At 43.0% G+C, this 64,869-nt stretch overlaps 1 pseudogene; it reads right to left on the bottom strand.

The window, feature by feature from the left end:
• Window positions 1–4,997: 4,997 nt before the first annotated feature.
• On the bottom strand, window positions 4,998–32,734 carry LOC118832691 (annotated as a pseudogene).
• Window positions 32,735–64,869: the final 32,135 nt, after the last annotated feature.

The following is a 64,869-nucleotide window of genomic DNA, read 5'->3' as shown; positions in this document are numbered from 1 at the left end:
ACATTCTATCATTATCATACTTTTCTTAATTTTATACCTCTTACTCTCATTCTCCTTCCATCTTCTAGCTAGCATACATGGTGTCCTTGTGCTCCCCTCCCACAATGCCACCCTCAGGTCACTGCATCCCTGGCCATCCTCTGCAATACTGGTTGCCCCTTCTTTCTTACTCCCTAATACACTGATCCTGGATGGAGAATTAAATTACTTCTTGTTCCCCATTGCAACTTGCAGACTCTCTCTGCTGCTATCACTCAGCATTCTCTCCTTTCAAATTCACTCTATCCAGATTTCTGAGTCAGTCCAAATTATAGACAGCTACCTATCAGCTCCCAAATCTTTCTGTTCCAAAGTTATGACAGTATTTTTGGATCTATTGAAGCCTTTCTCAAGGAGTTAAAAGTGCCTGGGTCATAGTCTTCCTTTCTATAGGCATACTTCGTTTTATTGAACTTTGCTTTATTGTGCTTCGCAAATAGTGAATTTTTTACAACTTGGAAGTTTGTGGCAACTGTTCGTTGAGCAATTCTATTGGCACCATTTTTTCAATAGCGTGTGCTTACATTTGGTAATTCTTACAATATTTAAAACTTTTTCATTATTATTATATCTGTTATGGTTATTTGTGATCAGTGATCTATTGCACTTGTCTTGGGATGCCAACAAACTGCGCCCATATAGAATGGTGAACTTAATCAATAAATATTATCTGTATTCTGAATGCCCCATCAATCAGCTGTTCCCATCTCTCTCCCTCTTTTGGGGTCTTCCTATTCCCTGAGATACAGCAACATTGAAATTAGGCCAATGAATAATCCTACAATGGCCTCTAAATGTTCAAGTGAAAAGAAGAGTCAGTCGATGTGGCAAACTTCATTGTTGTCTTATTTTAAGAAATTTCCATAGCTACCCCAGCCTTTAGCAGCTACCACCCTGATCAGTCAGCAGCCATCAACATCGAAGCAAAACCCTCCACCAGCAAAACGATTATTACTTGTTGAAAGCTTAAATGGTGGGTTAGCATTTTTTTTAAGCAATAAAGTATTTTTAATTAAGGTCTATACTTTTTTTAGACATACTACTATTGCACGCCTAACAGACTACAGTAATTGGAGAAGCAAAAAATTCGTGTCACTTACTTTATTGTGATATTGACTTTATTGTGGTGGTCTGGGACCCATCTTGCAGTATCTCTGAGGAATGCCTGTATTCCATTTCCTTCATCAACATGTTGATGGTCCATCAAACACCCTAACCTCTAGTTCCTTAGTCTCCACTTCTCTTAGTTCCATGACCTACTCCTTCACTGTATGGTCATACAAATTTATGGTCATACATTTGATCTTGTCATAACTCACAAGCTTTACATTTCCATGATCAAGAATTCTGAAATGCCTTCATCTAACTATAACTTCCTATCATTCCATCTCTCCCTATGTCTCACTCCTCCTAAACCTATTCTTCTTCCTCCCTGTGGCCTCGAGGCCCTTCACCCTTCATTACTCTTCCAGGTTATCAGCCCCTTTCTGGCTTACTTTTTCTCTTCTCAAAACCCTATAGTTAACCAGCTCAACTCTACACTGTCCCCTACTCTTGAGTCTCTTACCTTCCTGTCCTTTTGACACTCACCGCTGTCCAAACCCCAACCTTGGATTCCTTCTGTCATCTACTTTTTCCTCTCCTGACCACTTGCTGTTCAGCATAGCTAGAGGAAACCATACACTGACTGGCTCCACTGCGAATTTATGTTATTTAATCTCACCTGGTCTGTCATTGTACCAAGACAGTGCTTTGACTCCTCCTTAATCCATTCCCTGTCCTATTTCCCAAAGCATCTGTTTCAAACCTTCTCTCTTCAACACTACCTCATTACTCTTCCCTCTCCCCCAGCAGAGGATCTTGCCTCAAACTTTACTGAGAAAATATAGGCCATTTGCCTTGAATTTCTTCTTTTTTCCTTCTTTGTATCTCAGAGCCCATTACCCAATCCCACACTCTCTCCCCCTTTACTCCAATCTCTGATGTTGAGGTTGTCCTCACCAAATCCAACTGTCTACTTACATCCATTATACCAACCCTGACCATATCTTCTCAGGCTTGTTGCCTGCACAATCATGCCTCTCTCTAATCTTCAATATCTCCTTATCAGCTGGCTCTTTCCTGACTACATAGAAAAATACCCAAGTTTTCCCCATCCTTAAAAATCTCTAGCTTGACTCTCATTCCTTGAAGATGGAGTCCTATACGTTGCCGCTGTTTCGCAGCTAAACTCCTAGAAAAAGCTAACTACTTTTCAACCTTTGGTTGTCTGGCTTCTGACTTCGTCACTCAACTGAAGGTGCTTCCTCCAAAGTTACCAGCGATCTCTCAATTGCTCAATCTCAGGGTCTTTTCTCAGTCCCCGTCCTTCTTGACCTCTTTGTAGCATTGAATATTGTTTACTACCTTCTCTCCTGGATACTCTTTCATCTCTGGGTTTTCATGATGTTCTTTCTTGGTTCTCCTTCCACCTATCTGACCTTTCCTTAGTCTCCTTTGTTGGATGTAATATATGCTCTGTCTCGAGCTATGGGTGTACTTGGGGGATATTTTTAGGCCCTCTTCTATCTCTCCACACTCTTGGTGACCGGATCAGCCTCCATGGGTTCGCTTACTCTCTTTCTCCTCTACCATTTCCCCTCTTCCTCTGCTTCTTTCTCTTTTCTCCCTCCCTGCCATCCACATCACCAACTGTCTAATAGCCATTTCATATAGAATATTTCATTGATCTTTCAAACTCAAAGTATCTCAAACAGCACTCCTTTTTTTCTCTCAGAATCTCTAAAAAAAAGTTCTTCCAAACTTCCTACCAAGGGTAGCATCTTCCTGCCAGTCACCCAGGTTATCAGTCTTCTACTCACTGTCCCTCCCCACACGTATCCAATCAGTTGTCAAATCGGGCCACTTCTCCCTCTACAATAGCTTTTATATTTATCCCTTTCTCTCTAATCACACAACCACCCCTCAGTTTCAAGTCCTCATTATCTCTTGCCTGAACTCTTGCAGTAGTCTGCTAGTTGGCCTCCTTATCTCAAGTCTCTCTTCTTCAAACAACTGCTGGAGGGATTTTTCTAAAGCATAGTTTTCACCAAGTTACTCTCTGGCTCAGTAGACTCCAGTGATTCAGTATTGCCTCTAAGACAAAAACCAAATGCCTCTGTCTGGCATTTAAAGCTCTTCATAAACTAGCTCCACCCTCCTTTTTTGGCCTTTCGTGCACATGGGGCCCTCTATCTTCCGTCTCCAGATCTTTGTGCAGACTGACACCTGTACCTGAAATGCACTACCTCCTTACCTCTGTATTTTAAAATTTCTTGTTTCATTCAAACTCAGTTTGTACCACTCTATTCCTGAAGTCTTTCCTGATTCCTACCCTCTAAAATATTACCATTTATTTATTTTGCATTTATTTCATAAATGATGCGTGTGCGTAATGTTAATGGAATATGAAGATCTTCGCCATCCATTACTAGGCCTATGTGCCCAGCTGTGATACATCCTGAGTCACATAGAGCCCATGGGGGGAGGAACTTGCTTAAAGGGGAAGCTTGCTTGCGGGAAGGCTCTCACCCCTTTTGGTACTAAGCTGATTGGGCACTGACTCAAGAGCATTGTGATGCCTTCTGTCTCTGAGCCTATTAGCTGAAAGAGTATATATATCCTGAGGTGAGATTTTGCTTTGGGGGTTCGCTTATGAGAAGGACTTTTTGAGTCCCTGGACAGGACTCTGAGTAACTGTTTGTTCAGAGCCCCCTTGCACCGCCCCCCCCCCCGACTACTCAGATATATCTGTGCTCCCCCATCCAGTAGTGTTTGTAGGTGGTTGTATTACCTTGTTCAGGTAGCTGGAGCCCTGTCTGTTGGCCTTTGTGCTAATTTCTCTGCTTGTATTTTCTCCATGTTCAGGGTCCTGATCTTTCACCTGAACTAGTAAATGTAATTTAAAGAAGATTGTTAACCCCTTTAAAAGCTATCTTTCCTTTAAAGGCAGATCAAAGAACCTGTGCTAGCAAGCCCTCTTGGATGTGCCAGGGTGCTTGCTGTTACAGTGTGTGTGTGTGTGTGTGTGTGTGTGTGTGTGTGTGTGCATGCATATAATTGTATGTACATGTTGTCTTCCCCCATCTAGACTGTAAGCTCCTTGAGGGCAAAAACCATTTAATTTGTTTTTGTTTCCCTACTGCCTGGCACATACTAGGTATTTCTTTTTTACCTTTCATATTTAGATTTCAGTTTTTGCTGCACAGGGTGAAAATTTGATGTATGCTTCACGTTTTTCATGAGCTATCTAAATATTCTATAGATACATACAGGAGAATTCACATTCAGTTTTATTGTGAACACCTTGAGTATTAAAATAACTGAATGCAAACAGTACTCACATGATGTAAAGCATCATTTCACTTGATTTTATATATGTATACATATATATATATATATTCTGCATTGTAAAGAAAGAAGTTAAGATATACTGTGTTCTTCAACTTCAAATTAGTCCAGATGTTTTAGTAGTAACAAATTTATGCTCTAACAGATTGTTTTTGTGAAATTTTTGTCAGTAGGGAACATCCTCACTTTACTCATATAAATACCAAATTACATTGTCATAATTATTTATGAACTGAGCCATTTTCCACAATATAATTGTATACAAGAGGGCTACTAAAACTACTTGTCTTGATGTTGATGTCACACTGGGCATAGAAATCCTCCCTGGCTGGTGTGTGTCTGTGTCTGTGTCTGTGTCTGAACTGAAAAAAATGAGTCTGACCACAGAGGAAATTAAGCCAACTTGACAAAAATTGCTAAACCCATTCCAGAGTTTCATTGTTCAAGACAATCCAGGTGGTTTTTCACTTGATTCATTCTGCTGTAGATTTCCTTCTTGATCGGGATGAATTGTAAAGTTGCTTTCAGAGAAAATAGTCCCTATGTGTTCAAATATTTTGATCCTTAGGTTATTCTGTTCCACACAAGTAAACATTGATGGGTCTCTTTGTGCTCTTTATAACATGGTTACATGGTCTTCCTTAGGAATTGGCACTTGTGAGTTGGTTTCTTCTGGAGCCTTGACTGCAATGACAATCTGTTCGCGGAAACCCTGAATGCTGTGGATATCTTGATAGGTCACATAAGACAATCTTTCATTTTCTTTGTCATCTCTTAGTCCAAACAGCTACTGAGCAAATCTTTAACTAACTAATCCAAAGCCTTTTCCGTATGTTCATCACTGATCTTCTTTTGCTGGGTTATTTTTGTTCCAGGGGTACTAAGACCACCAAAATCAAAATCCATTGAACATGATTCTTAGATCTTTTTTGAATGAGGTCAATTCCATCTAATACATTGGTGGTGTCATACATTCTTCATTTCTGTACTCCCAGTGTTGTTGTAACTTCATTTAAATCAAGATTTGCTCCACCAGGAGCAGATTTGATGAGTTCCATGAATTTATGAGTTAAATTAACCAAAGATCTATCATAACGATGTTTTGCCACTCTTAGTGCTTTTCATGGCCATGTATTGTATATTCTCTTCTAAATTAATCTTTATTCTTTATGGAAGCAGGCTCTCCATGTGAACAGGCAGGTGGGGACTACAGTTTTTCGGGTTGGTATCTGGTCCTCAGTGCCAGAGACCCCAGTGGACTAGCAGTCTAGTGGGTTAATAAGTGTTTTTGATTGATTGATTGATTGATTGATTGAAGCAAGACATCTTAAACTCCTGAACTACCCAGAACTATTGGTCCAGAGATGGGGACAGGGACCTAGGCTCAGACCTCAGATGATAAGGGAAGGCATTGTCTTTATTTTTGTTTCTATTTGTATTCCCAATGCTTAGCACAGTGTCTGGCACAATGCAAGTACTCAATAAATCCTCTATCTGTTTGTCTGTCTATCTATCATTATCTACTATCTATCTTAATCTCTTAGAACATCTGCACCATTCTTTACCCCAAATTTCGCCTGAAATAAGGTCCTTAGAGTCAGCTGATGAAACAAGTAAATATAAAACCATTCTTTACATGTCACAAGCTGAGTTATGGTCATGAATTTATTGAGTGATAAAAGATAAAATTATTTCCATAGCTACTAAGTTCTGGAATGTGCAAGACTTCCTTATGGAACATAAGTCTAGAAAAACTTTCTCAAGGGTTTTTGTAAACATGGGGGGAAGCACATTGTTTAGATGATGGAACTCCTTTACATATACAAAATCAAATCTGGAAATAAGAACCAAAGGTTTGTAGCATAACAGAAAGAGCACTAGGGGCGGAGCCAAGATGGCCGCTGGAAAGCAGAGACTTGCGTGAGCTTCCCGCCAAGTCCCTCAGAAAACCTATAAAAATGGCTCTGAACAAAATCTAGAATTGCAGAACCCACAAAATAGCAGAGGGAAGCAGGGCTGCAGCCCAGGACAGCCTGGATGGTCACTGGGTGAGGTCTATCACGCATGGAGCTGGGAGCAGAGCCCAGCGTGGGCCGCATGGACCAACCAGACCAGGAGCCAGGCGGAACAGGCCCTAGTGCCCTGAATCAGTGAGCTGTGGCAGTTACCAGACTTCTCAACCCACAAACACCAAAGACAACAGAGAAGAACTGCAAAACCCATGAAGCAGCGGAGGGAAGCAGGGCTCCAGCCCAGGACAACCTGGATGGTCACTGTGTGAGGTCTATCATGCATGGAGCTGGGGGCAGGAGGGGAGTGGAGCCCAGCATGTGTGGCGGCAGGACCAACCAGACCAGAGCTGGGCAGAAGAGGCCCTAGTGCCCTGAATCAGTGAGCTGTGGCAGTTACCAGACTTCTCAACCCACAAACACCAAAGACAACAGAGAAGGTTAGTGGGAAAAGCTGCAGGGAGTGTGGTTCAGCCACCACCCCGGGGGCATTGGAGGTGGTGCAGCTACAGAACTACAGCTGCAGTTGCTTCTGGCCCCAGGCCCACCTGGCAGGAGGAATTAAGTGGCAGATCAGAGCAAGACTGCAGAGTCTGCTTAAGATCTAAGTCAGATCCAGGTTGGTGGTTCTTGGGGAAGGAGGAGCGCTGGTGTGGCAGAGCTGGCTGTATGGAAATAGCTCTGAAAACAACAGTGCATCCCCTCAAGCTTGGAACAAAGTACTCTTTACAAGCAGTCATACCCCGACGAAAATCTCAAGGGTCAAGTAAGTTGGATGAGAACATGGCCAGGCAGCAAAAACAGACTCACATTCAGTCTCAGACTTTGGAATCTTTCTTTGGTGACAAAGAAGACCAAAACATACAGCAAGAAGAGGTCAACAAAGTCAAAGAGCCTACATCAAAAGCCTCCAAGAATAACATGAACTGGCCTCAGGCCATGGAAGAGCTCAAAAAGGATTTGGAAAAGCAAGTTAGAGAAGTAGAGGAAAAATTGGGAAGAGAAATGAGAATGATGCGAGAAAACCATGAAAAACAAGTCAATGACTTGCTAAAGGAGACCCAAAAAAATACTGAAGAAAACACCACCTTAAAAAATAGACTAACTCAAATGGCAAAAGAGCTCCAAAAAGCCAATGAGAAGAATGCCTTGAAAGGCAGAATTAGCCAAATGGAAAAGGAGGTCCAAAAGACCACTGAAGAAAATACTACCTTAAAAATTATATTGGAGCAAGTGGAAGCTAGTGACTTGATGAGAAATCAAGATATTATAAAACAGAACCAAAGGAATGAAAAAATGGAAGACAATGTGAAATATCTCATTGGAAAAACCACTGCCCTGGAAAATAAATCCAGGAGAGATAATTTAAAAATTATTGGACTACCTGAAAGCCATGATCAAAAAAAGAGCCTAGATATCATCTTTCAAGAAATTATCAAGGAGAACTGCACTGATATTCTAGAGCCAGAGGGTAAAATAGAAATTGAAAGAATCCACAGATCACCTCCTCAAATAGATCCCAAAAAGAAATCTCCTAGGAATATTGTTGCCAAATTCCAGAGCTCCCAGATCAAGGAGAAAATACTGTAAGCAGCCAGAAAGAAACAATTTGAGTATTGTGGAAACATAATCAGAATAATCCAAGATCTAGCAGCTTCTACATTAAGGGATCAAAGGGCTTTGAAAACGATATTCCGGAGGTCAATGGAGCTAGGATTAAAACCAAGAATCACCTACCCAGCAAAACTGAGTATCATGTTCCAAGGCAAAATATGGAGTTTCAATAAAATAGAGGACTTTCAAGATTTGTCAGTGAAAAGACCAGAGCTGAATAGAAAATTCGACTTTCAAACACAAGAATGAAGAGAAGCATGAAAAGGTAAACAAGAAAATGAAATCACAAGGAACTTGCTAAAGTTGAACTGTTTTGTTTACATTCCTACATGGAAAGATGATGTGTATGATTCATGAGACCTCAGTATTAGGGTAGCTGAAGGGAATATGCATATATATATATGTATATATATATAGCGTGTGTATATATATATATATATGTATGTATATGTATGTATATATGTATGTGTATATGTATATAGACAGAGGGCACAGGATGAGTTGAATATGAAGGGACGATATCTAAAAAAAATCAAATTAAGGGATGAGAGAGGAATATATTGAGAGAGGGAGAGAAAGAGAGATAGAATGGGGTAAATTATCTTGCATAAAAGTGGCAAGAAAAAGCAGTTCTGTAGGAAGGGAAGAGGGGGCAGGTGAGGGGGAATGAATGAATGTTGCTCTCATCGGATGTGATCTGAGGAGGGAATACTATACACAGTCAATTGGGTATCTTACCCCACAGGAAAGAAGGAGGAAGAAGATAAAAAGGGGGGATAATAGAAGAGAGGGCAGATAGGGGGTAGAGGTAATCAAAACCAAACACTTTTGAAGAGGGACCGGGTCAAGGGAGAAAATTGAACAAAGGGTGATAAGTTAGGAAGGAGAAAAATATAGTTAGTCTTTCACAACATGAGTATTGTGGAAGGGTTTTACATAATGATACGCATGTGGCCTATGTTGAATTGCTTTCCTTCTTAGGGAGAGTGAGTGGGGAGGGAAGAGGGGAGAGAATTTGGAACTCAAAGTTTTAAAAGCAGATGTTCAAAAACAAAAAAAAAAGTTTTTTCATGCAAGTAGGAAATAAGATACACAAGCAATGGGACGTAGAAATTTATCTTGCCCTACAAGAAAGGAAGGGAAAAGGGGATGGGAGGGGAGTGGGGTGACAGAAAGGAGGGCTAACTGGGGAATGGGGCAACCAGAATATATGCCATCTTGGAGTGGGCAGGAGGGTAGAAATGGGGAGAAAATTTGTAATTCAAACTCTTGTGAAAATCAGTGCTGAAAACTAAAATATTAAATAAATTAAATTTAAAAAAAAGAAAATAAAAATAAGAAAGAGCACTAAATTTGAACCCTAAAACCTGTGTTCATAATCCTTGATGTGCTACCAGTGTGACCTTAGATAAATCAGTTAACATCTTTGATTCTCAGGGGGTTTTACTAGATGATCTCTGAGGTCCTTTGTAGCTTCAAATCTGTGGTCTGTCATTTTTGATATGGAAGGGAGGGACCCTCAAGGGAAAATATGGCCCTGCCTCTGCCTTTAGACAGGTGTGGTGGTGTCTCCATAACACTGTAGAGCTAAAACGACCTTAGCAGTTCACCTCATTTTGACCTGTATCCTGAAATTAATTTCTATTAACCAACCCTGCCCCCACGAAAAATTAGCATAAATACACTGGAAGATAAGTCACAGGATTAGAAATTTAGAAATCCTCTAGTGAGAAAGTCACCAAATTTGAATGTTGGTTAGGATGTCAGCAGCACTCTACTCCAGTCCATACATGTAAAGAATATCCAGGAAATCCAGCCTCTGTTTAAAGGCGTCTAAGGTGAGGGGCCCTCACAGCCCCAGTGCTATCTGTTCCACTCTGGGCCAGCTCTCGTTGGAAAGTTTTCCCTAATATGGAGCATGAATTGGCTTTTTTGCTGCTTCCATCCATTTCTCCTCGTTCTGTACTTTAAGTCCCTTGGCAGAGAGAAAAGAAAAAGGCCAAATGAGAATGGAGTAGCTCTGACCTCTCTTTGTTATTAGTTATAGTTGTCCCATCTATTCCATGTAATAGCCTCTCTCTTCTTGAATTGTCCTTTTTTTCCTAGCTACTTGCAACAGCAGTAGCAATAAAAACCTCCCAAACCCTTTGTTGTTCTTTGCTTCTTTCACCAGTTTCATCCCATTCTTAACTTTATCTGTCTTTACAGGACCAGACAGTGTTCTCATATTTACCCTCTGTTTCTAGGTCTAGCTTCCATCTTCTATACATTTCTTTTTAAAATTGGTTAGTGAGTGCCATTTACATCCACATTGGTCTCCATACAAGTCCCATTTTTCTTTCTCATTGCATCCCATTGTGTCTTCTAAATGTCTAACTGCTTCATTTTATAAATGAAGACACAGACTCAGAGAGGTTCAGTAACTTAACCAAGGGTAACACAGGGAGTAGTAAGTGGCAAAAGTGAGATTCTCTGAACCACTAATCTTAGGCCACTAGCTTCTGCATATACAAAGGAGAGCACACTATAATTTTGCATCAAGTGAAATAGGCACGTGGCAGTTTTCAGGTGAATTGGGACTGTGTAGAAGGCCAGTCTAGACAAAGGGCAGTGTTTGTTGATGTATGGATGTGACCTTAATGTAGTTAGATTTCAGAAAAATTCAGACTAAAGGAGGTGGAATTTCATTCTCACAATGAATGACAGTCTGGTACCTCTGGGTTTCCATTACCATTATGATGTAGAGTCCCTAAATGGTCAGTACATTATAGCTATTCCCCTAGGTCAGCCCATCCTTTGCCGGAATGTATACAAAAGGCAACAATCTCCCTCTGGCCTCTGTAAAAGCAACATTCGTGGCTATTCCAAGACCAACAACAGTGGGTATATTACTCCAGCCCTGTGAGTTGTTAATAAAGAGGAAACAGGCTTATTGGCAGCATTCCCTACCCCCATCTCTCCACCACTCCCCACCCTGTGAGCCAGGTTTATTGGAAATCCAAAGGACTGAAGTGTAAACCATAAGGCAGAATTTCCCAATAGTGAGGTTGTTAAGTAAGGGAATGAGCAAGATCAAGGTGACTGAAGGAATCACTTGGCTGGAGTAGGTGGGGGAAGGCTTTGAAAATGAAATTAGTTCTTGTAGTAGCAAATACATCCAGATCCCTGTTGCTTTATCATCTACAAGGCCTGCCTGAAGGTAGGGGAAGGGATTAGATGAGGCCTGAAGACCTTTTCCAGTCTTTGTGGTTACATTATTGTAGGAATAAACTCCTTCCTTGTCTCTTTGTCCTGTTGAAAGAGAGAAATGAGTTTCCTGTACCAATGAAGCGGGAGCCCTAGATTTAGTAAGGAACACTTGGGAAATAAGCTTCTATAGCTGTCACAGTTTGCCTCTTAAAAAAATGATTCTTCTCTGTGACCAATCCAGGGGCTGCCCATGTTTATTCAGGTTATAATTTCAAAAAAGCAGCCTTCTTCCTCCCCTTTTATTTTAAAATCTAGTCTAAAACCTGCAACATACTGAGTGAAATGAGAATGCCTTATCTCGATCGTAAGGATAACCAAACTAAGATACAAAGATTAACATGAGTTTGAATTTTACCTTGAATCGGGTCCATAAAGAACAAAGGAAGCCAGATTAATCTTTTTAAAAAATAAATAAAAATACTTTCCCTGCATTGCCTTTTTATATCAAAGAGCCATTAACAGAAGTAATTCAAGCTTTTCGAATTCCTTATTTTAACATGGATGCGAGCTGTTCACCTGCAGCATTTTGCACATCCAACATAGACATGCCTCACCTCCTTCTTTTTCATCCATTTCCAGAATTGTTTTACTTCATACTTTCTCCTAAACCTTTCAAACCGCATTCACTGGGAGGGTGAGTTATGAACTAAATGAGGAGTCCAGTCAGGTTGACTCTGAAGAAGGGACATGGAAACCTACACTGGTACAGATCACTGTGCGGTTTTCCCAATGAATAGCATTGGCGAGAGCTTCTGTGCCAGCCAAACCTTATAAAACTAACATGTTTTAACTATAAAGTTCAGAAACAGCTCTTGTAAGAGATTCCACTTGAGCTGACTCTTAATGTGTTTTTGGTTTGAGATTATGATGGATTAGCCTGTTACAGCTGTCTGCCTGACATAATCTCAGGTCACCTGCTAGCCCACCTAAAGGAGGAGGCCAGGAGGACCTCACCATCTGCCCATTGCTACCTGCTGTCATCATGTGTGTCATTGGCAGGTTTGGGTGAATTAATCATTGCAACTGTAGCTGAATATAATAAATAGTATAATTGCTTGCATGTGACCTCACACCTGGATTTTTAATCATGTAGCCCACTACTGGAAAATGTGGATCCTTCTCCATTATGATATAACACCTAATTCTGGCATTAACATCCTTTCAAAAATGAGGTGACAACTTGATCTCATTTCTTTTGGGAGGAAAGTGGAAGGAAGCAGACAAAAGGCTTGCAGGTAATAGACACAAACATATCTCCCCTTCTGTTTTGTTATTTAGCTTAACAAACATTCCCAAACCCCAGGAAGATTTAAGTATCTCAGTGATTCAATCCCTTTCTTTAATCAAACTGTAAGCCAATGTCTATTCTGCCCTTAGGGCATTGAAAGAATGAGACTTGAATAGGAAGTGAAGAAGAGGAATTTGGAAGTAGGGAGAACCCTGGAAGAAGGCCACTACAGGTGGAAAATGGTTTTGCCATAGCCAGAGACTAGCCTGAGTTCAGAGTTGACCGGGAGGTGAAGAGGCAGGGAAGAGGAGATTCCAGGATGTTGGAGAAGAGGTGGGAGAGCATCAGAGCCAAACTTGCCTTACTGTCCATTTTTGAAGGGCCGGGGGCAGCCATGAGCTTCTGACCTCTGACAATCAGCTTCCTGATTCCTGTTGGCACTTGGGCTGATGCTTTTAAACTATGCCAGAGGAGTAGACATAACAGATGTTGATTTGTTCTCTTCATCTTATTTTCAAGATGCATTGTATAAATAGCAAAAAATAGGGTTTTACTCTGGCAGGAAAGTCATAGACTTGTTGCTTATAGCAAGTTTCCTAAATGGCCCAGGGACCTCAGCAGGAACACTATAAGTATGATATGCTATGGAATTGAAATCTTCCTCCAACTCGTGATTGTCCAGGTGGGTAGCACTTTACACAGTTCTGTTCTGTTCTGTTGAAGGCCTTTTTTTGAATTACATACTTTATTATTTAATATTTTTTTCATTTTCAGCATTGATTTCCACAAGATTTTGAGTTACAAATTTTCTCCCCATTTCTACACTCCCCCCACTCCAAGATGGCATATATTCTGATTGCCCCATTCCCCAGTCAGCTCTCCCTTCTGTCACCCCACTCCCCCTTGCCCCCATCCCTTTTCCCCTTACTTTCTTGTAGGACAAGATAGATTTCTATGCCCCATTGCCTGTATATCTTGTTTCCCAGCTGCATGCAAAAATAACTTTTTTTTGGAGCGTCTGCTTTTAAAACTTTGAGTTCCAAATTCTCTCCCCTCTTTCTTCCCCACCCACTCTCCCTAAGAAGGCAAGCAATTCGACATAGGCTACACATGTATCATTAAGTGAAACACTCCCATAAATAGTCATGTTGTAAAAGACATGAAATCCATCCTCCATCCTCTCCTGTCCCCCTTTATTCAGTTTTCTCCCTTGACCCTGTCCCTTTTAAAAAAGTGTATGCTTTTGATTACTTCTTCCCCCTATCTGCCCTCCCTTCTATCGTCCCCCCCTTTTTTATCCCCTTCCCCCTACTTTCATGTGGAGTAAGATATCCAATTGAGTGTGTATGTTATTCTCTCCTCAAGTCAAATCCAATGAGAGCAAGATTCACTCATTCTCCCTCATCTGCCCCCTCTTCCCCTTTAATGGCCTGCTTTTCTTGCCACTTTTATGTGAGATAATTACCCCATTCTATCCCTCCCTTTCTCCCTCTCTCAATATATTCCTCTCTCATCCCTTAATTTTATTTTTTTTTTTAGATATCATCCCTTCATATTCAACTGACCCTATGCCCTCTGATCTTTTTCAGGAGGCCATTGGTGGATTCTTTCAATTTCTATTTTACCCCCTGGCTCTATAATATCAGGGAAATTTTCCTTGATAATTTCTTGAAAGATGATGTCTAGGCTCTTTTTTTGATCATAGCTTTCAGGTAGTCCAGTAATTTTAAAATTATCTCTCCTGGATCTATTCTCCAGGTCAGTGGTTTTTCCAATGAGATATTTCACATTGTCTTCCACTTTTTCATTCCTTTGGTTCTGTTTTATAATATCTTGATTTCTCATCAAGTCACTAGCTTCCACTTGCTCCAATTTAATTTTTAAGGTAGTATTTTCTTCAGTGGTCTTTTGGACCTCCTTTTCCATTCAGCTAATTCTGCCTTTCAAGGCATTCTTCTCATTGGCTTTTTGGAGCTCTTTTGCCATTTGAGTTAGTCTATTTTTAAGGTGTTATTTTGTTCAGTATTTTTTGGGTCTCCTTTAGCCAGCAGTTGACTTGTTTTTCATGATTTTCTTGCATCACTCTCATTTCTCTTCCCAATTTTTCCTCTACTTCTCTTACTTTCTTCTCCAAATCCTTTTTGAGCTCTTCCATGGCCTGAGATCAATTCATATTTTTCTTGGAGGCTTTTGATGTAGGCTCTTTGACCTTGTTGACTTCTTCTGGTTATATGTTTTGGTCTTCTTTGTCACCAAAGAAAGATTCCAAAGTCTGAGTCTGAATCTGAGTTCATTTTCACTGCCTGTTCATGTTCCCAGCCAACTACTTGACCCTTGAGTTTTTTGTCAGGATATGATTGCTTATAGAGTAGAGAGTGCTTTGTTCCAAGCTTGTGGGGATGCGCTGCTGTTTTCAGAGCTATTTCTACCCAGCAAGCTCTGCCACACCAGCGCTCCTTCTCCTCCATGAACCACCAACCCGGACCACAACCTAGATCCAAGCAGGCTCTGCAGTCCTGCTCTTATTGGCCGCTTAATTCCTCCCACTGGGTGGGCCTGGGGCTGGAAGCAACCCTAGCTGGAGCTCTAGAAGCAGATCAGAGCTGTACCACTTCCACGCCCATGGGGCTGAGGCCGTCCATGCACTCCTTTCACTCAGATCCAGTGGCTTTTCCACTAACCTTCTCTGTTGTCTTTGGCATTTGTGGGTTGAGAAGTCTGGCAACTGCCACAGCTCAATGATTCAGGGCCCTACCACCTGTTCTGCCTGGCTCCTGGTCTGGTTGATCCTGGTATGGCCCATGCTGGGTTGTGCTCTGCTCCGCTCCCAGCTCCATTTGATAGACCCTTCCCAGTGACCCTCCAGGCTTTCCTGGGCTAGAGCCCTGCTTCCCTCTGCTATTTCATGAGTTCTACAGCTCTAGAATTTGTTCAGAGCCATTTTTTACAGATGTTTGGAGGGACCTGGGGGAGAGCTTAAGCAAGTCCCTGCTTTCCAGCTACCATCTTGGCTCCACACACACCCCCCCCCACCTCCCGGGAGCTGTTGAAGGCCTTTTGAAACTCATCCCTAAGTATCATTCACTTAATAAAGCATTTCTCAGGTAAGGAAATCTCTTGAATCTCTGTAGTATTTCTCTTAGATTCTATGACATAAGCAGTATTAAGACTGAATGCCTTAGTATTTAACCCTACTGCATTTTGCAAACACTTTTTAACATAGTTTTTATCAATTTTGTTTTGACATGAGACGTTTCCCAAGAAACACCTAGACAAGCCCCACTCCAAAGTCCTCCTCTTACGTCTCCTCACAGTCTCCAGTGGAATATGGCAGCCAACACAACTAAGCTCTCTTGTGCTGCGTTACAAAAGGCTTTTTGTCATTGTGTGATGGGACAAGAAGAAACAGAAAAGGTCCCTCCATCAGGTATTCTTGAACTTGTCTCAAATTTTTCCTATCCCTTCCACCCCCCACCAATAGTAACAGAGCACCATTTAGACTAATTTCTGTCTGTTTTTAGAGCAGATGAGTTGATGGGCGTGCATTTCTGTGAAACCAGGTATTAAAATCCCATGGGACATTCAGCAAAGCTGCTTCTCAGGGAAGTTTTCCAGGAGCGGAAACAAGGGTCAAGTTACAGCATAGAAATGACTGTTCTAAGATGACTTTTTCAGACTGCGCAGGAAGCCATGGGGTAAGTAGTGATGGAGGCTGATGAACCACATGGCTTCAGAGAGTTCTGACTTCCCTTCCTAGTCCTAGAATCATTTTTAGAGGCATCTGTTGGGAGTCCTGGCCTCAGGTACCAGACTGTCCTTGCTGCTTTCAGCTCCACTCAGAATCCTTCTCCTTTCCCAAAGCTCTCCAGTTCTAGATACTGCACACCCAGCCTCCATCATATACTGTGGAATTAGAAGTGGCAGAACTAGAGCTGCCTGCTAGCTTTAAAGTACAATTTCCTAAGCCAGTAAAATCACAAACTTTGGTGAGCAACCATAAAATGGAATTTGGTTTGGAATAAATGTGTATCATTACCAATGGTGAAAGGGCCATTTACTGTAATGGGCAGGTTCACTGTTGAGAAATATTAACCTCCTGAGCAACAACTGCCGTTTATGTGGTACTTGAGAGTATGGCCAAGTTTACGCATAGGATTTCAGTCGATTGGCATATTATCTCAGCAGAACCCCAGAGCAGTGTTGGGAGGGAGATCCAGTGATGTGTTGATGCTCACATAGCTGCTCAGTGTTTGAGATGGGAGGTCACCTTTTACCCACTCTGCCCCTCTACCCCAGAAGTACTCAACAAATCCTGGACCTTACTGCCACGATAGTTAAAAAAAGGAGAAGAAACAAATGTACTTAGACCCATTTAGCAGCCTAGCTGTGGCCTGCCATTTGCTATTCCATATGACTCCCCTGCACATTCTCTAGCCAGCTACAGGCCAAGGTGGTCTTCTTACTCCTCCTCACAGAACATTTTCTCTTTTGCCTCTGTGACTTTCCACAGGCTGATTCCCAGGCCTAGAATGCAATCCTCCTCTCCTCTACCTTTCAGTGTCCCTAATTTACTTCAAAGTTCAGCTCAAGCCCTACTCTCAAAATTACTTTGTTTTATTTTCTATATATTTACATACATTCAGATTGTCTCCCCTGACATAATGAAATCTCTCTGAGGGTGGGGACTGTCATTGTATTCCCAGTGCCCAGCCACAAAACCTGAAATATAGTAGGTCTTCTTTCCCCCAAACCCTCCCCACTGCCTACCTTCCCTATTACTGCTGAGAGTGACACTATCCTTCCTGCCCCTCAGCTTCACAACTTAGGAGTCATGCTGGAGTTCTCCCTCTGTCTCTGTCTGACTCCCCCCATATCCAACCTGTTGCCAAGGCCAGCCGATTTGACTTCTGTAATCTCACAAACAAGACATTCCATCTTTTATCTTCTGGGCGTTCTCTCTGGCTATCTCCCATACCTAGAGTGCTCTCCCTCCTCAGCTCCGACTACTGACCTCCCTTGTCTTTTAAGTTCCAACTAAAATCCCACTTTCTGTAGGAAGCCCTCCCTAACCCCTCTTACCCTCCCTCTGGTAATAGTTTCCTATTTATCCTGTATATAGCTTCTTTGTACATATTTGTTTGCTTGTTGTCTCCCCCATTACATTGTGAGGGCAGGGACTGTTTTTTGCCTCTTATTGTATCCTCAGTTTTAGCACAGTGCCTGATACATAGTGGGTGCTTAATAAATGTTTATTTTGACAATATTTTATATTGACTGACTAGGTACTTAATGAATGCTTAATTGATTGGTTCTATAGAATTTTAATTTATCCTAGACTCATATAATGTCAGAGTTGGAATGGACTGGGCCCTCACTACTGCAAGGCAGGCCTTTTCTTCCTCTCCACTCCACAATAGCTGATCTAAACTTTCTCCTGGAGACATTCACATCACTCCTACCTGCTCTTAGCCTTGTCTCATACTTTTACTTTGAAGATAGAAGCCACTTGCCCTGAGTTCCCTCTTCTCCTTATTCTGTATCTTAAAACCTCTTCACTTCAGTCTCTGATGAGAGGAAGCCCCACTCACCAGGGCCAGCTCCTCCACTTGTACCCTTCATCCCAGCCTTTCCCATCTCCTCTGGCAGATTGCTTCCACAATTGTCCCGTTTTTCTAATCATCAGCTTCTCCTATCTGGCTTTTTTCCAGGTGCTTACACACATGCTTAGGTCTCTTCCATCCTTACAAATCCCTCATTTGACCCCGAAGCCATCATCCTAGATTTCTTATCTCCTTCCCAGCCAAACTCCCAGACAAAGCTGTCTACTGTTGTTGGCCTTTGCTTCCTCTCCTCTCACTTTTCATACCCTTGTCATCTGACTTTTGACCTCATTACTCAACTGAAACCACACTCTTCAAAGTTACCAATAATCTCTTAATTGCTAAATTGCTTTTTCTCCATCCTTGTCCTTCTTGACTTCTCTGCAATATTTGACCCTGCTGACTATTCTCTCCTTTCTGGGTTTTTGTGATATTGCTGTAAAATTAAACATAATTACACACAATTTGGGCCTTTGAAGGGACCCCAGTGGCCATCCAGTCTGACCTATATATGAATGAAATCCTGTCAAGTGGTTGTCCAGCCTCTACTTGAAGATCTCCAAGAAGGGGGAGCTCACCACCCTCATTCCAAAAGTGACTTTTGGAGAGCTCTATTTTTAGGAAAATTTCTTCGTGACATCAAACCTGTAGTTAGATCTGGTGAGGATGGCTAGTGAGGAGATGAGTTAGAAGACTATTACAAGACTCTCAATGAGAAGCGATAAGGGCCCAACCTAGATTGGTGGCTATGTGAATGGAAAAACGGGACAATATGAGAGATACTGGGAAGGTAGAAATGGCAGCATTGGGCAGCTTATGTGGATGAATGAGAGGGAGGAGCTGAGGATGATGCTGAGGATGTGAACTTGAATGACTTCCAGGATGCTGCCACTTTAGTAGTAATAGGGAAATTCCGAAGAAGAGAAGTTTTAGAGTAAATGATAATGATAGCCAGCGTTTACAGAACACTGAAAGTTTTACAAAGCACTGTACAAAAATTATCTCATTTGATCCTCACAACAACCCTAGGAGGGAAGGGCTGTTATTATCCCCATTTAACACACGAGGAAACCGAGGCAGACAGTGCTTAAGTGACTTGCCCAAGTGACTTGACACAACTTGTAAGTGTCTGAGGCCAGATTTGAACTCAAGTTTTCCTGATTCTAAGTCCAGCACTCCATTCACCATACTAACTAGCATCTATAAAAGATATAGAGTTTTGTTTTGGACATGTTGAGTTTTAGATGCCTGGAGGAATCAGTCAACCAGTAAGCATTTATTAATCACCTACTACATGCCAGGCACTGAATGAAGTTCAAAATGTCCGAAATGAAATAGGAGATATGTCTCAGAAGAAATATTAGGACTGTATATACAGATCTAGAAACCTTCTGCATGGAGATAGCTGATGAGATCACCAAAGAAGCTAGTTTAGAGAGAAATGAGAGGACAGCCCAGGACAGAGTGTTGGACGACACACATTTAGGGAGTGTGACAAGTATGAAGAACCAGCAAAGGAGACTGAGAACAGGCAGTGGGGAGAACTGAGGAGCAGTTGGAGCCCGGAGAGAAGAGTCTATCCAATAGCAAAAGGTGATTAATGGCAAATGCTGCTCTCTAGATGTCAGTAATATTAAGGACTGAGAAAAGGCCATTCGATTTGGCGATCAAGAGAGTGTTAGTAACTTTGGAGAGAACAATTTCAGTTGAACATTGATATTAAAAACCAGATTCTAGAGTTTAGAAGAGAGTGAGAAGAGAGGAAGGAGAGGCACCAAGTATAGATAACTTTTTGAAGGATTTTAGCAGAGAAAGGAAGGAGAGACATAGAATGATAGGTAGCACGAATGGTCAGGACAAGGGCAAGGTTTGAGAGGCTGGGGGAAGACCAGGTGAGTTTGTAGGCAGCAGAGAAGGAGCCAGTAGCTAGGGAGAGATCAAAACCTTGCAGATCGCCATCATGCTCCCACTAAACCTTCACTCCACGCTAACTACCCCTAGTTCCTTTACCTCATCATCATAGCATCCTGGTTGTCCCCTTTAGGACATTCTCCAGTTTACCATGGTCTTTCTTAAATGGTGGTGCCCAGAACTGAATACTTTCCTCCAGGGGAGGGCCGACAAGATCAAGGCAAAGTGTCACTGGCACTTCCTTAATGCTGGGGGCTCTGTCTCTTTTAATGCAGCCAAGATCTTATCCGCTAACTCACACTGTGGCCTCATACTATGATGGAAGTCCACTAAAACCCCTGGATCCTTTTTAGAACAAGTGACTACCAATCATTCCTACATCATTTTGTATTTGCAAAGTTGATTTTTTTAAAAATCCAGATGTAAGATTTTAGATTTCTCCCAGTGGAATTTTATCTGAGTAGATTTATCCCAATGCTGTAGCCTCACTACCTGCTTCTTGGACAACTTGAACTGGATACTTCCAAGTCAGCATTTCCAAAACCGAACTCATTATCTTTCCTCCAAAACCTTCCCCTCTTCCAAACTCTCCTAGTTCATTTGAGGGGCACTAGCATCCTCCCAGTCACTCAGTTGAAAAAGAAAAGAGGGTGATTCAACCATTTTTAAGGAGTGCGTAAGACAGTCAGGTGTGGTGTTGTACTCTTATAATCCTTGCTACTGAGGGAGACTGAGGCTGGTGGTTCCCTTTATTTTAATAGGGCTCAAACCAATTGAGGGACTAATATGATGCACCCCCAGGAGAGGAAGGCCACCAGGCTGCCTAAGGAGGCATGAACTAGCCTAGGTCAGAAAAATGGAGCAAGTTCAAACTTCCACGGCAGTCAGCCTTGAGATCAGGCTCATGAATAGCTGATGCATTTGCAAAGATAGGAAGACCTAATCTCAAGAAATAAAGTTTTTTAAAAAAAAAATTTAAGAAGAATTCACAGGAAAGAACAGAAGGAAGGCCAGATGGAAATACAAACAAGCAAACAGCTTTGAAAGCCATGTCATTTTCATCTATGTTATTATACCTACTAACTGTGGCCATTCTCCAAGGCTTTGTATTGGGCCCTCTTTTCTTTACACTTTCTCACTTGGTGATCTCAGTTCGCATGGGTTCAATTACCAGGACCTCTATGCAGATGATTTGCAGATCTACGTATCCAGCCCTTGTCTCTTTCCTGAGCTACAATTATGCATCACGATTACGCATACAATTATGCATTTTGGTGTCTTGAACTAGATACCCCATAGGAATTTCAAACTTAACATGTCCAAAATTTAGTTCATTATTTTCCCCCCAAACTTTCCCTTCTCTTCCATATTACTGTTGAGAATACCACTATCCTCCCAGTCACCAAGGCCCACAACCTCACTGTCATCTTTAGCTCCTCACTCTCATTCACCCCACATCTTTAATCTCCTGCCAAATCTTATCATTTCTAATCCAGTCCAACCAATAAACATTTATCCAGTGTCTATGATGTGCCAGGCATTGTGCTAAGGGGATGCAACAAATAAAAAGAAAGACAGTGCCTAAACTCAAGGAACTTAAATTCTAATGGGGGAGACAGCACACAAAAGAGGGCAGGAAAGAGTTGGGGGTGGGGAGTGGATGGGGGAGCAGAATGGGGGATGGGACACCAAGGGACATCTTGTTACATGAGGTTGAAACCAGGTAAGGCCAATGAAGAGTGGAGTGAGCTGAGGGAGTCCAGCTTCCGCCCTCCATAAAGGAAGGCATTGGAAGGAGTTTGGAACTCCATCCTCCAACTCTTCAGAAGGGAGAGGAGGCTAAGGGAGTTGGTGTCAATCAAGGTTTGAGTGATGAGATTAGAGGGGATGGGCTTCTTTACAACATGCCTTATATATGTCCCCTTCTCTCTACTTCCACATCTGTTCCCCCTAGTCCCGGCCTTTATCACCTTTTACCTGCACTAATGCCATTGGCTTTGGGTGATTCCCTTGCCTCAAGTCTTTCTCTAGTCTAATGCGTCCTCCATTCAGCTACCCAAAAGGTTGTTTCTAAGGTGTAGGTACGACCATGTCTCTCCTCCCACTTCTTCCTCCACCTCTGCTGCTGCCCATTGAGCTCCAGTGGCTCCCTCCTACCTCCAGGATCAAATATAATTAAAGCCCTTTATTACCTGGATCCTTCCTACCTTTCCCACGTTTTTAATACTTTGTTCTCTTCCGCTTCATCTCCAATCCCCATGCAGTGGCCTGCTTTCCAGGGCACTTCATCTCCCGTCTCTGCAATGCCTTCGCATTGGCTATCCCCTATGTCTGAAATGCTATGCCTCTCAGTTTCCCAGGTCCTAGTGCTTTCTCTTTCCACATACGCATGTGCTGCTCTGGACATATCTCGTGGACACCTACTTATTTCCATGTTGTCTTTCCCCATTAGAACATGAGTTTCTTGATGACAAGGACTGTTTTGCCTTCGTTGTATCGCTGGCCCACTACTTGGCACGTTGGCAGTGTTTATTAAATAAATACTCATTAAGTAACCGACCAGATCTTTTTGGATTCTGATCTGTTGTTGTTCAGTGTTAGTTATCCCACCTAGCTTAGTGTCATTTGCAAATTTGATGAGTATATCGTCTTTGCCTTTATGCAAGGCACGGATAGAAATGGAAGAGAGGCCAGGACCAGCACAGACCCCTGGTGCACACCACGTTGACATTGATTTGAACATTATTGACTGCTCTTTGATTCCAGAGTCTTGCAACCAATTCTGAATCTATCTAGCTGTATTATCATCTAGTTCAGGATTCTTAACCTGGAGTCAGTAAACTTAAAAAAAACATATTTGGATCGTTGTATTTCAATATAATTGTTTTTCTTTGTAATCCTATGTATTTTATTTTATGCTTTGAAAAACATTCTCAGAAGAGATCCATAGACTTGAGCAGACTGCCAAAAGGGTGGCCAAGACACAAAAAAGTGAACCTCCCATCTAGTCCATGTCTCCCCACCTTCTTCATGTGAATACGATGAGAGAAATTAACCCAAACTTTCTTAAAATCTAGGTGAAGTGTAAGCCCAGCATACCCCTCATCTCCTAGTTGAGTAATCTTGTCAAAAAAGGAAAAGAGGTTCCTCTAGTATAACTTGTTCTTGAAGAAGCCCTGCTGGCTCTTTGTGATCACAACTTCCCTCTTTGGGCATTTGCCCGCCTTCTTTTTGAGGCTCTGTTTTAGAATTCTCCCAGGAATCAAAGTCAAGCTCATGAGCTTGCAGTTTGCTGACTGTTTTCTTTTCTTTTCTGAAAATTAAGACAATACCTATCCATCATCAGTCTTGTGGCGCTTCTCTTATTTTTCATGATCTTTCAAAAACTCGGTGGTAGTAGCTTAGCTATCACATCCGTCAGTTCTTACAGTGCCTGTGGACTTCGTTCATCTAGCCTAGCTAATTTGATGTCATCAAAAGCAACTCCCCGTTAGTCATTTGGGTTCTGCCATTTCCAGTACAAATGTCATTCTCCACGGCAGAGAACACAGAAGTGAAATAGTAATGGAGCGGTTGGTTCTGCTTTCTCTCTGCCATCAGTTATAATTTGTCCTGTCCAGTGGGAAGAAGGCCTTATCCCGTTTGGAATTCTCCCTGTTTTCCCAATGCAGCTAAGCAGCTCTCTTTGAGGTCCTAGCTATACTCACTGCCTTGTCTCATTCTGAGCTTTAGCATTCTGGATGCTGTTTTTTTTTAATTAGGTTAATTTTAGTTTTCAGCATTTACTTTTATAAGATTTTCAGTTCTAAATTTTTCCCCTCCCCAAGATGATGTACACTCTGATATAGGTTTTACATGTATAATCATGTTAAACATATTTCCACATTAGTCATTGCAAAAGAAGAATCAGAACAAAAGGGGAAAACTATGAGAAAGAAAAAACAAAAAAAGAGAGAGAAAATAGTATACTTTGGTGTGCATTCAGACTCCCTAATTCTTTCTCGGGATATGGATAGCATTTTCCATCATGAGTCTTTTGGAATTGTCTTACATCATTGCATTGCTGAGAAGAGGTAAGTCTATCAAAGTTGGTCATCACACAATGTTGCTCTTACTGTGTACAATGTTCTCCTGGTTCTGCTTACTTCACTCAGCATCAGTTCATCCAAGTCTTTCCAGGTTTTTCTGAAAATTACCTGCTCATCATTTCTTATGGAACAGTAGTAGTCCATTACACTCATATACCACAGCTTGTTCAACCATTCTCCAATTGATGGACATCCCCTCAATTTCCAATTCTTTGCTACCACAAAAAAGAGCTGCTATAAATATTTTTATGTGTGGGTATGTTTTCCCTTTTTTATGATCTCTTTGGGATACAAACCAAGTAGTGGTTTTGCTGGCTATAAAACTTTGCATACTCTTTGAGCCAGCCCAAGGGCATCTTTGGGCATAGTTCCAAATTGTTCTCCAGAATGGTTGGATCTGTTTACTCCACCAACAGTGCATTAGTGTTCCAGTTTTCCCACATCTTCACCAACATTTATCATTTTCCTATTTCGTTACATTAGCCATTCTGATAGATGTGATATGGGACTCTGGGTGCTATTTTTTTTACAGACCATATTATGCTCTTCTTCATCTTCTGTTTCATGGAATTGTTTCTGTCTCTGCATTTCTTTTCAAAATCTGAGTGGGTAGGTGAGTTAGCTCTACATCTGCATCACTTGTTTTAGACAGATCCTATGTTTCCTTTCCAAGGAAATGACTTTCCTTCATCTTTAGAATTTCATTCTGGAGAATCTTTCCACCCTCTTGGGGGGAGTTCATCTTTAAAATGGCAGTTCAAGGAACCCAACCTATCTTTCCCCCTCACCCCTTTGAAAACTTTTTTTTCCTTCTTGGAGAAGAAGGCAGAAAAAAATCTAGGGTGTCTGTTAGACTATGCCCAGATTTCCTTTCCTTCTCTATCACAAACTCTAGGAGGGAATATTCACTTCCCTCCAATGATTGGCTCCTCCCTGTGAGTAAGAATCAGATGTAGAATGGAATTTCCCCTTTTTAGTTCTTCTGCCTTTGGAAAGAGGAAATTGTCACTGGGGCTGAGGATGAGCTGATCTGATTTTTAGCAGAGACAGAGCTCTGACAGATGACTGGAGGACTGGAGTCCTTCATTTTCCAGATTTCTCATCTAGAGATTCTTTCTGTCTGGGAATTGTGTACCAGGTTCTGAAACAACATCACATTTATTTCTCTGTCCATAGGCCTCCATTCAAAGAACTCTCTGCCATGTTTACCCCAATAGTTTCTGGTCTCCTTATAAGAGTGGACTTTTTTAATAAATAATGCTACCCCCCCCACCTCATCCACCCCCTTTATCTATCCTGTTTCTTTTAAATAAGGTATGCCTATTCAGAGCTATCGTCATCAGAGGTTTCATCCTCCTGAGTTCTAGGAGGTCAAATGCTCCTCCTTCCATGAGCACTTTTCTTTATTCTTTGTATCTACTCTCTCTGGCATCTAGCTTGCATCTTACAGCAGTCTTCTCTCCCCCATTCTTTTTGGTTTAAAGCCCTTTGGTTTAGATTTTTAAGACACCCAGAAAATACTTTTTTACTGACCTTAGTTAGATATATTCCATCTCTAACCAGAAATGTGTCATTCCTATATTGAAGCTGTGGTCCAGAAGTCCAGATCACATTCTTAACTAGCTGTTCACTTTTCAGATTAATTTTGTTCTTCTTCATCCCTTGCCTTTAGTGGCCAACATTGAGGAAAACACAAATTGAGCCCTTAGGGTCTTCAGTTTCTTGCCCGAGACTTCATAAGCATTGGCAATGTTCTTCGGCTTCCTTCTGGCAGTGGTATTCGTGCCTACATGGATCGCCAGAAGTGGGAAAATGTCTTCAGGGGCTCCCTGTTAAGTCCTGGATACATGCCCTGAAATCTCTCTAACATTGATGTTTGACCCACAAACAGCTGCCTCATTACCTCTGAGCAAGGAATTACCGACAACTGTTGTACTTCTCTTGTTCCTTTGATACTTCCTAGATGAATTGTCATTTGAGAATTTCTGGGGCTCTATTACAGGGTGTCCCTGAAGTCTGGACACATAGGCAAAGTGCATATTTTGAAATATTTGGAATATTCGCAGAACATAGCCCCCTTTGACTTCTTTTCCTGGGGTATGCTAAAGGAGAAGGTATACTCAATGAAAATCACAGATGCAACACACCTGATTGAATGCATAAAGAGTGAATGTGCTAAAATGGACGGAAATGTGGAGTTATTGCATCGAGTTCACGTGAATCTTTGCATTACAAATGATGAAAATCATATTGAAGATGTTATTTTTAATATTCCAATTAAATAAAATGTTTTTGAAAATTTCATTCATTTTATTTCTTGAAAATATGCATTTTTGCCTATGTGTCCAGACTTTAGGAACACCCTGTAGAACATTCTTGGGAGGACAGGCAGATTGCTTCTCTGAGGGGCACCTAGCTAGTTCCCTCCTCTTCCAGAAAAGTTTTGTGTCTGCCTTTACACTCAGATTGTGCAGTGCCCTTCTCCTTCCTTCTCCTCTGTCGAATGGGCCTCTACTCTCCAATATCCTGCCAATGATCAAGTCTCCCTTCCTTCACGTCAGATTTTTTTCTTCTGCCTTCGAGGTCTTGCTTCTATTTACTTTAGGAAATCTTTTGTCTCTAATAACCTAGAGTTTGAAAAGGTGTACTGATCCTTTCTGCTTTCTCCTCCAGGAAGGAAGTCACCCATATACACTTGGAATACAGATAACCATTGGTAGCAGTGTAACATCATGTACTATATGCCAGTCACTTCACAATTTATCTTATTCTCTATTTGTTAAAATCTTCAACTCTGACCCTAAGAACCTGGTTAAAATTTAAACAACCAATAACTGGAAAACTCACTCAATTGAGCTTTTTAAAGTTCCAATAACTACATAGCCACATTCTGCCTCTCCCTCAACCTTGCCCCCAGGAGGTAGTAGGAAGAAGGTTGAGTTTAGCATCAGATGACCTGGGTTTCAATTTCAGCTCTGTTGTACAAAGCCTTGACCTTTGTGAGGAATGAAAAATCAGAGAGACAGAGTTTTCTGGGTAATTAATAATCAATTTATTAATTAGGCTAGCTAATAATAAATTGATGGTCAGTGGTTTCTCTCAGTAACCAAAGACAAAACCATGGAGACACTGAATGCTTTAAATACCTTTGAAAGAACAATTAATGAGACATTTAAATAGGAGGTGGGCTAAAAGTTTTCAGCTGGTCTTGCTGAGAACTTGGCTTGAGCATGAGACTGGGCCACCTCCAGCAATCTGGACGGAGGAATCCATCTCCACCTGGACCACTCTGGTTAGTTTTCTCCTTAATGAGCTGGGTCACCTTAAACTCCAGTGGAGGGGTGCAAGGATGGGGGCTTATTCCCTTAGGGCAAGAATTTACCTAGATTAGATTGTTTCCACTTCAAACAGAAGTAAGGTCTCCTAGTTGGGTTTGGGTCCTGCCCAAGATGGAGGAGCATGGACCCCAAGGATTAGGGCAGTCTCCCCTATCAGCCATGCCCTTCAGAGGCTGACTGACTGACCAGGGGCTGATGTCTGAATGAGGAAATACAAAGCCTGGATCCTAATTAATAATGGGTTCTTAATATGATAGAAAATAATAATTTCTCTCACCTTGGGACTCTCTGTCCTTTCATTTTCTTCAAATTGAGAGGATTGACTAGCTGACCTGGGAAGATTCTTTACAATTCTGTATTTAAGATCCTGTGGTCCTATTTGTTTCCCCAATTGGCTCCACCCACTAATCCACTCAGTCACTTTGCTTTGTGCTCAATCACTTCCCTCTTCTTCCCTTATTTCCTTCCTGTCTTCCCAGCCCTCTTACACCTTACTCCCCAATATATCCCTTTTCCATCCAGTGACACTGGTCTCCTGGCCATCCAAAGAACAAGACCTCCCTCTCTGGCTCTGGGCATTCTCTGGAGCTGTGCTCCAAGCCTGGACTGCTCTCCCTCCTCTGCTCTGATTACTCACCTCCCTGGCTTTCTTTGAGTCCCAACTCGAATGCCTCCTACAGGAAGCCTCCCCCACCCCCTCCTCATTCCAGCGCTTTCCTTCAGTTCATTACTTCCTATCTCTCCTGTATGTAGTTAGCTTTGTATATGTTTGCATATTGTCTTTTCCATGAACTTGTAAACTCCTTGAGGGCAGGAACTTCCTTTTGCCTTTTTTTTGTATCCCTAGAGCTTAGCACCATGCCTGGCACGTAGTAGGTGCTTACTAAATGTTTATTGCTTGCTTGATTGAACTTAACTATATTTCTCCTTTTCTTTCTTTTCTTTCTCTTCTTTTCTCCTTCTTGTCCTATTCACTAATCCTCCCAGATGCTTCCTAATCCTATTCTAGATTCTGCAATTATTCTTGAACCTGCTCTTCTTTCATCCCAGAACTAGAATCTGGACCAGTATCTCAGACACTTAATAGCTGCGTGACTCTGGGCAGTTCACTTAACCTCTGACCTTTGTTTCCTCATTCCTCAAATAGGGCTTATAATAGCACTTATTTGCCAGGGTTGTTGTGAGGATCAAATGAGAACATATTTGTAAAGTGCTCAGCACAATACCTCCTCCCTTCCTGCCTGCCTTCTTTCCTCCCTTCCTGCCTTCCTTCTGGCCTCCCTTCTTTCCTTCCTTATTCACATTTCCTTTTCTCTCTCTCACAGAAGCTGTAAATAGAACCACTGCACTATCTTGCTGAGGAAATAGAACCAAAGACTTAAGGAGCAATCTGATCTGCTCCCTTTGGGGTCAGACTGTCCATGGTTGAACCTGGCGTGTGTTAGTTCCACACTGGCCAGCGAAAATTTCTTTTTGTCTCTGTCTGGAAATTACCTACGCAGCTGTTTTGCTTTCCCCCAAGTTGAGCTTGGAGCTGTGGTTTTAACAAACAGCTCCAATTGAATCTCAGTGGCAAAAATGGAAGAAGGAATCCTTTGCTGATGGCTGGCATTCAGCGACTGCTTGCAGTAGGAATTTTCATCAGCCCTGTTGATGAATTCAGACTGGCAGGGCACTTGCCCATTAGGGATCACGAGATCATCTCCCTGCAGCTCTGTGTTCTGGAAAGGGGCATGGAGAGCCTCTTGGCTTTTTCCATTTAATCCAGTGATCAGACAGTCACTTGCAGGCTCTTCTGGTGCAGTTCTTTGTTTATTCTCCTGTTCCAATGGCAAACACAGGGCTTACTGACTTGTGGTCACTGGTCTTTAGGGCCACGTGCCTTTGACATTTCTGTTAAGTATTATTCTTGCCCTTCCACAGGCAAGGGTTTAGCCCTTCTTTCTCAGGCTCAACTTCTTAGGGCCAGCATCATACTGGATGGGCTGGCAAGGTAGCGATAGTACCTACCTATCTGGGATGCTGCAGCTGGGTACAGTATAGGCATGGGGAACTCTTCTCTCCTGTAGTTGAGAGGTCCCCTAGCCTCCGGGTCATATCCATGCTTGATAATGGGCAGAGATAGAACATTTGTAGAAAATGCCAGTGCCAAATCGAACCTGTCCACCACCGTTCCTTTTTTACCTGCAATAGGCAGAGAGCACCCATGAGGCCCCACCCCAAGTCCAGAATGCACGGGGCGGGGCAGAGCTAATGCAAATTTGCTGCTTCCTTTCTTCACCCAGTATTCATGACGTGTCTTGGTACCAGAGACTGTGCTGGGCCCTGGGCAAAGACAAAAACAAGACAATCTCTGCCTTCAAGGAGCCTACATTCTACTGGGGTAATAGCTCATGTGTACCACTAGGTAGAGGATATATACGGAATCAATCCAGAATTACTGAAGAAATCTGGAAAGGCTTCTTGAAGGAGAGGGAATCAGCAAGTTGGCCAGTGGGGCTGGAATGGAGGCAGAGTGAGTGAGACAGAGTCCTAGAAGGGAGTCTAGAGCCGGCTTGTGAAGGACTTTCAAATGCCAGGCAAGTGAGCTTGTGGGCTTTTGTATTAACAAGCTAGTTCAAATATTAATGACCTTGAGACAAGTCTAACTCAGCTTGAGTTAGGGATTAGAAACTTCAGTATAGTCCTGGGAGTGGTGGCCCCAAATGTAGATAACAGTAGAAAAGAGCTTGGACTTCTAGCCTGATAAAGAGAAGCTTTTAAGAAATAGCCTGGTCCATTTTATTTGGGGTTCTTGGCTCTCTTGGTGCCACCCCACATCCAGGGGAGCCTTTCCTGCCTGCTGCTGACAGACATAGCAGTTTACACGCAGCATACATAGCATGTGCTCCCTGTCTTCTGTCTGCACTAAGCAGGCCTCTGCTCATCCCTGAGACAACTGCCATGTTCCCAGATACCAGATGGGAAGAGCTTAACAACTGGCAAGCAGCCCCAGGAGGGTGAAAAAAGTAGTATCATGGTATCATGGGCTGCTGACACTGGGGCACCAAGTGCTGGACTGGGCCTTTCGGGCCATCTAGTATGGTCTCTCATTTTAGAGATGAGGAAACTGAGGCCCAGAGTCCCACAGTCCTAGGAAGCAGAGCTAGAATTTGAATTCATTTCTTCTGACTGAGTCCAGTGTACTTTCCATTCTGAAGAAAGTAAAAACATTTTCAAGTCTAAGAGCTATTAGGTGGTTTTGCCAGAGCACAGAAAAAAGAGAGGAAATAGTTAAAGCAAACCAAATACTGAAGATAAGTGACCCCTTTGCTTTTATGACCCTGAAGACTAGGGCCGGCCGACCCCTCCTCATGCCTTGGGATTTTCTCCTGACATTTTGGGGTTTTTTTGTTTTAATTTTCACTTTTAGTTCCTACAAATTTTCATTTTCAAACTGCAAGTATTAAGAGTTTCCCTAACCCTCTATTGGGATTCCCCTTGTCTTGACTCCCAGGAGACCTCAGCTTATTTCCATATTGACCTTGGCAAAAAAATCTAAATCCAAATTCAGCTCCTCTGGATTTTGGGCAGACCAAAGAAGGCTGTTTCAGGGTGGCCACATCACCGTCAAATGTAAAGAAGAAGAAGAAGAATAGTGATAGCTCGGATTTCTGGAACAACTACTCACATTTTTATATATGTATGTATGTATGTACGTATGTGTATATGTATGTATGTGTGTATGTATGTATGTATGTACGTGTGTATGTATGTATGTGTGTGTAGGCTAACAGGATTCTGAAAAGCACCTTGAGGTTGGAGTGGCTGAGGTTTAAAGGCAGAAGGGCCCTCAGAGGTCATCTAGTACAATCCCTTCATTTTCCAGAGGAGGAAACTGAGGCTCAGAAAGGGAAAGTGCCATGCCCATGTCATGTGACCCCTGACATGCCCAGAGCCTGGATTTGAACCTCGGTCTTCTGGCTCCATGCCCTGGTGCTTTCTGGCTCACAAAGTGCTTTATAAGCATTATTTCATTTGATCTTCATAACAGCTTTGTGAGGTAGGTTCTGCAAATTCGATGTCCATTTTACAGATGAGCAAAGTAAAGCCTAGAGAGGTTAAGTGACTTCCCCAAAGTCATTTGATTCTGAAGTGGTAGAATAAGATTCAAAGCCCGGACTCTTGACCCCAAATCAGCCCTCTTTCCTTTATTCTGTGCCACTTCCCAAAAGGGGAAGCTGGTACCTCTGTGGATAGAGCACTGGGCCTGGAATCAGGAAGATCTCAGTTCAAATCCAGCCTCAGATACTTACTAGCTGTGTGACCCTGGGCAAGTCACTTCACCCCCATTTGCCTCAGTTCCTTGTCTGTAAAATGGGTACATATTGGAGAAGGAAATGGCAAACTACTCCAGTAAAAATCCAATTAGAGTTGGTTACAATTGAACAACAAGCACCTCTCAAAAGCCTACCAAGCACACTAACAAAATCTATTTTGCTCTAGAGCTGAAAATGACTATAGAGTACCAACTGTCACAGAACCTCATAACTGAAGGGGCCTCAGAGGCGGGCTGTGGAGTGTAACCTGTACCTAGCCAACAATACTCACTCTGAAGCTTCTGCTTGGAAGCTCCCAGGGAGAAGGAGCCTACAGGCATTGGGCATCTCGTGCTCCCGTGCCCCTGGGAGGGACCGGTCTGTCCACCAGGCCCAAGTCTTTGGGGGAGTAGGGAACCTTCAGTGGGATAGCCATGGTTTGGTGCTAGGTGGAGACCAGCTCATACTCAGTGGTGAATAAATATTAGGGGCAGCCTGAGAGAGGCTGGGAGACAGGCCTTCTGGTTGGGCCTTGGCTTTCCTTCTCATGTGCTGTCATTGCACACATACCCATTGTGGCTCGTGGGGCTGTTCATTAGCACCTGTGCAGTAGTGTGCTGCTCACTGTTTAGCAGCTGGTTTTCTGGAGAACAATTGTACAGATGACACCCTTTGAAGCACAATCTGCATTAATACTTTCTCCGTTGCTTTCTTAAGTCTAGACAGTGACTGAAAATGATCAACCAAGTCTCCATTTGCAGCATTTGCTAATTTTCTAGATGCGAATGCTCCCTCTGAACTTCGAATCATTGGCTCTCACAGGGCCGTATGAACTGGCTGCAGGACACTCCTGTACCGTGCCAGGCCCAGTCCAGGCATTCATGCTGTACCATTCCAGTAAGAGATGGTACTCGGAAAGCCTGGCAGGCTCTGCACGATGTGTAGGCATTGAACTTCTTTCCGTTTCCCATTCACGGTGTAAAATTGGAGGGGTAAGGGTAGGGTCTGTCCCACTCCATTTGAACACAGAAGGCCCAGACTTCTCAACTGAATCAAGCAACCACCATCAACTGGAGGGACTAGGCATCACAAGATCCATACCTCTAGTGAATCAATCCTTCAAAAAAAAAAAGGTTCAAAAGGTCGATGTGAAAGCAGCAAGTATATTGGGAGTGATTGAAGAGTCTGTTATGCTCTGTAGGACTTGGATAGAATCAGCACATTAGTTCGAAATACGTCATTCTAGTGGTGGGCCAGGCTGGTTGTGGCACAGTAGCGGTCAAGCCCCTGAGAAGGAATCATTTGAGGGGGAGGGAGGAGGGACTCTTCTTCCCCCCACCCAGCCCCACCACTGATCAGAACAAGAATTTGTCCAGACTTTTGAGACTTGGAGCACCTGAATCTGTAGCTGAGAGAGACATTGAAAAGGAGCTAGATACCCTAAGGAAAAGTAGCTTCAAGGCTCCACAGGGAGCTCTGCTGAAAGCTGCATTATGTCTTGGGGGGCGGACTTAAAAGGGGCCCCATGAAGGAGAAAAAAAAACTTCAGCAACCAGGGACCATGTTACCCATTTGCTACACATACTCTCTAACCCCACTGGACTCGATGTGTGCTTGTGGGGGAAGGTGCCCTGTTCTCAGTCCTTCAACACTGTTAGTCACCCCCCTCTCCCTGATACTTTCTTCTCTCCAGGTTTTTCATGACATTGATTAATCTATCCTGGTTCTCCTCCTACCTGTCTGCCCACTTCTCAGTCTCCCGGGCTGAATCTTCATCCAGGTCACACCTGGGTTAGCAGGCCTTTGTCCTGGGCCCTCTTCTTTTCTCCCTTTATGTGATTTTACTTAATCATCTCATCAGCTACCATGGAGTCATCTTTTGATTGTCAATCACCTCAATTCTCAAATCTGATTATTCAGCCCTAGTTTCCCTGCTCACCTCCAGTTCTGTATTTCCAGATGACATCTCAGCCTAGGTGGACCCCACGTACTCTATGTGACACTGGCCTCCTGGCCATCTCCCAACCACAGGCATTTTCCCTCGCTGTCCCCTCTCCTTTCTCATCTCCCCTTCCTGACTTCCCTGGACTCCTTCAAGTCCCAGCTAAAATCCCCCCTTCTACAGGAAGTCTTTCTCAAGTCCTCTCAATTCCAGTGCCTTCCCTCCACCAATCGCTTCTCCTTTCTCCTGTTTCAAGCTTCTTTGTACACAGTTTGCTTGTTCTCTCCCCTTTAGATTGTGAGCACCTGTCTTTACCCTTCATTGTATCAGTGCACTTAGCATGGTGCCTGGCAAATAGTGGCTCTATATAAATGTTAGCTACATTATTATTATTACTGAATGAGACTCGAAACCCACTAAACCTAGCGCTGTGAGATTGTATAGCCCCTGAGAATTCTATAAAAACTTGAATGGCTTTTTACATACAGAGATATTTAGGGCTATCGAGGATTTTGACAGCTTTTATTCCACCTCCCTAATTTCACAGAAGAGGAAACAGACCTGAGACACATTAAGTTAATGTCCAACATCACAGAGGTGCTAAGTTGGCAGATCTGGGATTTGAATCTTGACTGTTTGGACTCCAAACCCAGCCCCCTTTACAGTCTTCCATGCTGTCAAGCTATACCCAACATTCATAAAATAGTTCAGATCAAGTCATGAAATCATGTTGTGCGTCATTTGAGATTCTGCTCTGATTCCAGGTCCCTGACCCCAGCAACACAGCTGTTCTCCTTTGTTCCTTCCTGCACTGAGTTTTTGAACAACCATCTTGCTTCTCATTCCACAATCTATTTCTGACATCTTGGAACAATTTACATTTTCAGAGGCTTGAGCAAAGGCACAAAAAATGTTGCCTTGGCTTTGATACTAGTCCCTTTATATCTCTGAATGCACAATTGCCATTATGCTCTTAGTTCTCTTTTTCTCCCTTAGGACATAGGAATTGAAAAGAGAATTGGCTCAGACCAACTGGTCTTACCCATCTAACGTACAGTTGCTAATATGATATGATTGGTTGTGACACTGTTGGACGGTGGGTTGATTTATTCCAGGCACTTTGCCAAGTTGCATCACTTTCTCATTTATTTGCCTATTTATTTTGAAGTTTCATTGTCAACTTTTCTTTTTATATCCCAGCATTTTTGTATATATTTCTCCCCCTTTTTGTGAGCTTTCCCTTGTAATAAAGAATAGGTAAACGAAATTAAAAAGACCACGGTGTCCGACAGCATATGCAACTTACAAATAGCCCCTCACCTCTCAAACAAAAGAAGGGAGGTGGCTCTCTTTAGCTCAAGATTGGTAGCCATCATGCTAGAGCATTCATCTTTGTTTTGTCATTCCTTCCATCTTCAGGATGTCATTTTAGATATTGTTTTCTTGGTTCCATTTATTTCACTCAGATTTTTTCTTTTATTTCTCCAAATTCCTTGTATTCCTTGTGTTTAACGGTACAAGATGAAGTTATATTCACAGATCTTGTATTTTCTAGTTGCTTCCCAAATGATGGCTATCTACTTTGTTTGCAGTTCTTTGCTACCCCACTTTGCTCCTCTTGGGAGAGGTCTAGGCAGCATCATTACATCAGTTGTTTGGCTCCGATTTTTTGGCTGCCATAGTGTTCATGCATAGAGCAATGGAGAATTCTTCCCAATTGGTTTACTTTTGAAGTCAGTAAGTATCGAGACCTACAACTACCCAAGGTAAATAGTGGAATCATCTTCAAAGGCTTATTGAGGCAACTAGGTGGTGCCATAGTGCACAGAGCACCCGGCCTAGAGCCAGGAAGACTTGAATTCAGATGTGGCCTTAGCTACTCACTGGCGGTGTGACCCTGGGCAGGTCACTTAACCTGTCTGCCTTGGTTTCCTTATCAGTACAATGGGGATAATAATAGCACCTATCTCCCAGGGTTGTTGTGTACACCTTAGAGTGTTACATTGATGCTAGCTATTGTTATTATTAATAATCATAATAAATTCAAGTGGATCAGCTGAACTGGGAGCATCCACAAGAGATCCTGCTCCCAAGTTTCCCGTTTGAATAAATCTTCCTAGGGTAGACTTGTTTTCCAAAATGTGTTGACTTGGAACAAAAGAAACCAGAGCTGCTGGAAAAGCAAAGAAGGGAAGGAGGATGGGGGACGGGTCACGGGCAGATGCATTTACCTGCTTTCCCGCTAGGACTGTTTTAGCCTTTGGCTGTGCAATTTGTTCAGTCCTCAAACCGTAATTCCTTCCCCCAGGGCATCGTCCTTTCCAGCCATCTCCAAAGGCACTCAGTTTGGAGGGCTATGCCATTTTCAATCATCTCTGGATGAGTCACTTACCGATGTCTGGAAATCAAATGTTGGAAGCGGGCTCTCCAAAACCTTAGCTTGTGGCTGGGGCCACATGATATCACCAAGAATTGAACTGAAATAAGGTTTATTCTCCATCAGCTCTTTGGCATTCCTTATTGGATGTGCTTCAACAAACCAGTGTTTGCACAGATGGCTCTATTTATCCATTCGGTCACATCAATTTACTCAGAAGTCAGTGGTCCTCTTATCAGGAGGGGAAAGTTTTTTCTTACCACAGGAAGAGCTAACGAATGACAGCTCCAGAGCAGGATTTGTTTTCCATAAATTCTGAAGAAAGGGATCTGGGCAGGGAGCCACAATGAGCCAGCCAGCCAGCTTGGCCCCTGGAAGTGACAGATTTAGGCCCTGTGCAATAAAAACTCCCTAGCAAAGGTCTCTGAAGCTGAAATGGGCTTTCATAAAAGGTGGCAAAAGAATGTGAGTGGGGGCTGGATCACTATTGGCTGGGCTCATTGCAGTGGACAGGCTTGATTCACTCTAGGATAACCAGGGAAGGCAGGCCTGGGAGTCTGTGGTTCTGTGAACAATGGCTCAGTATCAAAGCCCATTATGTACCTGGGGGACTCCAAGCTGCTTGGCCACTAAAGATCGCTAATGGCCTCTGACCTCACCCTATACTTGCACGCCTAGTATTTTGGGGAAGGAGTTTGAGAGCAATGAGCTGATCATGCTTCACATCAAGGCCCAGGGAGAAGACCATTGATTCCTCTAGGAATTGGCTCAATTGAGCATGTAAAAGAAAATATTCATATCAGCTGTCAATCAGGAAGCCCTGAGTTCAAATTTAGACTCAGATGCTTACTACCTGGGTGACCCTGGACAAGTCACTTAACCTCTGTTCACCTCCGTTTCTTTTTCTTTTCTTTCTTTTTTGTGTAAATATTGAGATATTTGCTGAATAGATATAGCCAGAAGAGAGGTCCAAGCACCCCCTGCCCCCCAACTGGAGCTCTACTCCATCTACCTTACTGCGGTGTCTCGGCAGGGTAAACATACCTAAAAAGCTGCTACCAAGCATTCTCCCCCAGGTTCACTTTGGAATTCAGTCATTTCCTTCCTGTAAGACCCAGGATCTTGGTCATAGGGTCAGTCTAGTACTGGCCTGGGTCCCAGTTACTCCTTTGAGTTGTGTGGCAAGACTGGGCTTGGCCATCCACATACTTTGGCCTCCTTCACTGGGGGCAGGAAAGAATAGACATAACAGAGACAGAAGTTACAGCATCATCTTGTGCTTCTGTCTGCCTCAATTTCCCCAACTATGAATGGAAATAATAATAATAGCTTCTACCTTAACAGGGTTTTTGTGAGGATTAAATGAGATCAATTTGTAAAGCACTTAGCACAGTGCCTGGCACATAGTAGGCACTTAGTAAATGCTCATTCCCTTTCCTTCCCCATAAACTGCTTATTTGTCCCTGACGAGCTCATCTTTTGCTCAGACCTATGATTCACTGGGTCATAGAGATGGAAAGGAACTTCAGGTTCATCTAGTTCAACCCCCCAAATTTTTCGAAGGAGAAAAGAGGCCCAGAGAGGTGATGTCACTTATTCATGGCTGCACAGGTGTGGCCTTGGATGACCTAGCATTGAAACCCAGGTCCTTTGGTTCCAAGGCAGGTACTCTTTCCAGAATGATTGATTTGCATGCTGTCAACACAGCTGGGCTAATACACAATCATTTGTGAATCAGCTTGACAAGCATTGATTAAGTACCTCCTCTACCAGGCACCGTGCCAGGGATACAGAGACAAGTAGATTGGGAATACAGCTGTCAAATGTATTCTCCATGTCAGTGTTCGTATTGGTAAATGAAAAAATGGTCCATGTTGAATTGCGGAGACTGACTGCCTAGAAGTCAACCTCAAAAATGCAGCAGATTCTGAGGTTAGCAGCAGCTTGAGCCCTGACAGTGACAAGCATCAGTTAAATCAGCAGCTCAACAAATCAACTCCAGTTTCCCCTTTTGCTCCAGAGGTTAGGTTGCAAAGACTGAGAGCCTCTTATCTTTTTTAGATAAAATGGAGGAGGAGGTTCTCATTTTATCTCTTCTAGTGTGCTCACTCCTAATTCAGCTGTCATGCAGACTTCTGCTTAGTGTTCTGGCTGCTTTCAAGTGGGTTTAGCACCAGGGAGGATGCCAGACAGACTGCTGAATTACCTCAAGACTTCAAGGATCTACAATATCTCTTCCTCCATCCATGCAGGTCACAGCCTCTCTACACCTTCCTAGATGGTCTTCAAGAGATACTTTTGCCAAAACAACTCCTCTCTCACTGGCCAACTTCGGAGTGGTGATGAACCTCTCTGCCGCAGAGTCCACTGCCCAGTGCATACTCAAGAAATCCCTGTGTAGGGGGAAACCGCTGGATCTGGCCTTGGAAGTTGTGGATTTGGCTCCCAGATCTGTCATCTACTGATTCTGTGACTTTGGGCAGGTTACTTCCTCTCTCTGCCATCAGTTTCCTCATCTGTAAAAGGAAGACATTAGATTAGATTGGGAGTTCTTAACCTTGTATCTTTGAATTTGCTTTTTGCACCTTTGAATATTTAAAAAATATTTTGATAATTGTATTTTAATATAATTGGCTTCCTTTGCAATCCTATGTATTTTATGTTATGCAGTTACGAACATGATTCTGAGAAGGCTTCCCCAAATAGCCAAAGGGATTCATGACACAGAGAGAAGAACTGCTGGACTAGAGGCTCCAAATCCTCTGAAATTCCCTTGGTTTTCGGACTTGGTAGGGTATACTAAAGACTGTGCACTGCTAGAAAAAAAGTCAACATTTCACCTTCCCCTTCTTTTCATGATGATCCAAGAGTGATGCAGTGATCCGAGGGATGGGGCAGAAACTTAATGGGAATGGTCAGCAGTTTGATTTCCCAAGTCAATCCCCCCATTTCCCTTAATAGATTGTAAGATGAATGTCACTGGACTTTGTTTGGGGGGGGTGCGGTCTGTCTGAGAATAGGTTTAAGGTTTGGTATACCTGTATGAGACACAGAGCCTGCTAACATGATAGCAAAGCAAGCCCGCTTTATCAAGGGGGCATACAATGCGAAAGGTAATCAAGGAGAATCGTTGGGTGCCCCAAATTGGTCAAGTCTACCGGTTTTTTGTAGGGCTCTTGGTCCAGAAGAACAGGTATTGGGGAAAGGAGTGATTGCTGCTGATTCATGCTAGTGGGGTATGAAGGAGTGGGCTGAAGATTCCTGGGGAATTGGCAGACAGTTGATACTCAAACTTCCTGCTAGTAAGAAAGGGCTTTGAGGCCCTATTCTTTTTCCGACTGTGACAGGATGACCTCAGGGTTTTCGAGCTTGCCCAGGGCTTCTTCCTTTATTGGGGTAAAGTAGCGATTGAAGTCATTACAGGGTCTCTGTGAAGTTTTTGTGTTTGGTTTGATCACAAGTTGAAAGTGGAATCTGGCTCCCTATATTATAGTCAGGCTGTATAATTCCTCGAGGGAGGGTACCCAATAATGCTGTTAATGCTTCAGTGTCCAACCTTCTTGCATTTTAGGCCCAAGCATGTCTCTTCAATCCAGTGACACTGGCCTCCTGGCTGTTCCATCCCTTGGCTCCAGGTATTTTCTCTGGCTGTCCCCCAGGCCTGGCACTCTTTCCTTCCTCTGCTCTGACTGTTGACCTCCTTCCTTTAAGTCCCAACTCAAATCCCATCTTTTACTGGAAACCTTGCCTAACTCCTCTTAATTCTAGTGCTTTCTTACTTTGTTTCTATCCTGTATATAGCTTGTTTGTAGGTATATGTTTGCTTGTTATCATCTCTATTAGATCATAAGCTCCTTGAGGGAAGGGAATGCTTTTTGCCTCTTTATATCCCCATTGCTTAGCACATAGCAGGCACTTAATAAATGTTTGTTGACCTGACCAACTTTGACTTAGGACATGGTCTTCAAGACCATTTTTTGTGGCCAAAAAAAAAATCCTTCACTCTCTAGCCAACCTGATGATGAGTTTTTCTGACCTAAAATTTAGCAAGGCTGGTCCTTGTAAAATAGATATTCACTTCATTGCCGGGCCTCTACTTTAGAGCCTTTCTAGTTCAGTAGGATCTGCCAAAACTTTTGCTCAAAGAAGGACTTCAGTCCAGAATGATATAATGCCTTACATTTATATAGCAATTTGATGAATGAGATGCAGAATTCAGGAGATTACACTGAGGTTAAAACCTGGCATTCTTAGGGGTAATATGTATGTCTGCAAGAAAGTACATGAACTCAAAATGCTGAGGCTTCCCCCCTCTTCCCCTGAACCAGAATGTGTACTCTTTGAAGTCAGGAAATGTGGTATCTTTCATCTCTCTCTAGCACGTAACATGGTTCTTTGCACATAGTAGGCTTTTAATAAATGTTAACTCCTTTGCTGAATTTGCTTCTATGATATCAGAATTTAACACAGAAGCTTAGTTGAAAGAATGGTTGTGTTAAAATGTGTATTTGTGTCTTATAAATTGGCAAACTTTTCTTAATTGGAAATAGATACCAACCACAGGCAATTTTTCAGCATGTCAGGAAAGCACATTAGAATGGAAAAGAAAAATCATGCTTGCATTTTTGCACCATTTGGGGAATGCCAAGAAATTCTGGACTGGTTTTGGACTCATCACAAATGAGCCTTCCCCACAAAATATGCATTGAAAGACTTGGGGGGAAATTTTCATTTTAAACACAGGAACTAAAACATGTTTTCTTAACTGCTCATGACCTAATAACGAAATTAAATCAGCGGACATTTATTTGCTCCAATTGCAGATGCTCGGAAGTGAATTCCAAAGTTTTCCTTTCAGAAGTTCCTCTCACCCCTATACAGTGCTCCCTCCGGCCAAGAGCAGACATGTTGCATGGATGGTTCCTTTCCAACAAGCAGAGTCACAAAGGTAAGGGCTCACTGCATCAGGATTCTTGGCTGTAGTGAGTTTGCTCCTCAGGGCCAGTCCTGGCTCAGAGGAGCAGGGGAGCTGAGTTGGGTTTTCTGTACTTTCTCAGAACATGTCAGAGGCAGGCCTACCTCCAGCGCCCATCCTCAGAGGCCTCTGTCGCGCAGCGCCTCCAGCCGTAGCCTGCTGAGCAAATCCATTCCTTCTGGAGACAGGTTTCATTATTGGCAAGTTCCTCCTTACATTAAATAGGGACTGAAGGGGCTCTTGTGCTCATTTTACAGCTAAGGGAATGGAGGCCTACACATTCTCTCAAAGAAAATTGAAACTCCTACATATTGTTACTTGCTTCATTTTTACTCCCAAGTCCAGCATTTTTTTCTCCTACAACATGTTGCCTCTGGCCCTTTCCAAGGTGAGGAAAGGGAGGGGAAGGGAAGGGAATAATAAGCATTAATATGCTCTACAAGGTGGGTTTTTGTCATCCCCGTTTTACAGTTGAGGAAACTGAGGTAGACACGTTAAATAAAATGTCTGAGGCTGGATTGGAACTCCGGTTCTCTGGATTCCAGGACTGGTGCTGTACCCACTGCAGCACCACCTAGCTGCCATATCCTTCATTTTTCCTTGAACACTTTGGTTGGCTTTCTCCTCTGACACCATCATACTTTATCCTATCTCATGTTTATTTGGCTTCATGTTATGTCCTGCTAGTAGAATATAAGCTTCTTGGAGACAGACCTTATGTAATTTTTCTTCTTTGTGTCCCAGTGCCTAGCACAGAGCCTTGTTCAGAGTAGACACTAGAAGAATCATAGATTTAGACCTGAAAGAGACCTTAAAGGGAACTTTGTCCAACCCCTTCAGTTTACAGATTAGGAAACTGAGGCCCATAGAAGTTGTGTAACTTTTTCAGTCACACAGCTAATAAAAGGCAAAACTTACACTTGGACCAAAGCTTCTGTGAGCATGTCTAGTACTCCCTGCTGCTGACCTATTGAAATTGAACCAGAAATCAAACTAAGCCACAAAACACAGCAGGAAGCCATAGCCCTTCCCTTGTACATAGAGTATTGGGGGAATTTGTAAGGTTCCCTAAAGTCTGCTCAGAAAAAGCACTGCTTGTGCTCTCCAAATAAAGGAAACTTAAGAATGATGGTTCTGCCCTCTTAAGAGAGAGCCAGAGTGGGAGGGAATATTAGACTGGGAGAGAGGCCACATGTGGCCTTCTAGGTCCTCTGGTGCGGCCTTTTAACTGAGTCCAATTGTTACAGAACAAATCCTTTTATTGAGGGAATGTGTTCTGTGAAGTTTGGATTCAATCAGAGGGCCGCACTTGAGGACCCAGAGGGCCACATGTGGTGTCAAGGCTTCAGGTACCCCACCCCTGGTAATTAAGTGGGGAATGGCTGACTGAGTTGTGGTAAATGATTGGGATGGAATGCTACTGTGCTGTAAGAAATGGTGAGTGGGATGCTGTCAGAAAAACTTGGGAAGACTCACATGAATTGATGCAGGGTGAAGTGAGAAGAACCAAGAGATCATTGTACACAGTAACAGCAGTACTGTATAATGACCAACTGTGGATGACTTAGGTAGTCTCAGCAATACAGTGATACAACACATTTCCAAAGGACTCATGATGAAAAATGCTGTCCACCTCCAGAGAAAAATCTGATGAAGTCTGAATACAGAACAAAGCATGGGTTTTTTTTCCTTCTGGTTTTTTGGCCTATTTGCTTTTGCAACATGGCTAATGTGAAAATGTGTTTTGCATGACTGCACATGTAAAATTTATAATCAAATTGCTTACCTCCAAGAAGAGGGGAAGGGAGGGAGAGAATTTGGAACTGTTTTTTTAAATGAATATTGAAAATTGTTATTTATATGCAATTAAAAACATGAAATATAACTATTTTCATTTGGGGGAAAAAGGGTTAGGGTAAAAGTGTCTATTAAGAATATATGTTCCTATAAGGACATCCAGGAACCAGAAGGGAAAAGTATGGTGGAGAGACTGAAAGGGAACTGATATTGTTGTCAGAATGTGCAACAGGCTACCTAAAGAAAAAGAGATGAGCTTGGTCAATGGATGCCAGTCTTGAGATCCATGGGGGAATCCAGTTCTCCTGACGTACGCTGAAGTTCTTGATGTACCAAAAGCAGAGCACGTAATCCTTTTTAACTTTATTGTAACAATAATTTCATCCTTCAAAAAGTGAAGGAGCAAGGAGGAATTCTATTTTAGATCTGATTCTCCTCAGTAAAGTACAAATTGGTGGCTGGGGTAGAAATAATGGAAGCCTTGTAGAGAAGTAAGCACTTGATGTTGGAGCTGGTCCTAGAGGAGGAGATGAAAGGCAGGAAGTCAGATGTGTAGCCCTCTGCTTTACTAGAGCGTCGCCCAAAGGGTTTAGAGGAAGGGTAGGAAGAACCCATGGGCCCAAACTTGACAACGCAAGTCAGCTCAGGAGGGATGGGGAGCTCTTAAGAAGCTCTCAGAAGCCATAGGGAGAAATCCTCCTGATGTATGAGAAGGAGTGGAGAAGCATTTGTTAAGTGTTTACTGGGAGTCAGGCACAGTGCTATAAACAGTGGAGATACAAATACAAACTAAAAAGTTCCTGCTCTCATGGAGTTTTATCTTCTAATACAGGGGGGCTGGAGGTTGGCACGTAAGTGGAAAATAGAATAACAGCCTGGTTCTGGTAAGAAATGAGGAAAGCTCAGACTTGACTTAAAGAGAGCAGTATAGATGGATGAGAAATTCGCCAATCAATATCGGTTTTTCAAAATCCTGTAGAGAACACGCGAGCAAGAAGAAAGTGATGAAAGACCCTGGATTCAAAGGTGTGATGTCGTTTTAGAAGCATGAACAACGCTTGTCGATGAGCAGCTGAGGCCGTCCCCGGGAAACTCGGAACACTCAAGGGGTTCAGGGGTTTGTTGTGCTGTTGTTTTAACAGTTTGACTGGACGAAAGAGGAGGGCCAAACAAGGGAAAGGTCCTGTGCTTGCGGTTGGCATAATGATACAACTGAGGATGGGGAAAAGTCAACTTTTTAATTTGCTTTGTTTTGTCTCCGCTAACGAGGGATCTTTGGAGTGGAAAGGACAGATCCAGTATGGCTAACGGGGGGCACCAATAAGAGTTCAAGTAACCTGGCATCAACCATATCCTGGATATAAAATAAACAGCTCCTGCTAGCCTATAGACAGGGTTTCCCGAAGACCCCTGCAGCTAGCCCAGTCGGCCACGGTGCTTTAGGGGCCCGGGTGGGGGGTGGGGGGCACGTGGCCATCCACAAGGCTACATGTTTACATAGGGCTCCCCTCCACTGCCCCTGCTCCCCCAGACCGGTGGGGGTGGGCTTGGAGTATGACCACGTGGTTGGGCTAGACGGGGCTTCCCCCAGGGGCTGACCAGTTTCTATTGGGGGGGGGGTTGACCACGGGGTGGGGCTAGACGGGGTTTCCCTGCAGGGCTCCTCTCCGCCTCCAGAGAGGTTTCTGGTTGGCCCCAGGCACGGGGTTTCCCGAAGCGCCCCTGTCTCTGGGCCCTTTCCAGGCTGGAGGGGCCGGAAGGAGGGAGGGGGGGCTGCCGTTTGGCCCCGCCTTAGCCCCTCGAACTTCCTTCCGGCCTGCTGGGGGTTTCTCCTCACAAGCTTTCCAGTCACCGCCTGAGGCGGACGTGCCCCTGGGCCCTCGGGGCGGACCAGCTCTCGGGCCTCGGGGGCCTCATTCCCCCCTCCCCCCGCCTGTGGGTGGGTTCCTGGAGGCCCCGGCCCTTACCTGCCCGGGTCCTTGGAGGCCTCCCTGGTGTGTGGGGCCCGCAGGCTGGCAGGTAGGCCCGGGAGGTGGAAGGAGGATGGGGGGGGTGGGTGGGTGGCGGCCGCCTGGAGGGGGGGCAGCGGAGAGCTACCTCGGGCCTGCGGGGAGAACGGGGTCGGCAGCCTGGGGTTGTTGGGGGAGAGGGCGCCGTGGGCGGCGGGCTGGCAGCCTGGAGTGGAAGAGGGAGAGTCGGCCGTTCTGAGGCTCCTTGTTTGGGGGACAGGGGTGGGAGTGGCGGGGGGGGGGGGGGGGGGGGGTCTTGGCTGCCCTCGGGCCTCGGCATAGGTGGGGTGGAGAGTATCAGTCCCCTGGCTCTCAGAGGGAAGGGGGTGGTCTCGATTGTTACTGGGCCCTGAACCTGTTGTTTGTGAGGACCCTGGCCTTGGGGGCCGGTACGCACCCTGGATTGGGGGGACCACGGACCCTGGGCTTGGGGCGCCTGTGGGATCTGAGCCTGGGGGCTTGTTGGGTGGGGCTCAGGCTGGGCAGCCATTTTGGATGCTTTGTTGGGTGGGGTTCAGGCTGGGCAGCCATTTTGGATGCTTTGTTGGGTGGGGTTCAGGCTGGGCAGCCATTGTGGATGCCTTTCTTCCCTTCGGCCCAGGTTGGGGGTTTAGTGATCTTGGCGGCCCTTGGGCCCTCGACCCGTGTTGATGTGTGTGCGGAAATACAGCGGTTGGGGGGCCGGGGGTCTGTGGCTTGGGCTACCTTAGGCCCTCAGCCTGGGGTTGGGGGGAGGACGAGTCCCTTTCTCTTGCAGACACAGGCCCAGCTGGATTTCACTTCTGCCCTTCTCTTCTCTCATCTCCTCCCCGAGGCCCATCTCAGCGTAGACCCCCTGTGATTCCAGCTTTCTGGGGACGCAGAGGACCAACTCTGAGTGGGAACTCAGGACGGCATGGAAGGACCGTCCACCTCCAATCTGGGAGAAAGAGAAGGAACTGTGTGCTGGGCCCTTTGCCCCTCGGGGGTGGGGGGGGTGGGGGGGGGTCTGGTCAGGTGGACGGATCTTGCCAAGGATGGGGCATTAGTGCCTCTCCTTTGGCTGGGTCTATTTGGGACACAAACTTTCTTTGGGAGGGAGGCTGCTGTGCTCCTTGAAACAGCTCCTCGCCCCCTTTCCACTTCAGTAGAGAAAAAAAGACCCCTTGAAGGGGGTGGGGTTCCTAGAACTTCTGAGCTGGGGACATAGCACCAAACCTTAAAAACCGCAAACCTGGTGGGGGGGCGCACTGGTTTAGGGCTATTCGTATGAGGCCTCAAACCTATGAACTACTGGGATCACTGCTTTTCTTTCTGTTCTCCTCCCCTTTTAAACAAGATTTTGTGCTCCTTGCCTTGGTTTCTGTTTCCTTTTTCCGTTATAGTCTCCTTTATATTTTCTCATTCTTTTTAAGAAACGTTGGGGATTTTATGTAACATTTTTTCTTCTTAAAATTTTGTTCCAAATTCTGTTTCTCCCACCCCCTTCCCCATCCACTAAGAAGACAAGCAATATATCAGTTACATATGTGAATCATAGAAAACCCATTTGCCCATTAGCCATATTTCAAGAAAAACAGTGAGAAGAGTCTATTTCAGTGTGCATTCAGCGTTCATCGTGTCTCTCTCTGCAGGTGGATGGCATTTTTTCACCAGGAGTCCTTTGGAATTGTCTTGGATCAGCGTATTGATCCTCTGATCTCACAGTTGATCTTCTTTACAACATTGCTGTTACTGTGTTGGGTGATCTCCAGTTTTTTCCCCACTTAATTTTATATCAGTTCACGTAAGTCTTGCCATGTTTTTTGGAAACCGCTCCCTGCTCATCTGCCACAGCGCAAGAGTACCCCACAATCATGAGCCACAACTAGTTAAGCCATTTCCAAATTGATGGGCATCTCCTCCATTTCCGATGCTTTGCCACCATAAAAAGCCGCTGTAAATATTTTTATTTGCATAGGTCCTTTTCTGTTCTATTTTTTAGGGGTATAGACCTAGTAGTGGTATTTCTGAGTGAATGCACTTTTATAGTCCTTTGGGCCTAGTTGCAAATTTTTTTCCAGAGTGGGTAGGTCAGTTCACTACTCCACCAACACTAACAGTTCATTAGATGACCCAGTGAATAGAAGGCTGGGCTTGGAATCAGGAGGGCCTGGATTCAAATCCTGCCTCAGACAGTTACTAGCTGTGTGACTGGGCAAGAAACTTCACGCTGTTTGCCACAGTTTCCTCATCTGTAAAATGAGCTGGAGAAGGAAGAGGAAAAGCACTGCAGCATCTTTGCCAAGAAAACCCCCGCTGGGGTCACACACAGAGTTGGAAACAAGTGAATGATAATGGAGCTACGAAGGACTTCAGGCAGGAGCTGTCTGGCCCAAGCCACTCATAAGAAAGTGTACATTAGTGTACCTATCTTTCTTTCATTCCCTCCACCACTTGCCGTTTCCAACAGGTGTGAGGTGTTACCTCAGATTTTTAATTTGCCTGCATGTAATCAATAGTGATTTAGAGCACTATTTCATATGGTTTTGATGTCTTCTGAAAACTGCCCATTTATATCCTTTGACCATTTATTTATCAATTGGAGAATGACTTATTTCTCTATATTTGACTCCGTTCTAGTCTCAGGACATACTTAAGAAATGAGGCATTTATCAGAGAAATTTGGTGTAAATGCTTTACTTCGTCTATTGTACCTTTTAACAAAATGTCATTTCGTGATTATCCCTTTTTAATTGGGGCTATTTTTGCTTTTGGTGTATCTGAGGTCATGATTGCTACCCTCTTTTTTTTTTAATTTATCTGGTGCGTATTACATTCTGCTCCAGCCTTTTATTTTCACTCTCTCTGTTGCAGGTTTCTCTCTTGTAAACAAAGTAGTGTTGGATTGTGGTTTCTAATCTATGATACTATCTGCTTCTGTTTTTTTATGGGTGAGCTCATCACGTTCACAGTTGGGATGATTAACTGTTTTTTCTGCCATCCCATTTTCTTCTGTTTCTTTTGATCCTGTCCCTCCTCAAAACTCTATTTTGCATCTAACAACTCCTCCCTCATTTAATCTGTTCTCCCTTTTACCATCCCTCCCCCCTTTCCTCTTATGGCCTTTCCCTCCTATTTCCCTATTGGGTAACTTACATTTCTATACACAATTGTGCGTGCGTGTGCGTGTGCGTGTGTGTGTGTGTGTGTGTGTGAGAGAGAGAGAGAGAGAGACATTCTTTCCTCTTTGAACCAGTTCTGATGAGAATAAGGTTCAAGCATCACCTCCCAACCTTCCCTCATTTTCCTGTCCATTGTAAAACCTCATCCTTGTATGCCTCTTTTATGTGAGAACATTTTGCCCATTATATTTCTTCTTTACTCCTTTTCCCGGTGCATCACTCTTTCTCCTTTATTTTTTTTTTGGAGATTTTTGTAATAATTGACTCTTCTCCATGCCCTCTGATTATGTAAAGTTTTTTAAACTACGCTGACAATGATAAAAATTTTAGGCATCACATGTATCATCTTCATATGTTGAGTTTTTTTTCAGTCATGTCTAGCTCCTTGTGACCCCACTTGGGGTTTTCTTGGCAAAGATACTGGAGTGGTTTGCCATTTCTTTTCTAGCTCATTTTACAGATGAGGAAACTGAGGCAAACAGGGTTAAGTAACTTGCCCAGGGTCTCATAGTTTTCAAGTGTGTGAGGCTGGATTTGAACTCACAGAGAGGAGTCGTCTTCACTCCAGGCCCTGTGGTCTATCCACTGAACTACCTAGTTGCCCACCATCTTCCCATGTAGGCATATAAACAGTTTAGCCTTTATGTTTTCTCTTTTCTGTTTACTTTTTTGTGACTCTCTTGAGTATTGTATTTGAAGGTCAAACTTTGTATTCAGCTCTGATCTTTTCATCAGGAATCCTTCACAATGGTGTGTTTCATTGAATATCCACTTTTTATCCTGATGGATTATACTGTGTTGCTGGGTAGGTGATTCTTAGTTGTAATCCTAGCTCCTTTGCCCCCCGGAATATCACATTCCAAACCCTCAGATCCTTTAATGTAGTAGCTGCGGAATCTGGTGTTATCCTGACTGTAGTTCCATGATACTTGAACTGTTTCTTTCTGGCTGCTTGTAATATTTTCTCCTTGACCTGGGAGCTCTGGAATTTGGTTATGATATTCCTAGGATTTCTATAAAACAGTCATTTGGGGGTCTCTTTCAGGAGGCGATTGATGAATTCTTTCCATTTCTATTTTATCTTCTGGTTCTGTGATATCGTGGCCGTTTTCCTTGATGATTTCTTGAAATGCGCTGTTCAGGCTCTTAGTATGATCATGATTTTCAGGTACTCCAGTAATTCTCAAATTATCGGTGCCTGATCTGTTTTCCAGGTCAGTTATTTTTGTGATGAGATAGTTCACATTCCACTCTATTTTTTGATTCTTTTGAATTTGTTTTATTGTTCTTAATGTCTCATGGAGTTATTAGGTTCCACTTGCTCGATTCTAATATTTAAGGAATTATTTTCCTCAGTGAGCTTTTGTGTCTTTTTCCATCTGGTCTATTCTTTTTAAGGAGTTCTTGAGTGAATTTTTGTGCCTCTTTTACTATTATTAGTCCCATTCTGTTTTTAAAGGTGTGGTTTTTTGGTGCCTTTTTTAAACGAGCTGTTTATTCTCTTTTTCTAGTTTCTTGCATCACTCTCATTTCTTTTCCCAGTTTTTCTTCTACCACTGTTAACCTCTTTAACTCTTTAAGGAATTTTGGTTGTTCCTGGGTCCAGTTAGCATTTTTCTTTGAGGCTTTCTTTTTAGCTGCTTTCACATTGTTTGCTTCTGAGTGTATCTCTTGGTCTTCCCTGACACCTTAGTAGTTCCTTATGTTCAATTTTTATTTCGTAGCCTATTTCTTGACTCTGAGCTTTATGCTAAAGTTGGGTCCCAAACTCCAAGCTTTTTTGTGCTGCTTCTTTCTGAGCTTATCCTGGGGGTCTGCAAGTTTTTGGTGCTTCTAAGGTGGTGCTATCCTTGGACAGGTGTGTTCACTGCTTTCTTGGTCTATACCCAGGAAAGGCCCATGTTTCCTTGCAGCTACAAGCACTAGCGTTCTCTGTAACCAGGGCTCCTGCTCTCTCTCTTTTTTTTTAATTTAATATTTTTAGTTTAGAGCATTGATTTCCACAAGAGTTTCAATTACAAATTTTCTCCCCATTTCTACCCTCCCCCCCACTCCAAGATGGCATACCTTTTGATTGCCCTGTTCCCCAGTCAGCCCTCCCTTCTGTCACCCCACTCTCCCCCATCCCCTTTTCTTTTACTTTCTTATGGGGCAAGATAGATTTCTATGCCCCATTGCCTGTATATCTTATTTTTTAGTAGCATGCAAAAACTGTTTTTTTTGAACATCTGTTTTTAAAACTTTGAGTTCCAAATTCTCTCCCCTCTTCCCTCCCCACCCACCCTCCCTAAGAAGGCAAGCAATTCATCATAGGCCACATGCGTATCATTATGTAAAACCCTTCCACAATACTCATACTGTGAAAGACTATATTTTGCTCCTTCCCATCCCCCTTTATTCAATTTTCTCCCTTGACCCTATCCCTTTTCAAAAGTGTTTGCTTTTGATTACCTCCTCCCCCATCTCCCCTCCCTTCTATCATCCACCCTTTTTTATCTCCTTTCTCCTCGTTTCCTGTGGGGTAAGATACCCAATTGAGGGTGTATGTTATTCCTTCCTCAGGTCAATTCCAATGAGAGCAAGATTCACTCATTCCCCCTCACCTTTGCCCTCTTCCCTTCCTACAGAATTGCATTTTCTTGACACTTTTATGCAAGATACTTTACCCCATTCTCTATCTCCCTTTCTCCCTTTCTCAATGTATTCCTCTCTCATCCCGTAGTTTAATTGTATTTTTTTTAGATATCATCCCTTCATATTCAACTCACCCTGTGCCCTCTGTGTGTGTGTGTGTGTGTGTGTATGTATGTATATTTCCTTCAGCTACCCTTCATGAATTATACACATCATTTTTCCATGTAGAAATGTAAACAAAACAGTTCAACTGTAGTAAGTCCCTTATGATTTCTCTTTCTTGTTTACCTTTTCATGCTTATGTTGATTCTTGTGTGTGAAAGTCAAATTTTCTATTCAGCTTGGGTCTTTAAACTGAGAAAGCTTGAAAGTCCTCTATTTTATTGAAAATCCGTATTTTGTCTTGGAGTATTATACTCCGGCTGGGTGACCCTGCTTGCTTGTGACTGACCCCCAACCCACCTGTCCACCCTGGAACTGCAATTCATAATTGCATATGGGTAGTAGAGTTGCCCATAAGTGCCAGCAGAGGGTCCGTTACCACCTTCTGACCAGTTGCCCCACCCCCCCCCCCCCCCCCACTGTCTCTGTGCTGAGAGCTGCCAAAATTCAGCTGCTGCTGCTGCATGTGTAGGCTCTGGAGAGGCCCCCACTCTGGTGTCACGAACTTGTCCTGCGGACCACCTAAGTTTTCTTAGGCCAGAAAAATGTCTCACCCTGACCTCTTCTTAGCTATGCTGCTTTAAAATTGGATTTGAGATGCTATTTTAAAGTTGTTTGGAGGGGAATGTTGAGAGAGTTTAGCTGGATTGCCTCTAATCTGCCATCTTGACTCAGCTTCCCTTCTCCTCTCATTCTTCTAGGTTGAGCAGCTGTGGCCAGTTCATTTACCCAATTCTGACTGAGCAGCCTGCCAAGTCATCAGGTAGGTTCAGAGACAGTAGCAGAGCCCCCCCTTCCCCCACCTTCCTGGGAAAGAGAGGGAATGTACTAACAAATAGTATCTTCTATGTGCCAAGTACTGTGCTGAATGGTGTGTACAAATATTATCTGGTTTGATCCTCACAACCACCCTGGGAGTTACGTGCTATTATGGATCCGCATTTTACATTTGAGGAAACTGAGGCAGATAGAGATGAAGGGACTTGATAGCCAGGAAGTGTCTGGTGTCTGATGTCTGATTTGAAGTCGGGTCTTCCTGTCTTGAGATCCTGAGTTCTCTCCACCATGCCCTCTCGCTGCCTCCTGCCACTTTCCTCTCAGATGGTATCCCTTCCTGCTCTATGTCAGCTATAGCCGCCTGTCTGTCTGACACGATGTGCCAGTTGAACCTGGACTATTTTGTCTGGCTGATTTTTTTTCTTTTGTTTATTTTGCCTCCCTGACTAGAGAGAATCATTGTGGGGACCAGGATCATCATCTGCAGGCAGCTGTAGCTGTTACAACTTGGAGCCCCAAGCCCATTGAAGCATGAACAGACTCAAGAAAGTGGAAATGTGTTTCAGCGTGCTCATTTTGCAAGTCCCTTCCATGGCACTTCTATCATGAGAGAACGCATGACTCGAGCAGTGGAGAATGGAACCCTTTTTATGGAAACTCCATGACCCCCTGTCACTTTCAGAGGTGCCAGATTTTGAGGGTCACCTATAGGGAAAGCTGTCAAGGGAGCCAGCTTTGACTCAACACCCCAATGGCAATGTGTTAGTTGTCAGGCTCCTCCTCGTATGAAAATTCCTAGCTCTTCCTCCATTAAGACTATGGGAATCCTGGTCATTGATGGTACTGCTGGAGTTGGAAGAAGCCAGAAAACTTACGATGGGTAATTGATACTCCATGGGTTCTCGAGGCCACCCATTTTATAAACTCTTCTTGATTGCTTTTTGGGCCTGGACTTCCCCACATGAGGCGAAAAGTGTATTTCGATAATGGCCCTTGATGGTACTACATAAGTTGGAAGACACTAGCGAACTTATTCTGGTGCCAAATAGGTACTGTATGGGTCCTCAAGGCCACCTTTTTTATGACCTGGCTTTCCTTTTGGGCCTGGTCCTCACTGCCTGAGGGCAAAAGTGTATTTCAATACTGGCCCTTGATGGTACTACATAAGTTGGAAGACACTGGCAAGCTTATTCTGGTGCCAAATAGGTACTGTATGGGTACTCAAGGCCCTGTTTTTTATGAACTGGCTTTCCTTTTGGGCCTGGTCCTCACCTCGTGAGGGAGAGAAGTGTGTTTCAATACTGGCCCTCGATGGTACTACATAAGTTCGAATATACTAGTGAACTTAGTAGGTACTTTATGGGTCCTCCCGGCCACCCGTTTTATAAACTTGTTTTCTTTTGGTCCTGGACCTCACCTGAGGGCAAAAGTGTATTTCAATACTGGCTCTTGATGGTACTACATAAGTTGGAAGACACTGGCAAGTTTATTCTGGTGCCAAATAGGTACTGTATGGGTACTTGAGGCCCTGTTTTTTATAAACTGGCTTTCATTTTGGGCCTGGTCCTCACTGCCTGAGGGGAAAAGTGTATTTCAATACTGGCCCTTGATGTTACTATGTTAGTTGGAAGACACTAGCGAACTTATTCTGGTGCCAAATAGGTACTGTATGGGTACTCAAGGCCCTGTTTTTTATAAACTGGCTTTCCTTTTGGGCCTGGTCCTCACTGCCTGAGGGCAAAAGTGTATTTCAATACTGGCCCTTGATGGTACTATGTTAGTTGGAAGACACTAGCGAACTTATTCTGGTGCCAAATAGGTACTGTATGGGTACTCAAGGCCCTGTTTTTTTTATAAACTGGCTTTCCTTTTGGGCCTGGTCCTCTCTGCCTGAGGGCAAAAGTGTATTTCAATACTGGCCCTTGATGTTGGTCATGATTCGTCTTTGCAGCTTGAGTATTTTATAGATAAGTTAGGTGTGAGGTTATGTGTAGAGGACATGTCGGATTCCATTTTGTCTTGGGTTGGGGGCAGAAGAAAATCTGGAACTCAAGGGTACGTGGAACTGAGTGTTATAAACAAGAAGTAAAAAATCTTAATTAAAAAGAAAACATGGTACTACGTAAGTTGGAAGACACTATTGAACTTGTTCCTGGTGCCCAATAGGTAATGTGTGGGTCCTCACGGCCTCCCATTTTAGAAACTGTTCTTGCTTTCCTTTTGGGCCTGGACCTCACCTCCTGAGGAGAAAAGTGTGTATCAATAATGGCCAGTGATACTGAAGTTGGAAGTCACTAGGAAACTTGGTGTGCTCTCTGGGTTCTCAAAGCTACACATTTCATAAACTCTTGTCTTTCATGTCGGCCTGCATCTTCCCCCTCCTCAGGAGAAAGCTGTGATGGCGCTAGAGTTAGAAGATGCTAAAACAATTTGTGGGCAAGCCTCTCTTTTCTTCTGTACTGGACCTTACATTACAGTGAGCATTCCCATCAGACCTCCCCCCTCCCAACAACCAGCCATGGGGTGGAATGTGGCAGGGCTGCACCCTCCCCTCTTTCCCCCTCTGCTGTTTGATCCAGAAGAAGTTTCCATATGCAGAGAGGACTATGGCTTTGAATAGAGTGAATATCTGTGATGCTGTAATTGTTGAATAAAATTGTTAAGAGTACTTCGGATTGAAAATATGGACATCGTTTGAAAACCATGGCCTTATGTATTATTTCCAGTTATTTTGTTCTTAGGGTTTTTTGAGAGTGCAACATTTCCAACCCCAAAATAATGCTAAAGTGTTTCTTTAAATGTTTTTGAATTTATTTTCAACATTCATTTATAATTTATCCCTCCTCCAGTGAACAACAAAATCCTCATGCCACCACATACACGCATTCCAGCAAGAACCAGTGTTTTTCCACTTTGTCCATGTTCCCAATCTATTTCTCTGCATTTTAAGCTCCTTACCTCTCCCATGAGGCAAGTGGTCTGGTTCACCTTCAGTCTTCTGATTTAGTGGTTTGGCGTTGAATTAATGAGCGTTTTAAAGTCTTTTAAAAAATCGTTTTTCTATATAATGTTGTACAAGTTGTAATCATGCCCACTTTGTATCTGTTCATAAGGTGTTTCCGGTTTCTTATAAAACTGGCCTTTTCATAATTGTTTCTGGCACAATGATTACCTGTTACGTTCACATAGTGTGATTTTGTTAGCTGTTCCCCAGTAGGACCACATTTTAGTTTCCAATCTGGTTACAGGTCCTTTTAGTCGCGTCTTTGATTCCTTTGAGGTCTATATACGGCCTAGTAGTGGGATAGTTGGATGTTGCTTTCCAAAATGCTTAGGTCAATTCACAACTTCGTCAGCCCTGCGTTAATAGGTTCTAGTTTTCCCAGAACCCTTCCATCTCTCGTTCTCTCTGTCTAGGGTGGAGGTGGAACATCCAAATTGCTTCAATTTACATTTTTCTTAAGTATCAGTGATTCTGAGCATTTTTTAAAAATATTGTTGCTGAAAGCTTGGGTTTCTTTCCTTGCAGGCTTCCTGTTTTTAATCCTTTGACCAGTTTATCTATTGGGCAATAGTTCTTAGTTTTATAAATTTGATTGTATCATGGATGTGATACAAGGCCTTAATCAGAGAAACTTGCTGCAAAGATTTTTGCAGTTATCTGTGTACCTTCTCATTCTATGTTACATTTTTTATGCGCACGCTTTAATTTCATATAGTCAAAATTGCCTTGTGTGATCCTCTGTTGCCTCTTTAGTTATAAATTCTTAATAAGGCTTTTAAAAAAAGTGGAGGCGGCTAGTGGCCTGGTGCTGTTCAGATTTTAAATCCTTGGGCTTCCTGGAACCATAGCTTCAATTAAAGTTGAGTGATCTGATAGTTCTCAAATTCTTTATGCGTCTTTTCAGTTAAATTCAATAGGCGATTATTAAGCATCTACTGTGTGCCAGGCAGTCTGCCAAGTGCTGCTTTGTAATTACTGATTTCTAGTGATTGCGGTTTTCTACAAAACTAGTTCTTGTAAACTTTCTGGAAATGATGTTCTCACTGAAAATTTAGTAGGGTTACAGCTGGCTCTGACACTCCTGCTACTCTCGAGATCCCTCTGTCATACAACAGTGCATTCCAATACCAGCTTGCTCCTCTTCTCCCCCATATTGCTCCCTGTCCTTACTGTTTTTGACTTCTAACAACATTGAAACAGAAGAAAACTGCCCACGTATCCCATGACATTTTTGCTTTTCTCTGTGATCCTTGTAAATATTATGGTTCTGAGATGTTTCTTTTTTCCCTACTAACACATAACATGTAAACAGTTCATTCTCCCCTTCCAAATATACAAGTATATGTACTTTTTATGTCTCTCTTAGCATTTGTATTATCATTTGTAAACGTCTGTTAATGTCCCTTCATCAGTCATAGTTGGAAGTCCTCTATTCCACTAAAGTTTCTTTCACACACTCTACCCCACCCCCAATACTCTGTTTCGCCAGCTAGGATATCCCTGGTTGTACACCTTTATCCCTTTTCTTTTGGAATATCATATTTGAAGCCCTTCTTTCATTTGAAGTTTTGTGCAATACTTTTGGTGGTTCCTTGGCTGCTTGGAGTATTTGTTCTCTGATGTGGAACCTCTAGAATTTGGCTGTCATCTTTCTGAGAGTTTCTTTTTTCCCCTGGAGGCAACTAGTTGATTTTTATTTCTGTTTTATCCTCTTTTTTCCCTAAGAGTTCTGGACAGTTTTCATTTATGCTTTCCTGAAATAATGGCATGCATCCAGACTTTGTTCCTGATTAAAATTTTTAGTTTGATAATTCTTACTGACATTCCTTGACTCGTTTTGTAGGTCAGTGGTTTTTATATTTCTTTGATCTTCTGTTTTTGTTTTTTTTCAGCTTTTTGATTTTAACTGTTTTGTCTATTGTTGAATCCTTGTTTTCTGTCGAACTCATTCTGATTTTCAGGTGATTTAGTTCTTGATTGAGGTCTTCCAACATCTGTTGCAAGGTATCAGTTTCCCTCACCGTTTTTTCTTTTCTCATGTTTGCATTATGTAACTCATTTCTTTTATCCAGATGTTCCTGAAGTCCCTGTGGCCGGGTCATTTTTTTTCTCTGAGGCTTTACCTGGACTTGTGGGGTTCCTATCCTTTTTGGGGTTACAGTCTTCCCCCCCCCGCATCCCCCCCAGTGTCTTAAAACCAAGGTAGTTTTTTTTTTATGGTTGTCACAATTTTCCCTGGTTTGCTTTGGGGACTGAGGGGCAAGGGGGGAAGGGACCATGATTGGTTTAAGCTCCACAATTAACTGACAGGTATGGGTAAGGGCCTGCTTGGTGCTGAGTATAGTGGGCCAGGCTAAGGCACTCCAAGGCTTCCCTGATTGCTACCCTTTATTGGGGCCCCCGGGACCTCTCCTTGCTGTAGGCTCTTTTAAGGTCCTTCCCTTCTGCTGCTGGATTCCTATCCTAGGTTTTAGGGACTAATCAGGCTTTTCTTCTGCAGCTAGACCTTACTGAGGAAATCCCTGATGTTGATTTATTTTCTTGGCTAGGGCTCAGTGCAGGTGCTTTGGGGACTAGGCCAATCTCAGGCCCAGAGTGCTGCTGGGCCTGGTGAATGCCCTAAGGCAACATTCTCTAGAGCAGGATTTAGGCAGTCAGATGTGGATTTAGAAAAGGCTTAGCTTCTTCCTGGCTTGGGCCAGGGAGTGCTCTGTATTTGCTGTTGGCTGGCTCTGGTGAAGGCTCTGGTTTGGCTGGGTTTGGATATTCTGGAACTCAGACAAGGTTTGTTGGAACTACTCTAAATATTCTTGGGAGGACCGCCTGCCTTCAGCTCTCTTCAAACTTGTCTCTACTTGCTTTGTCTTGCCTATCGCAGGATCTCCTGGGGGGATTTGGATACATGGAGTAGGGTGAAGGTAATCTAGAGGTGATTCTTTCTGTGGTCTAGTAGAGTGATGTATTCCTATGTCGTAGTGGACTTTTGGAAGGGAATCTGGGATCCTCTGCATGCTATTAACGCTAACAGCGTTCCATAATCCCCAGAAGCTGGTTATAATAAAGTACCAGACATGAAGTTGTGGGTCATTCCAAGCCTCATGTTCATTAGTAACTTTCTTACATTTAATTTAGGAAATAGAGGACTCCCAGGGGGAATAAAAAGTTCCATTTCTGTGAGATACAAAGTAGTGGGCCAGACTAAAGCCAAAGGTATAGAACATTAGTGAGTGGTTCAGCCATTTGAGGCCTGAATCAGTTGTTTCAACTCTCAGGGTAAAACTATGATCTATCCTGACCCATCTGATACTTAATGATCACAATGCCTGGAATAATATGCAAAAGTGACCTGATGATTAGTGATCAGCCTACAAACCTTTAGTCTAGGCAGTCACACATCCAACCTCAGGAGGAGTTGGGCGATTCTCCTAGATTTCCCTCCTAGGTGGCCAGCTAGTTTGTTAACTGGAAATCTAGCATTAGATTGTTTTCTTTGGTTGAGCAGTGGTTCCCATTGAGTAATTCTTGAACCTCTTGATTCTGCTGCTGAAAATTACTCAACGGCATCTTCAGCAGTAAATAATTGTATGATATTAACGGCTGGTATGTTCAATTATCCTGGCGTACACCTGGTTGTTTTTTGGCAGGGTGGGAGTGATCAAAAGAGATTTGAGGACCGAAAAAATGGGGAACCACTGGCTTAAAGCATTTTCTGCTCCAGAAAAGCAAAAGACCCCTGCAGACAGAATTGAAGCCGGAGGCAATAGAGGGCAATTTGTTTTATCAGCTCCTTTTGGACAGATGAGATAAAGAAGACTTGGGTAGAACAGGAGGCCTTGTCTTCAAGAATCTAAAACGCTGAAAGAAGGACTGCTGGGTCAGCTTGACTACAGAATAGAGCAGTGGAAAGGAGGGAAGATTTGAGGCTAACTTCAGCTGGACAGAAGGAAAAACTTAGCACTGAATGCTGCCGCAAAATAGAATGAGCTGCCTTGGAAGTTTCTCCTCTACCAGAATCTTCGCATTAAAGATGGTTGACTATTTGTTAAGGAATGTGGTACAGTGGATTTGGAGGTTTATGGAGGTCCCTTTCAATAAGATAGTCTGTGTAAAGGCGGGTCTGGCATTGGTTTGTGATAAATTACCCCCCCCCACATTTTTTTTCCTGAAAAATAAAAGGATTGAACTATATAAGTCAAACTACAAAAGGGTCCTCCAGCGAACAAAGAATTGTTTTGGTCTTTTGAAGTTTTATTATGTTTTAAAATGTCAAAGCCATTCTTGACTAATAGGGCAATACACAAACAGGCAGCACAGGGATTTGCACACAGGCTGTAGTTTGCTGATCCTCAGAACTATCATCTTGATTCCCATCTGCCTGTTGTCATCTCTGTCCACTGGGCCTTTTGTCACCGTTCCTATGGCTGTAATGGACTCCCTCCCTTCTTCCCTTAAAATGTCTCTGCCTTTCTTCAAGGTCCAACTCAGATCTCACCCCCTGAACAAAGCTGCTCAGCCCTAGGCAAGTGCTCTCTCCCTCTCTAGATTTCTCAGAGCACTTTGCCTACCCATGGAGCAAAATCATTTCTGTATTCTTCACCCTCACTAGATGTAAGGGCTCTTAGCAAAAGAGAAATGAGACATATTTAACTTGCTCACTGACTGCTTTCATGATTTCTATGAACTTACTCTAGAAGATGAAATCAACCCTGGAACCCCTACTTCCTCAAGTCATTTCCCACTGGACTGTGGAACTTCATCATGCATGAGTGCAGGTGCGTGCACAAAACCAAAAATGAGACAGTTCCTGCACTTACGGAGTTTGCCTTATATGGAACAACCAAGAGGTACATGTGTAGGTATGCTCAGAATGTATTCAAGGTAACTTTTTGGAGGGAGTACTACCCACTGGGGCAGTCGGGAAAGACTTCATGTACAGGTTCCTCCTAGACTAGCTCTTGGTAGAAACTATGGTTCATGACTGGCAGAGGTGAGGAAGCAAGTGCGATCCAAGCATGGGGCAGAGACAATAGATGGAGTATCATGTATGAGGAATAGCAGAAGGGTAGGGAAATGAAGGAATAAAAAAGAATTTATTAAGCACTTAATAAGAGCAGCTGAGTGGCCCAGTGGATGGAGTGCTGGGCCTGGAGTCAGGAAGACTCATCTCCTTTAGTTCAAATCCTGCCTCAGATGCTTACTAGCTGTGTGACCCTGGGCAACCCACTTCACCCTGTTTGCCTCAGTTTTCTCATCTGTAAAATGAGCTGGGGAAGGAAATGGCAAACCACTCTAGAATATCTGCCAAGAAAACTTTAAGTGGGGTCATGGAGAATCAGATACGATTGAAAAACAGCTGAACAATAAAGCACTTAACTGTGCCAGGCACTATGCTAAACAGGAAAGAAAATAATGTATAATAATGTTGGAAAGGTATGTTGAAGTCGGGCTGCAAAGGCTTTTAAATGCCATGAAGAAAATTATTTGAAGAAATGACCATAGTCATCTTATGTTTGATAAATAGAGATCCAAATTTTGGGGACAACTCACTATTTGACAAAAACTAATGGGAAAACTGGAAAGTGGTTTGGCAGAAACTAAGCATAGACCATAGAGCAAAATAAGGTCAAAATGGATACATGATTTAAACATAAAAGATGATACTGTAAGCAGATTAGGGGAGTGTGGAGTAGTACACCTGTCAAATCTATGGATAAGGGAAGAATTTATTGCCAAACGAGATAGCATTGTGGGATATAAAATGGATAATTCTGATTACATTGAATCTAAAAGTTTTTGCACAACCAAGATCAGAAGGAAGGGAGAAAACTGGGGAAACTTTTAAAAATATTTTGTTTTTTGCCCCAATTACGTGTAAAAACAATTTTTAACATTGTTGGGTTTGGGGTTTTTTTTTAAGTTTTGAGTTCCAAATTCTATCCTTTCCTCACTCTACTCCTCCCTCCCTGAGACAGTAAGCAATCTGATATAGGTTATACGTGTGCAATCATGTAGAACATTTCTGTATTAGTCATTTTGTGCAAGAAGACTCAGAAAGAAAGTAGAAAATAGTATGCTTCAGTCTGTATTCAGACAACATCAGATCTTTTTCTGGAGGGCAGATAGCATTTTTTACCATGAGTCCTTTGGGATTGTCTTGGATAATTGCACTGCTGAGAATAGCTAAGTCATTCACAGTGCTTCATTGTGTAATATTGCTGAAACTGTACAATGTTCTCCTGGTTCTGCTCATGTTATTTTGTATTACTACTTTTAAGTCTTTCTAGTTTTTTCTGAAATCATCCTGCTTGTCATTTCTTAGAGCACAGTGGTATTCCATCACAGTCATATACCACAACTTGTTTAGCCATTCCCCAGATGATGGGCATCCCCTCGCTTTCCAATTTTTTGCTACCACAAAAAGAGCTGCTATAAATATTTTTGTTCTACAAAATTTTTACAGCAAGTTTTTCTGATAAAGGTCTCATTCCTTAAATATGTAGAGAACTGAGTCAAATGTATAAGAATATGAGTCATTCCCCAATTGATACATGGTTTAAAGATATGAACAAGCAGTTTTCAGAAGAAGAGATAAAAGCTATCTATAGTCATAAAAAATGCTCTAAGTCACTATTGACTAGAGAAATGCAAATTAAAACAACTGAAGTATCAAAAGAAAAATGACATGTTGGAGGAGATTTGGGAAAATTGGGACACTAATATTTTTGGTGGAGTTGTAAACTGCTCTAAGCTTTCTGGAGAGGAATTTGGAATTGGGCCTAAAAGGTTATAAAACTTGCATGTCCTTTCACCCAGCAACACTAGAGATTTTTTAAAAAGGAAAAGAACCCATTTGTACAAAAATATTTCTAGCAACTCTTTTTGTGGTGGCAAAGAATTGGAAGTTAAGGGGATACCATCAGTTGGAGAATGGTTGAACAAGTTGTGGTATGTGATTGTGATGGAATGCCATTGTATTGATTCGTATTGATGCAAAGTGAGGGGAGCAGAACCAGGAGAACAGTATATACAGTAGCAGCAGTATTGCATGTTGATCATTTGTGAATGAATTAGCTACTCTCAGCAATACAATGATGCAAGACAATTCAAATGACCCATGATGAAAAATGCTATCCATCTCCAGAGGAAGAACTGGTGGAATCTGAATACAGATTGAAGCAGACTCTATTTTTTCTTGGGGTTTTTCTGCATTTTCTTTCACAACATGACTCATATGGAAATATGTTTTACGTGACTGTACGTGTATAACCTTTATCAAATTGCTGTCTCAATGAGGGGAGTGAGGAATTTGGAACTCAGAATTGTAAACAACAAAGGTTTAAATGTGTTTTTACATTTAATTTGGAAAAAAGAAATATTAAAACTTTAAAAGAATATGTATTTGATCTTGGAGATAATAGAGAGTCATTGCAGTTTATTGAGGAGAGAAATGATAGGGTCAGAACTGTGATTTAGGAAAGAATTGCTTGAGTAATATGGAGTATATGGAGGACTAACTGGAGAGGGGGAAGACAAGTCAGACCAATTAGGAAGCTATCCTAATGCTTGAGGTAAAAGGTGATGAGGATATAAACTAAGATGGTGGCTGCATGAGTACAGGGAATAAGTCTGATACAATGGGTAGGTAAAGTATTAAGTGTCTGCCACGTACCAGACATGGTGCTATGAGCTGGGAAAACCCAAGCAAGAAAAGGACAGTCCCTGCCCCCAAAGAGCTTACATTCTAATGGAGGGAAGACGATGCATAAAAGGGTGTTGGAAAGACAGAAGAGGGGAGGACTGGGGTACTCCAACAAGGGCAAAATGGAAAAGTTCAGAGAGCCAGGAGAGAAGTGGGCATAGATGGTTTGGGTTCTTCATTAAATGGTGCTAAGCAGGAATTCATCAGAGATTGGGTTGTATGCATGGAGGCACCTTCAAGGTGAGAAGGCTGTTAGCTCAAAGGTGGAAAAGGAATTCTGTATGGGGAGAAACAAAGCTTGGCAGCTGGTTGAATGTATGGAGCAAAGGTGATGGGGGAGTTGAGGTTAATGCCAAAGTTGCAAACTGGAGCTTGGATCACCAGGATGATGGTGGGAGATAGAGACATTTGGAGGGAGGATGAGTTTAGTGGGGAAAGAACGAATTCTCCTTTGGCAGTGCTGTCTTTGAGATGACTAGGAACACTCGTTTGAAACATCCAGTAGGCAGTTGGCGATGTGAGACTGGACCTCAGGGGAGAGGTGAGGGCTAGAGTTCTACAGCTGACAGTTGGCATCATAGTGGTGTTCATAACTCGAGGAGTATCCTAGGTGAGGAGACTTTACCATTGTGGGCCAACTTGTTCTCTATGTAGGACACTGAAACACTGTGAACTGCCTGGGGCCACATGGCCATTATGTGTTAGAGGTTAGATTTGAACCCAGGTCTTCCTAGCTCCAAATCTCCTCTCTACCTCCTGCTGCACTAGTCATTTCATATAGGGAAAACATGGAGTGTAGATTTTTCAAACGTGTTAATGTTGGGTGGACCCCTGAGAGGACATGAGGAAATGCCCACTCAGTGAAGCCATCCATCCATGTTGCATTTGAGCTCATGGTGTAGAGCTGGGTATGCTGGAAGGCTCCTCAGAGGTGCTCTAGTCCAACCTGCTCATTTTCACAGATGGGGAAACCGAAGCTTGGTGTTGTGAGCTGGTGGCAGTGCCAGGCCTAAGCCTCCTGCTCTGCCACCTTATTTCCATTGGGCTGTAGCAGAAGCTGTGTGCTGGGGTGCACAGTACCACTGTCGTCTGGCTCTGCCTGACCTTTGCTCTCCTCCTGAAGGCTGTTCGCACATGTTAGTAACTCCTTCAGAGCTGGTTTGAAAAGCTGGTCTGGTCTGTCTGGTATTCCTTTCATTGTTCCCAGGACAGAAACTTGAGACCTACACTTTTGGCAGGGAATATGTTGGCTGGTTCTTTCCACATTAAAAATCCCTTTTGTTGGCTTCTGATGCTGAAAACATATGACTTGAGAAGGAAACATAGTCCAGTGAAAACAGTGCTGGATTTAGAGGCAGAGGGCCTTGGGTCCAAATAACACCTTTATTTTCCTGGAGCTCAGTTAGCTCATCATTAAAGATCCCTCTTCGTTCTTGGTCTATGATTCTCAAAGAGCTCTCTGAGGACAGGGACCTCCAGTGCCTGGCATAATGCCGGACATATGGTAAGCACTTAGCAAATTGAATCCTGTGATGTCTCTCTGAAGCATTTGAGTATAATATTGACAAATCATAAACTAAGAAAATGAAGGGCAGTGTGATGTAGTGGATTCAAATCCCTCATGACATTTTCTAGCTCTGTATCTATGGGCCAATCATTTAACATCTCCAAGCCTCAATCAACTGACTGAGATTACAAATTATAGCTGGATTGCAATCTAGCTCAATAGAAAGTTCCCATCCCATGAAATCACATGTCTTTGACATACCCAGAAGACAGGAATTTATTTCTCTTCTTTACCTATTTTACTAACAAGCCTGTTTCTTTACATTCTTTAGAACAAGAAACCTCACTGCACAATTTCTTTAGGAAGACTTCTCTAAAGTGCAAACAGGGGTTTGTCAAAGAGGCAAGGACTGTCTTTCTCTGCTTGTATTTGTATTTCCAGAACTTAGCACAGTGCCCAGCATAGAGTAAGCAGGTAATAAATGCTTCCTGACTACATCCAGTCATTCCATTTCCAGGGTAACTCAGGTCCTTACATGAGTCCAGCCTCCCCCTTCCCAAGATCACATATATGATTGTACCAGGACTCTGGTAGCATCAGCACTTTAAAAGAGAGGAAATAAGGAGAGGGAGACTCCATGTAAAAGTTGTCATAATATTAAAAAATTTCTTCTGAACCCAAATAATCTTGTATCTCTACAAGTACCAATGTTTTGGGAGAAGAATGGTGTATCCTTCCATGGGAGCTAACTGCCTTCCAGAAGGTTTTTCCCAATGTTTATTTCAAAACAGTCAGTCCAGTGAAGTCATCTTCTGATTGGCTGCCTATGAGTCCTATATTAAAGATGAATGGACTGGCATGGCAGACTGGATGTACATTGTGGGCTGGTGAGAGTTAAAAGCTTCCAGGAGAAATTGGAATCCTAGGAGAGCTGTGATATTGCAGCTGCTGCTGCTGCAAAGGCAAAATTGAGGCCAAAGAAAGAATGCTACTTTCTCTCCTCATTAATATTAAAAATTGCTCCAGAAATGAGTGACAGCAAGAAGAGAACCAGATCTCCATATCGCCTCTGATCTCATC

The sequence above is a fragment of the Trichosurus vulpecula genome, chromosome X, assembly GCF_011100635.1.
Source record: "Trichosurus vulpecula isolate mTriVul1 chromosome X, mTriVul1.pri, whole genome shotgun sequence".
NCBI lineage: Eukaryota > Metazoa > Chordata > Mammalia > Diprotodontia > Phalangeridae > Trichosurus > Trichosurus vulpecula.
The sequence above is the reverse complement of the archived record's forward strand: the minus strand, read 5'-3'. Positions and strand labels throughout refer to the sequence as shown.